Source organism: Amphiura filiformis, unplaced genomic scaffold (genome assembly GCF_039555335.1).
Source record: "Amphiura filiformis unplaced genomic scaffold, Afil_fr2py scaffold_32, whole genome shotgun sequence".
Taxonomy (NCBI): domain Eukaryota; kingdom Metazoa; phylum Echinodermata; class Ophiuroidea; order Amphilepidida; family Amphiuridae; genus Amphiura; species Amphiura filiformis.
Window position 1 is genome coordinate 1,291,575 of NW_027305496.1, and position 61,426 is coordinate 1,353,000.

Here is a 61,426-nt window from a genome sequence, read left to right on the forward strand (position 1 = left end):
CACACACTATGTACACATTATACATTTGGCCACATTTTATGTAGTAGATAAAGGGTGAGAAACAGACCATTACCATAGATAATCGGTGTCTTGTTGAGGTATGGTGAGCATGTTAGTCGCTCGGAAGGCGAGACCCCGAAGGGGTCGAGCCTTCCGAGCGACTAACATGCGAACCATACCTCAACAAGACACCGATTATCTATGGTAATGGTCTGTTTTGAACCGTTTATCTTACATATACGGTGAGCCAAAATAAACGAATTTGTTGTTATGGTTTATTCATTTTCCAAAAGACAAACTGGAAAAGCTGATATGATTATCTTGTGTAAGTTTAGGGTTTTCCAAAATAAAAACACACCGAGACAGTGTAATATTCTTCCCGTGTGTCCTGCGTTCAAGTCTATGAGTCTTATCTAGTGTCAATTGCAAGTGATTTAATCAAATCAATACAGCATTGATTTTAACAGGAGATTCTATTCAATTCACTTGTGGTCCTGTCCCACTCGATAGCCTTATTAATTCTTTATACATATTCGTAATATTAATGATGAATATGTAAATAGTTCAAAGGTCAAATTACCAAAGTGGGTGTGTTGTACCTAGACATGACGGTAACTCATTTAACACCATAGAATTTATATTTGTCTTTAATATACTTATAGAACAAATGTCCTGAACCAAATCAACGCATATTCCTGGGTACCCTCCTCGACCTATTTTGGTTGGGGTTAGGCCGCAGATTGTTGTAGTTTTTCTACATCTAGTCTTGTGGCCTGTAATGTACTGCATTTTAGGTGCAAAATATCCTTGGTTGAACTTAATTTGTAAGACCTCATGGCTCTTGTTTTGTTACCTACTTTGTCGGAATATGCGTTAGTTGGGAGAGGGGGGACAAAGGTAGATTGACATCCTCGTCCTAATTATACAGGCTTTAAGAGACATAATACAAACTAATTTGCATTATTCAATAAAGGTGTTCTTGGTGTCATTCAATACACACAAGTATTGTTTAACATCTTCATTTAAATCTAATATGCATAAACTTGCATAATAATTTATGCTGATCGTGTAAAATATATTAAACTTGATGCATTTTAAGTTTGTTGAAATGTCCAAAAAGTCAAATAATGTGGCCAGTGTTTCTAAATATGAACATGTACTTCTCCTGTTCAAAATTTATTGACCTGACCAAGATTATCTTGACCTGACCAAGATTATCTTGACCTGACCAAGATTATCTTGACCTGTCCAGATTATCTTGACCTGTCCAGATTATCTTGACCTGTCCACATTACTTGATATAATCGACAGTTGACCAGACTTTGAACAAAAGAAATACAATAGATAATGGAACAAAAGAAGAGGGCTAGACGTATATTATACGATAAATGCAAATTTATTAAACATGGTAACACATATTCTCTAGCAATCGGTTATACGATGGAACTGGTAGGCATATTATAAATTCGGGATATTAAATATCTTCCCGACCAGTCAGATCAGCGCATGGTCAAGGCGATTCCTTACTAGCCACAGACCGTCCGCTAGAATTAGTTGAACATGAACCATTCGTTATAATGGCTGTTGGTCGGACCTCATCTCTCCACATCGATTGAAAAATTGTGATCTATAATCCCCGACATTGCTCTTATGAACTCACATCCACCTGATGGCACCCCTTGCGATAACCAACCGTATTAGTGCAATTGTACTGACATTGTTCAAACAAACTTATAACGGTGTTTTGATTTTGCTATTTTAATTGACTCTTCTTTTCAGGAAAGTTTCAAATGGGCAAATCCTTACAATTGATGCTGGACATTTCAAGCGCTTTAACCGACTGCGAGTGCTGTATGTAATTCTGCAATTTTTTAAATCATCATTATAATTTTTACATAACCTTTGTTTATGATACGTTGACCTATTGTAATTTTTATATAGACTCAGCATATGAAAAATAAATATATGATATAAAAACACAGCAACGATTCGAATGTAGTACTTAAATTATATATATTCATAAAATAAAATATAAATAAATAAATCCAAGATATACATCCAAGATGGTTGAAATCATCCAAAGGTAAAGTGCTCAACCAAAAATGGGAGCGAAATAATTAATTAATTGGATTTGATACAGCTACATAATGCTTTACAAATCTGTTTCGTAAAGCAACAGGGCCTCACTCTTCAGAAGCACATAACCATATGAGGTAATCAAAAAAATATACACACTGCCTAGCTATCATGGTGTCACATGATACAACTTAAAATTAAAAGGATTGCATAAAGTTACATAACAATAACAATAACCAGTGTACTAGACCATCATATTTTGAATGGACATACTTAACATAATATTTTGAATTGCCATACTTGACATTGCAGACAACTTAATATGACGAGTCAATACATGGCCATAAAAAACACTTGACTGGCAATTTGGCACTTCAGATAATATGATGCCCATTCATGGGAATTATAGAGAGTCTGTAACATTAACAGTCACTTAATCAATAATGTCAATTAACAATATGTTAAAGAAACATTATTTATAATTGCATAATAAGTGTTTTTTCCTGTGTCTGCATGCACTCATGAGTTCATGAGGACAAGTCAGGTCTGCGAATGATAAAGTATTTTTCTTCAATACACAGGTTGCAAAGTTTACGTGATGTGGAGTAAGCCTTAGCTCTGCTTAGCACTTTCCATTTGATTGTATATGGTACATTTGCATCTTTTAGTGTCCAGATATACTCACTTAAAGTTGTGGCATGTCTGTTGCTATCATTCCTGAAACTTGACATATGTCCGTTAAAACGGGATTTAAATGTATTTTCAGTCAGTCCGACATAGGTCTCGTCCTGGTTGTTGTCTTGTCTTGTGATTGTAGCCTGGTAAATGACACAGGAAGTGAGGCATTTCTTTTCTAAAGGACAATTGTTGTCATCTCTACAGTTACAAGTTTGGGGGTTGACATCATTCTTTGGTTCACATTTTCTTAGTATAGAGCTGTTGTGAGAAGATATTACTTGCTTGATGTTTGGCATACAACTGTAACTAAGTTTAACAGTGCTTCTATTGATTAATTTGTGCAGTTGGTGACCAGGGGGAAGCATTTGTCCAAAAGGTGGAAAAATCTTTTCCCGATGTTTGTGTACACATTCTCACTATATGGGGGGTTAAACCAGGTGATGCGGCGGGCACGTTTACGAGAGTTGTTATCATTATTCCTTTTGTTTGACTTGAATTTGAGTTCATGGGCATATCCACTTTTGTTGAGTGCTTCTTGGTACACAGGCGTGGCATTCTTGAAGGTGGTTTCAGAGGAGGATATTTTAGAAAGTCGCTTGTTTATACTTTCTGGTATATTCCTGATGATGGTTGGGGGGTGGTTGCTCTCTCTGTTGACATAAAGTGGGTTATTATTTGGTTTCATGAATGGTGAGTATGATCCGGTGGACAGGTTCATTGTGATGTCGAGGAAATTGATAGATGTCTTATTAGCTTCAATTGTAATGCGTAGATTGTTATTTGCAAAAATTTTACATATCTTTTTCTTCATAAGTTCGATTTGCCGAGCCGTTTTGTTATGACAAATGGCAAGGCCATCGTCTCGGTATAAGCCGACATTGATGCCAAGATCATCCAGCTGTGATAATAGATAAAGTCCTACTAACTCACATGTCTCTGCGCCATCGAAGCTGCCCATGGTCACATCAAAGTTTGTATTACCGCGTTTGGTCCATGGAGTGCATTTGTTGTACAGCGACGATTTTTTAGCGTGGTGAATGATATGCTTTTCATCGTCCGTTATTTTGTCGTATGTAGACGCAAAGTCCAACGCTTTGTTCAGTAGGTCTTCAGATATCGATGGATAGAATTCACATACATCAAATGATATGAAGGCACATTCATGTTTGTTATCTGCATTATCAAGCCAGTGTATCACCTCGTCTGTATTTTTCCATTGGTTGAATTTTGTCGAGTTTATGATCTTCGTGTTGATACGCTCAAGTGTTTGCTTACTAATTTTTCCAATTTCTGACTTACATGGATTTATGAGTCTGCAGGTTGGTTTATTCATGAAGTTGGGTTTGTGGTCCTTTAATGTGATGAACGCTTGTGATTGTGATTTAGTGTCTATTCTGTCGCTGATATCCAGAATGTCACCTATTTCTTTGTAGTAAAATAAAATATAAACACTTCAAAAAAAGCAAGTCCCTTTACATTTGACCTCATTTTGACCAAAAGTATTTTGTGATTGAAACGGTTCTTATCACACTTCATCATGCGTAACTTTTACTGGAAATTTGAACCCAACAAGTGCTTTCATGTATGGCTGGGCTTATAATGAATGAGGAATCACCGATTCCAAAAGCTGCCGAAAAATGCAATCAACCATTATTCGTCGTCCGTATTCCATAGTGGCGTATAGTGGGGCGCCGCGAATAAACAACTTTTCGAGAAAATCGGGTTTGAAGAAATGCCAATTTAAAATCGAGTTGTGTAAATCAGACATTCATTATATTTTGTAAATGATGTGAAATTTCTGTAGTAAACTAAATAGATTGTATTGTTATATATTTTCAAAAGAAATAAATACATACTATTGCTGGCAAACTGAAAATAAAACTATACGTCACTATGGAAAACGAACAAAACGCAATACCCTAACCTAACGTTAACCGTACGCCACCTCGGTCGCCGTGTAATCCCTATGGCGTTACTTTTCGTCGTTCGTATTCCATAGTGGCGTATAGGTCCGATACGCGTACGCCACTATGACATACGATGTTTTTCATTTTGCCGATATTTCATAATTATAAAATGTGTATAAAAAGTGGCGTATGGTCGATACGCCACTATGGAATACAAAAATGTCACTTTGTAACTATACGCCACATTTAATTAATTAATTACTAATTAATTAGCTAATTATGACTGATGAGACTTAGAAAAAATGAAAGAGAACATCTTTAAAAACATATGTGCCAATTTTCAAAAAAATGACCAAAAATCACTATACGCCACTATGGAATACAGCCGACGTATTGAGCTTAATAGCGTGCGTCCTCCTCGGTCCCGGTCGTTATCTCTAAGGACCGCTATCTCTAAGGTTCGCTATCACTAATTACAAACAAGGTTCACTATACATAAGGTTCAATATCACTAATTCTAAGGTTCGCTATCACTAATTTTAAATAAGGTCCGCTATCTCTGATTTAAACAAGGTTTGCTATCTAGTAAACCAAAGTTCGCAGTATATGATCCAAGAAAATGCACTTACTGTGTACGTTTCAACAACCACTGTTGTCTTTGTCAACACTTGATGAAGAGTGACTGCAATCTACTGACAACCAACGCTAGCGCTAGAGTGATTTTCAGCGTGATTTTTGGGTTGCCAGTTGGTTTTCCTTTTTGGGATTTTTATATCCCTGTTGCAGGAACTCATCAAAAATGTGAGTAAGCTGGTACTGGCCCCGTCTCTGTTCATAGTTGTACGCCCCCTCTTTCTAATGTCTACAGCTTCTTTGATCCAGCGCTTATATCTATCTTGCTATGTGCCAATGACCTCAGCTTCCCCCACCCAATGACATGGTTCTTATCAACAACATGATCTGTTATGGCCGACCTGTGCGTAGTAGTTAAGGACTCTTTCCTCCCTGCTCTAGTGAGCACGGTGCTGCTGATGACTTTCTCCACTTCACTTTTGTGCTCTTCTAACCGCGTGCCGAATTTTCTACCTGTTTCTCCAATGTACGACAGGTTACAGTTCATGCAGGGGATTTTGAACATCTATAATACGTCCACCCCCTCTTGAAATAATTAAGAGCGAAGCGCATGAAAACTGCAAATACCACTGATAAATTTTGGTTATAATTGAAGTTAAATCTCGGTTTTAAATTGATCTTTCAATTGACTATTTACATACATACATATTGAACATTTATAAAGCGCTGCTACATTAAGAGCGTAGCGCTACACACAATATTGAAGGTGGCAAAAGGCCAAAATATAAACACAAGCAAAATATATACAGAGCAACAGAACAATTAGGAAGATTTATACAAATGTGTCTTTAAAGCCTTCTTAAAAACAGCAAGTGATGCAGATTCACGGATATTGATCGGTAGACGATTCCACATTCTGGGAGCATTATAGTAGAAGGCCCCGCGCTCAGCAGACTTCAGCAATTTAGATGTATTGTGCTCTGTCAGTCGTGTGGTGTCAGATGCTGAGCGCAGTCCAGCTCTACCAGGTTGATTGAGAGTGATACAAGAGGAGATGTAATTGGGAGCCATATGATTCAGGCATTTGTAAACAAATAAAAGTACTTTAAACACAATTCTTTTTTCCACAGGCAACCAATGCAGTTCTTCCAAACATGGAGTTGCATGATCTTGTTTACGGACTTGACATATCATCTTCGCAGCCCAGTTCTGGATGCGTTGAATACGCTGAATGTCAGTTTTGTTTGACCCTAGGAGCAGTCCATTGCCATAGTCTAGTTTAGACAAGATGAGGGCACGGATGACAAGATGGCAAGTATCACGATCAAGACACCTACGGATCCTAGAAAGGTTTCGAAGATGATATGTCAAGCTACAGCAAAGGTTTGTAATATGAGCAGAAAATGACATGGAAGAATCAAATATAATACCTAAATTGCGGATGTTATCAGATGGATTGATTAACATATCACCAACACACAATGACACAGGACCCACAATATGTTTCAGGTGGGACGGAGTGGCTACAAAGAACTCTGTCTTGCTGTCATTGAGTTTAAGCATATTCCTCATCCATTTTCTGAGAGCATCAACACAGCAAGACAGGTTATGCAGAGCAACCACAATGGAAGAAGGGTCCTTGGGGTTAAAATTTGTGTACAATTGTATGTCATCTGCATACATGTGAAAATTCAAATCGAAAGATCTAACTATACGACCAAGTGGCAGAACATACAAAGTAAAGCCAAGTGGTCCTAAAATAGACCCTTGTGGTAAACCAAACTCTAAAGACATAGGGTCTGAAAGCACGCCATTGATTAACACACTGCTTGATCTATTTGAAAGGTATGACCTGACCCACTGAAGAACATTACCCTTTATACCAAGATCAAATTCAAGCCTGTTAATGAGGATTTCATGGCTGACAGTGTCGAAGGCACTGCTTAAGTCTAGCAACACTAGAAAGACACATTGGCGTTGAGCAAGATTTTTCATGATGTCATCCTTAACTCTCATGAGTGCCGTCTCAGTGCTATGTGCCTTCCTGTACGCCGATTGAAATTCTTCACCCAGATGATAGTTCTCAATATAGTTGGTTATAGTGGTACAAGCTTGTTTTTCGATCAGTTTGGATACAAAGGAGAGGTTTGATACCGGTCGATAGTTTTTGAAATCATTTTGGTCAAGAGATGGTTTTTTGATGAGTGGGGTAACAATAGAATGTTTTAAACTACTTGGAAAAATACCTGTCGATAGAGAACCATTGATGATTTGGGTTATGATTGGTACAAAAGAGTCAATATTTTCATGAAGGAACCATGTAGGCACAGGATCCAGCGAACACGACTTCTTAGCAGCTTTATTTATCATCTGGCGAACGTCCGTCTCACTTAACAGATCAAACTCAGAAAGAGAAGGAGAGCTAGGAACAGACCCTTCAGAGTTAGGATCTGTCAGCCCATCTTCAAGCGAGAGATAAATAGCTTTGATCTTATCATTGAAGTAAGTTGCAAAGTCATTGCTGAGATCCTTTGCCGAATCATGGACTGGAAGCTGTTTTGTAGTTTTATTTAGTAAACCATCAACCTTCTTGAAAATAGCTTTGCAGTCCGCATTCTGAAATTCATGCTTATAGTACACCTGCTTGGAATGTTCAATCAGCAAGTTTGTGGCATTCCGCTGCTCAACATAAGCTTGACGATCTATTTCAAGCTGCGACTTTCGCCATCGACGCTCTAGTTTTCGACGCAAACGACGAGCCTGATGTATCTCATCATTGTACCATGGTTGTCTACGTCGACAGCTGCGTGAGGAAGTTTTGACTGGAGCATGCTTGTCCAATGTCAATGTGACAGCAGTCTCATAGTGAGAAACCAGATCATCGATGTGATGGTAATGAGTCGGTAATACGAACTCTTTCTCAAGATCTGCTTGGAAAATCTCTCTATTAACTGAATTTAAAAGTCGCGAAGAAACCTGGATTTTGGACGGTTTACATTTCTGTTGATTTACATTGAACAGAACAACATGATGGTCTGAACCTAGTCGCAAGTCCACAGTGCAATTGATAACAAGATCTTCTTCAGGACGAGACATTATCAGATCTAAAGTATTCCCGTCTTTATGTGTGGGACCAACAACGTGTTGGTGTAAACCAGCACTGTCCAGTGTTGTGAGAAAGTGCGATACTCCATATTTGGAAGGAGTGTTAACATGCAGATTAAAATCACCAAGTATGATGATTTTACTAGTCATGGTGTTTGTGCTGAAATTTTAACTTCCATCGCTTGGAGGGCCGCAGAATCGATTCCACCATAATGTGGCGTCAGGGGACCCCCCCCCCCCTTTCGTTATGTCACTGACTTGAACAGTGAAATCATCCCTAAGTTTATTTGACCATCTAAACACATGATGGAGCTGGTCGATATATCTAATAGGAAACCACGTGATGACCAAAGACAAGTTGGTATGATAATGCTTGACCACGTTTGCAAGACCCATGAGTATTTTTGGCCAAAACGAGGCAAACTGTAAAGAGCACTTAAAAATATGAAAGTATTTGTTGGTAGAGTTTAAACCTATACACACAACTAAAATTGTTCACTTACGTGAGCTTTCGACACGGCGACTCTGTGTCTTTTTCAAACTGATGGTGATTGAGTTACTGATCTGGGATGTCACATGACGAGTTGACGATGTCATGTGACAGAACAAGTTCATAGACCGGAGGTAGCTGGTGGCGGCCTTTGTCCTTGTTGAGTGAACTGGGCTGGCGTCTAATGTTGATGGCTTCCCTTACACCACGGTTAAACCAGTTGGAATCCTGATCAAGCACTTTAACATCCTTCCACGCAATGGTGTGTTTCGCGGCTTGAGGCGTTGCTCTTGCGTTTATGTTCCGTCAGCCTGGTGCTAAGCGTGCGTTCAGATTCACCAACACTTGAAATGTGATAAACAATTCCGGAGCGTTGCTCAGTTGCGGTCTTGTCCTTGGGAGCGACGAGTTTCTGACGGACGGAGTTTACCGGTGTGTAATGTGTGCGAATGCCCTTGGCTTCGAATAGGCGAGCATTTTATTTGAAAGTATTTATTTCTTTATTTCCTAACAGGTCTATCAGCAATAATAATGTGACAAATATTTCTAAAGAGGCATTTTATGGACTTGATAATCTACAGTGGTTGTAAGTTGTCATTTGAACATTTAGATAAGCAATCAATCTTTTTTTTTTGCACCAACCACTAAACCGAGAATAGCAAGCCAGGCGTATGACCGTTTCCCGGCCAACGGTTACATGCGTATTATGTAACTTATGAGAATTGTGTAATCAGATCAGGTGTGATGCGTGGGCATCCAGTCGCTTCGTGTTGTATTGTTTTGCATGGTCTAATAGTAACTCTTTTTCTCAAACGAAATAAAGAAATGACCGGGGATAACAAGCCACGCGTGTGACCGTATGGAAGATTGTGCAATCGGATCGACCTTGCAGTCACTTCCTGCTGTAAGATTTAGCAGGGCTAGAATATCCCAGGCCCAGGATCCGGAGTTAACCAGGAGTTAGGGAAATACATCGGTTCAGTTAAATTGTATCTGTCAACCAGTATTTATTTCTGGATTTCTAACTTTATTTGCAGGAACTCTCAAACCCTCAGGGCACGAAACTCGGTCCCATTGGTTTTCAGATTTTCATAAACGATGCTGCTCAAAATTCCACTTTTTGTTGTTGGAAATACGTGGATGACCTGACATTTGCAGAGAATGTAAATGGATCGCAACCCTCCAGCTTTTTACAATCTGATCTTGATCAGTTTACTGAGTGGTCCAATGGTAGTTTGCTCAAATTAAATCCCTCCAAATGTCAGGCCCTCCAAGTATGCTTCAGTAAAAATAAGCCCCAGGCTGGCGACTTGAGAATCGGCGCAGAACCACTGTCATACGTCACAGAAGCTAAGGTTCTTGGTATTTATCTTCAGGACAACCTCAAGTGGGACACCCAGGTTAATAACATGCTTTAAAAAGCCAACAAGAGGTTGTTTATGCTAAGGTCCCTCAAGAGGTTTGGCTTTGATAGTGAAGAACTGCGTGTCATTTACAGTGGTTATGTTAGACCGATTCTCGAGTACGCCAGTGCTGTGTGGCATTCTAGTATTTCAATTAAACAATCCAAAGACCTTGAGTCTATTCAAAAAAGAGCCTGTAGAACAATCCTGGGAGGAGATTACAGTTCATATCATGATGCGCTGCTCAACTGTAAACTTGACTCCCTGTCTGATAGGAGGGTGCAACACTGTCGTAGGTTTGCTGAAGGGCTGCCTAACAATGAACGAACACAGTCGTTAATCCCTCCTACCAGACTTCAGAGCTATGGTCGCAATTTGCGTAATTCCCATATTTTTTTCCAAATTCCGTGCCAGGACCGAGCGCTTTCGGCTGAGTCCTATACCATATTTTGTTGATCTTTTAAATCAGTAATCTCCTCTTAGGATTGTTCTTCAGTGCCATGAATGCTGTTTTTATGGTCTGGTGCAGCTGCTATAATATTTGCAATTCTTTAATGTCAATTTGTTTTTGATGCCTTTAAAAATTCTTTAAGTGTTCAATCTTTTTAATTTTTTAATATGTATAACTGCTTTGTAATTTTAGATGTACTTTGGCCACGATATGTGATATAATAATATACCGATAATAATAATTAAAAAAATATTATTAAATAATTGCTGTTTGTTATCATAGCATGTGTTTTTCATTCATATCATTACAGGTCTTTGAGGAACAACCAATTGATAGAAATACCCGTGGATACATTTACTGGTTTGAAACAGCTAGTTTTTCTGTACGTCTTTTCCTCACTCGTATACAAACTGTAACAAGAAAAAATGTACACTCGCTTTTTTGTTTTAAATTAAATTAAAAAAGACCTGTAATCTGATCGACGATTACGTGTCAAAACGGTGGTCTGTGCACATAAAGCTCCGATTTTGTCGCTCATTTAAATGTGTTCGCGTCAATCTGAGCATGGGATTGCCGTTTTTATTTTAAGCCGAGTGTAATCATTGTTTGAATTCATGAACCCTAAATAAACACAAAAAGAAATGCATTATAATAGGGAGACAATATTTGTTCTGGGACAATTCAATTTAATAAAAGTAATGTGATGATCGTCTTCATTTCAGTGATCTGTCATTCAACAACTTTAAGGCATTATCAGAAGGTACTCTGGGTAATTTGCCATTATTAGAAATGCTGTGAGTAAAGTATATATTCTTCTCATTGCGATCATACCGTAAAACCTCGTCTACAAGCATATAGAGTGCTTCTGATGAAAGCTAAATTAATTCCGGTGCCATTATGGAGTTTGAGCAAATAAATGACAGATCCAAGTATAAACGAACAAGTATTATTGTAAGACCAATATTTTGTATTGGCATATTTACGCTAGTTTCGTGTGAACTTAGCTTACATCAAAAACACTATACAGGGTGTCCCAGAAAAAAATTACCGGGCGAACAAATTTGAACGTAAGTCGAGAAATAGACATCAGAATCCAAAAATCTAAACATCAGCATGTAGCCCATCTGATTTTTCATCTCATACGCCAATTTCGCTGGAATCGGTTGACTGATCGCGAAGAAATGGGCGATTACATAACGCATGTGTCAATTCACTTCATTCCAAGTTTGAAAGAAAGATCATTCAACATAATGCACACTAGTTGTTAATTGTCAATGGGCTTCATATTTTCTTCTGTGAAATCCTCCTTCTTGGTCATGTTAGGGTTAAGAGCCATTTTTAGTTATTTTAATGACACTTTATTCTTTGCGTCCCCTTTTTATCCCTGGAAAATTTCAATCTGTTTCTTGCAAAACATTTAATTAGGTTTTGTTCAAATTTGAAAACCTGCACGATATTAAGAATGAAAGCTTGCATGTAAGATGATGCTCGATTCTTGTAAATATATATTTTTCGTTAATGTCGCATAAAGAATTATTGCATAAAAAATTCCAGCTGGCTTACAAATTTCTCACACACATAAATGTTTTTATTATATTTCCAAGAAATTGTAATGCAAAATTTAAATCTTTTAAAACTTTGACAGTAATGATGTTGGTTTCAAAAATCACAAGTAAAGTTGTAAGCACTTGATCATTGTTATTCTTGTCTCAAATGTTCTTTGGAAAGTTAAAATATAACACATTTGCACAACATGAAGATTGAAGTTTAAAAGCTTTCAATTGCAGAAATAAAGTTTTTCGGACAAACTGTTATTCATCTTCAGTGAAAGCATGGATGACATAACACCGTCCGATTATAAAATAGATTATATGGACTAAATTTAATGAGATACACACACTTTAGGCAGCGGTGAGCGAGTATGAAAAAAGCGTTTGTTGATCGTATGTGATGCACAACAAAATAAGCTATGCGATACATTTTAAATTTTTTGATTCTGATGTCTATTGCTCGACTTACGTTCAATTTTATTTGCTCGGTAATTTTTTCTGGGACACCCTGTATATGCTTGTAGACGAGGTTTTACGGTATAGCAAAGACATTCAACGGGTCGTTAGTTTGAATATGTTTTTCTAACGTATCATTAAATGTCAGTAATCCGATCGACAGCATCATCCTCCGATTTTCCTCATTGTTGATTAGTTTTTGATATCATATAATGGATAATATATTTTTTTCTCATTACCACCCTGAAATTTGACGTATTGATTATTTAGTTTGTTGCAGAGCACAGGTCCACATTCTATCGCAGAGGATACTTTCCTAGGACTCCATAACCTTCACTCAATGTAAGAAGTTTTATGTTATACAGATATGCATTAGTCAGTCAGTCTTGTTAGGAGTGTTAATGTATGTGTAATATTGTCTTAAGGGCTGGGGTATGAACGTTTGGACAGTATTTATTTTGTGACATTAGAGCACATCAGACATATCGAATTGCATTGTGAATATGAAGAATGTCATTTTGATATCAAATAATTTTGATTTTTTGAAATTCGCAATTTAATACACATTTTATGGCAAATCATTAAAAATTGATATTTTTGATATTTAACAGTACTTGAAGTAAACTTTATAAATCTGATGATTTATACTTAAAGTGTATGTAGGTGGGATGAAAAGCCGACGATCAATTGAAAATTTTGACCTTTCGTATTGAAGATATGCATTTTTTTTCCCAAAACACCACAAACAATTAGGTCTTTTTGGGGAAAAATCCATATCTTCAATATGAAAGGTCAAAATTTTCAATTGACTGTCGGCTTTTCCTCCCTGCTACATACACTTTAAGAATATGTCATTAGATTTATATAATTTACTTCAGGACTGTTATATATCAAAAATTTGAAAAATATCAAATTTTATAATTTGTCATAGAATTTGTATTATATTGTGATTTTCAAAAAATGAAAATTATTTGATATCAGAAAGACATGCTTCGTATTCAGAATGCAATTCGATAGGTCTGAGGTGCTCTCATGTCCCACAAAAAATACTGTCGAAACGCAATAAACGCTCATTTTAGATCCCTTAATGTATGTGTAATATTGTCTTAAACTAATAGTCATGTTCGCGTACGGAATGCTCTGCGTAAAAGGTAAGGCTTGTTGACGAACGGAAGTCATTTGGGTATCTATTATAATATTTAACTATTTTGTTTCTTTTTATATTTCAGGTTGCTTATGCAAGCCAACGGCAATGACAGTCGCGTGCTTTTCGATAATGCAGGATTTGATGGTTTAATTAACCTCAAAACACTGTAAGACTATACTAAGCTAGCTATGTAATTCACTGTAAATCAATAGCCTGTGTAACCAAACAAGTAACCAATTGACTCCAAGATTCACCTTCGTTTTGGCTGTAGTTGATATAGCACCCAAATCCTGTAGAGGTGTACACTTTTTGCTAGAAGCAGGGGACTTTCTACGTAAATATGAAGTACATGGGCCAAAATGTATTACCTTATTATGTATGACCTTGGGTGATCACTTGCTGTAACTAGGGATCAAATCCAAAATGCCTCTACATCTTAAACTAGAATGTACAAAAACACCAAATAGTTTTCAATTTTGAATAGGTCCCAAAATAACAAACATCTGGAACCAAAGAAAACAGGGGACAAAAGTTAATTCAGATACACACAGAAAGTGCTAAAACAATATCAATGTATGCATTAGGCATAAGGACTCAGGAACATTAAATTCAACAAACCCGTCCGTATTTTTGAGCGTATTATGAAATGAATCACAATACTCAACATGCCCATTTTTATTGTTTCCACTCTGTCCCCCTATTTGTGTCACCCTGCCTGGTTAAATGGTGGCATTTGCGTGCTCATGTATTTGCAATTATCTTGTATAACACATGTTTTATTTCCAGATACGTCGATGACCACAGATTATGTTGCCATAAGACTGTCGATAAGTGTGTCACCGTTGAAACTCAACCAGTGCTATTTATGTGCGGACGGTTGATGAAAAATATCACCCTACGGCTATTTCTGTGGCTATTTGGAATATCAACTATTGTAGGCAATTTCATCGTGTGTGTTCTGCGTTTAAAATCAAAACAGAAAAAAGAAACTAAAACCACTGCAAATCTTTTGATTTCCAATCTAGCCATAGCTGATTGTCTTATGGGTGTGTACATGATTGTTTTGGCTGGGGTAGACAAATACTATGGTGAAACATTTTTTCGTTATTCAGACAAATGGCGGTCAAGTTCTTTGTGCAGATTTGCAAATTTCTTAGCTATAATATCTAGTGAAACATCTCTACTTCTGCTCTCTGCTATAACATTTGATCGATATCATCGGTGTGTTTACCCTTTTAGTATCAATCACATAACACGCAAAAAGTGTGTACTGCTGATCTTTTGTATTTGGGTAGTTACCATTGCATTAGCTTTCGTTTCATCCTTGCTAGCTGGTACATCAGACAGCAAGTTTTATGGTCTGACCGATGTTTGCATTGGGTTACCATTTATAATGCAACCTTCTAATTTTAGCGAAGATATACAAAATATTTCTTTAAACCAAATATCTGTATTAGCATTTGAAATAGAAGTTTCGTCAGGTTCAGAACCGTCGTGGTATTTTTCGTTAGCCCTTTATACCATGGTTAATTTTATCACATGTGTGATAATCGCTATTGCATACATTGCTATTTTCATTGCTGCCTGGCAATCCGGAAAAGCCGCTAGTTCTCGAAACATCCAAAACAACATCAAAATGGCGCTGCGGATGTGTATAATCGTTGGTATAAATTGTATGTGTTGGATGCCCATCATTGTGATGTCTATCCTTTCTCCAATAGGGGTTCGGATTCCATTAAATGTGTACACATGGATGGTAGTTTTTATATTGCCTATAAATGCTTTCATAAATCCGATTTTGTACACAGTACTTGGTTACGTTTAGTACTTGACACAGACCATGGAAAACAAAACAGTTTTTGCACTTTCTTTGAGATAAATTTATCACGATATTGTTATTGTTTGCAACGTAGCAAAGTAAAAACTCGAAAGGCTCGTAAAACTATTTACAGCGCAAGAAGACCGTAAGTCCACTTGGCCTTCTATAGACTCTTATTGTCATATAATGTTTAATACAAGTTCCAGGGTGAAAACATCATGAAAGGTTGTGAAAGATTTGTTTTGACCCCTGAACATGTATAAAACGTTATCAAACTATACGCAACTTTAGTGTATACTTGTTGAGGGGCCATGTGGACTTACGGTCTTCTTGCGCTCAGGTCTTCACATAGCCTAATCATTTCGTTTTTGTTTTGTTTCAATGCTTTACGTTTTCATCGCGCAACTTATTTAATCTTTAATGGATGATGCAAAAAAATCATTATGAAGAAAATGAGGCATTATTATAGTTATTGACATTGACCTACCTTGACCTAAGGCGTCGGCACGGGTGGATCACTCTGCCTTGCCATCTGTGTCATGATGCTTTGCCAGGTTGTTCTCTGTTTTGCTATCCTTCCAGCTTCTACCAGGGATGTCAAGTTAATGGTTGAGGAATCTGTCTTTATGCAATCCATCCATCTCTTTGCTGGTCTTCCTTTTGGTCTCTGTGGGAGTATACTTGCTTCCAGGAGGATTTTGGGGTATCTTGTGTTTGGCATTCGACCGCAGTCGTTTCTGAGTTACTTTGTTTAAGATGGTGTGGTTCATTTCTAGCGATTGGCGGATGGTTGAGTTTCTAATTTTGTCTAAACGGGATACTCCCAGGATTTTTCTCAGACACATCATCTCGAAGACAAGCAGACGGTTCTCATCTTCCTTTTCCAAGGCCCAGGTTTCTGCACCATATAGCAGGATGGAAAGAACAAGTACTCTGTACAGTTCAACTTTGGTTGAGCGGCGAATATTCTTTGCACTCCAGATTGGTTGTAATCTTTGAACTGCACCTAGCGCTTTGCCTATTCTGTATTTGACATCCTCCTTGCATGTTCCTTTGCATGTTCCTCTACCAGATATTTTTCCCCCGAGGTAGATGAATTCGTTTACTTGATTTAGATTTTGTCCATTAATATTGATGTTGAGCTGGATTTCTTGTCGACTGATGACTTGAACTTCTGTTTTGGAGATGTTGATTTTGAGCCCTAGGTTGGAACTATTTTTGAATACTTTGTCCACAAAAGTTTGGAGGTCCCTGGGTGTTTCTGCTATAAGAACAATGTCGTCGGCGAAGCGGAGGTTTGAAATAAGCTGTCCTTGGATATGTGCTCCTATGGTGATGTTATCAGTTGCATAAAGCATAACCAGTTCGAGGAGGATATTGAAGAGTTGAGGCAAAATTACGCATCCTTGGCGTACACCCACTGTTATTTGGAACCATTCCGTAAGGTCACTATTTACTCTCACTGCATTGTTGGATTTGATGTAGAGGGCCTTAAGCTTTATTGACATTATTGTATGGAAATCTCACTCGTGTTATCATTATTATAATTATTCTATTACTCACTAAACTGAATAGACCCTATGCCCTACACCGCCCACAATGAGATAAATATGTATTTATTTTTGGATGATGTCAATAAACATACTAAAACATGAACAATAGCAATGTTCGTCTTTGTCTGTCTGAATGTTTATGAAGTAACTTAAAGCTTTAAAATTCAAACTTCCACGTCTGAAAAAAAAACCTACATTTTTTTAAAAGTTTTTATCAGGCGGCGAGTGGCATGATAGAGCCGGCAACTTGTGAAACCGCCCGGCCGTATGGCATTTTCCATATACTCGGTTAGGTTTGTGGGGTTCATTATCGAACCCCAACGGTTTTAGCTTGTATTTATATTATTTATTAACTTAGGCCTATTTGTTTTTGATATTTCAAGTGTTTTAAAATTTCAAAATAATCCCATTCAATTACACGGTTGACGATGGACATTTACTGAATTTAGAGAATGCATTGCGACCACCACCTGGTTTTTTATCATAAATATAGTTATGTCAATCAAGTTGAAATCACTTTAAAGTGACTATATCTGGAAAATAATTCCAGAAATAGCAATGCAATGTTGGCTGATCTAACTAATCAAGTGCTCATGATATCACAAAAAGCAAATGTGACATCCTCAAACTTGCAATGCTATGACAAAATCTACTAAAAATCACTAATTGAAGACCTGAGCGCTAGAAGTCCGTAAGTCCACTTGGCCCCTCAACATGTATACATTAAAGTTGCGTATAGTTTCGTATAGTTTGGTTATGTTTTATACATGTTCAGGGGCTAAAACAAATCTTACACAACATTTCATGATGTTTTCACCCTTGAACATGTATTACGAAACTACACGTAACGTTAGTGTATACATGTTGAGGGGCCAAGTGGAGTTACGTTCTTCTTGCGCTCAGGTCTTCTATTATCACAATACTTGCTTACATGTTAAGGAGGCTGTAGACCAAACAATTTAGTTGCTATTTCACCAAATAAATTTACACTGAAATTATTGCAGGTTAATCATTTTGAATACCAAACTGTGTCCCCGTTTTGGTTAATACATTTAGTTGACAGAACACAAACTGCAAGTACCCGGCGCCGGCAAATTATCAAAATTACTCAGGGAGCACCAAGAACCAAATGGAAATCTTGATTGATAAAATATCCCTTTGGCAATTTGCAAATAACGAAATCATAGCAATGGCCAAATTGGATTGGATCACTAGTTAAACATGGTTTAATCTCATTTTAAAAATGACAACTGTGTGATTTTAAGACTAGGGGTCTGTTACCGTCAAGCAAAATTTTAATATGTGGACAAACTCAAAAAAATAGAAATCCTTGATTCTTTTAGCATGGAAAGGGTTTAGGGGGGACATTTTAAAAATGACATTTAAAAAGTTGCATTTGGCCTGTTGGCATGGTAACGGACAAAACAAATATTAGTCGAAAATGACCAAAATTTACAATTTTCATTTTTGAAAAAGGGCAAAGTTTGGTCGAATGCCACAAATATATAAGATGTGATATAATTTGTTTTATTTTTTTCTTCATATAGGGGCATGCTTTGGTAGTCCTTGCAAATGAAGAAAGAGCTTGTCACTCTTTTAAAAGATCCTTTAATTTTAAGTAGAAAAAACACATTTTTGGGCTAAAATTGTAAATGTCATTTTACCCCAACATTGAAGGGGTGTAACTGTAAAGAAGAAGTTGATATTTTGTAATTGTATGGTGGCATAGCTAGAGTGAACCCTTGCTGACAGATATATAGTTTCAAAAAATTGGGGTCTCAACTTCTAAAAGAAGTTCTGGCTTTTTAAAAGTGTTTTTGAAAAAATGTATTTTTAAGGGGAATTAATGGCAAAAAAGACAAGTTTCGCTTAAAAGGATTGTGTTTAAATAATCGTAATGAAATAATTATTGAATATATTTCTATTGATGAAAAGATTAAGTGACTTCTTAAACAAGCTATATTATACATACAGGCCTTTTAAGCAGATTAGACATATCGCAGCGCTATTCAAATACACTACTCTCTAAATGTAAAAGAGTGAAAAACCACTCTGAATTTCAGAGTGAATTTAAGTTAGCTCTAAACGAGTGGGTTTTAGCTCTAAAAGAGTGAAAACAGTACACATAATTTCACTCGCGATTTCGAGTGAGCCTCACTCGCTCAAAAGTGGCGCAAAATCTCACTCTTTCTTGGAGTGAACTGTCAGCCAATCAGAAGCGCCGAAAACCGGCCGATGTTTGTTGAACTTGTGTAACAAAATGGCGAACAGTGTGTGAATGAATGGCGAAAAGAAAGCGGATTTAATGAAGAAATAGACAGCATACTCAATAGTGATTACATTTATGTGTAGGTCATAACTCGTAGCAAGTATACACTTGGTCTGGAGACAACGGCGGCAGTAAGCTTAAGTCATATGTGAGCAGTTTGTTACCAGCCCAGTGCCGGTTTACATGTACGCATATGTAGGCCTAAGCTTATGTAGGTTACGCCGCATCACGCTTCTCCAGACTGTGACCGTAAACATGGTATTTGCCAAGTGTTATGTCCTACACCTAAGTGTACTCACCATTGAACAGTTTGACTATTAGCTTCACTAAATCCATACTTTTTCATCATTCATCCCACACTGAAGTTCGACACATTGTGTATGTGCTTAAGCTTTAGACCAGTTCAATATTCCTAGACCGGGCCCTACCCTAACCTGGGGCCTAGCCTCACAACAATTTAAAGCACATAGTAGCTGTTATGAACTGCTGTGATATTCTTGTATATAAAATAGGCCTAAATGAATAAATAAATAAATAAATGCTCTTTTCTGATTCACTCTTTTCCGGAGTGAATTTTGTCACTCTTTCTTGAGAGTGAGCTTCACTCTAAAAGAGTTGTCACTCAGATGGCTCTTTGAAAGAGTGAGATTTCACTCTTTTTGAGTGATTTTTCACTCTTTCACATTTAGAGAGTATAGAGGGCAGCGCTTGGAAGACAAGTTGCTTTTAGCATCAGACAGCTAGCTACCCAGTACAAACAACAGAGTTCACCAACTTTACGAGAACACCAATCAGGGGCTGTGCAATAATGATAAGCCCTGTAGGAAGGGTAAATATGGGGGGTGTTCAAGAATTTTTGGCAACCCCCAAAAGGGGGGGAGCAATTTTGGCAGGTCAAATGAACCTATACAATGGTTCCTAGCCGTCGCAGAGGAGCTCATAGGGTAGTGTCAATATACCGGTAAACGACATATCTGATTTGCCCAGGTTTTTGTAAGTTTGCCACTGCTTTTAGCATCAGACAGCTAGATACCCGGTACAAACAACAGAGTTCACCAACTCTACGAGAACACCAATCAGGGGCTGTGCAATAATGATTTGCCCAGGTTTTTGTTTGCCACTGCAAGCTAGGTGGTGGCAATGGACATTGGAGCACATTTACGGGGCAGACTATACTACAGACACGTTCTGATAAGGGCTTAGAAAAACAGTGCAGAAATGTTCAAATATGCCAAATTCTTTGCTCACTACGCTTCTTCTTCTTCTTCCTTATAAGTGCCTCCCTCATATGAGTATTGTCGCACTGCGTACAGACAAGCTGTACTTATTTTTTACTCTGGAACCTAGAGTAGATGAGTGTATTTTGAAGTACAGTCAACACGACCGGGATGATCCCCTGCTCTTTTCGAATAGCCTGTGACGTTCTTTAACGTGCACACTACATTAATGTGAGAAAATATGCATGTACACGGGACCGACAGCTTAAAGTGCCCTCCGAAGCACTAAGCAAGTAGAGTGAAGTGTCTTGCTCAAGGACACAAAGAGTCGGACCTGGGATTCGAACCCTTGACCCTTGGGTTAACAGTCCTATGCCTTAACCGCTAGGCCACGCTCTCCTCTATGCTTGCATTATACATGTACATCTAGACCATTATTATAAGGTTTGCAAATTGAGAACATAATATGTCATGTGCGGGGGGGGCAAAGATTTGTTGGCAGGCCGGAAGGGGCAAGCAATTCTTTTTGGCACGCCGTTTGGAAGTTTTAAGCTTAGCCCTCAGCATCAGGAAGCATGTAAAGTTTCATCTCCAGCAGATGGATCTTCAGGGAATTCAACATCAGAAAATGTTAACCAAGAAACATTTGAAAATCATCAACATCATGAACTATGTGCTGCTTTTAACATCAGGCAGCTACTAGTACTAACCCAGTACAATCAACAGTGTTCACCAATTCTACGAGAACACCAATCAGCAATAGGAAGTACATGTATGTGAAGCTTTATCTTCAGTAGATGAATCTACTAGCTACGGTGGATTCAAGAGGTATTGCAAACGCTATTCAGTTTCCCAAGGAAACATGTACATCGACATACATAAAGCATTGAAGCATTGACGCTAGTAGCTCACATTCAGTCAGGAAAATATGACAAAATTACAAACATCAAAATTATAAAGCCTTCTAGCCAAGATAAGAGGAAATACAAACGGACAGCAATGCATTCTTTCTGAATCAGAGATATGATTAGGTCATGAATTGGCCCTAAAGGTTATATACCACTAATAGGCCTGGGCGATACATGGAAATACGACGAGTAACTATTTGTTTGCATGGCATCTGAAAAGACTGCTTTAAAATCGCTGGAATTGACCAAGTAATATAGCCAAAAAAGTACTTTTTAGGGTTTGATGCTTCAAAATGGTATATTTTCTCTCATTATATGACATTTTTGTTGTAATAGTACCAAAATTCATACGCACGGCTACGGTTTTTAGTAAATATTCGCCCTACCATATTGTAACTTTCAGCTTCGAGTGCGCACTGCCATTTTGAAGTGTTTACGGTTCAGTGCGTTAAAACAAAAAAAGTCTCAGGTCAACCTATGTTGAGTTTTTGATCATTTGGCATCTAAATCATATAGTTTCACCTGATATTAGTGGCATTTAACTGTGAGAGTTCTGAATATGAGAAACGTCCACCCGAAATTAGCCATTTTGCCATTGAACCCTGTGTAATACATAATTAGTGGTATTTAACCTATATAGTCAGCAAGAAACAAACAAACCCAATTTCCAAGAAGCAGAAAGAATTTATTATTGATGGGTATGAGCATGGAGAGGTCACTGGGAATCCGGGCTGGGAATAGAGAGACCCTTCTGCTGTTGCTAAGCAAATGCGTTTTTTGGCGGATGTAAAATAGCAACAAGAGGGCATTTAGCATGTTTAGCAGGCCTACATCTGAGACGAGTATCTGACCCCACAACACACAAGTAGTTTTTTCCGAGAGATCAATGATGAACTTGCAGATCCTGCAGATACAATGGTGTATCAAGAGTGCCTAAAGCAAACGGTGCAGAAACCAGAACGTTATCATCCCATTACTCCTATTACTTAAATTTGGGGACAAATAGATTATTTAGAGTACAAGATGACAAACTTAGCAGTGTCAGCATCAAAACTCTCGCAGACATCTGTCAGCCACTTTTCATGATCTCATTAGAAAATCCCACACATGAGCGACTCCGTTTATAATTCTAACAACAATCTACACAAAGTAAAGACTTGAGCATCACTTTATGATGGGTTGGCAATGGCTTCACCATGTCCACATTTAACTTTAAAATAAAATGTGACATTGCATTTTAAAAACAATAATTCAAGTGCATTGTCCAGTCCCCCATGTTTTTATAACCATTTTTCTATTGTTTTGTACAATGTTTGATCTTTCTTATACATTTGAGATTTGTTTTCAGTATCATGCAGTCTTAGAACTAGATTTATAGATAACATTGTATAAAACAAAGAAAAATGTTACTTGGTATGTCAGTTGCTGTTGTTGCTATAAACCCCAGATATTATAAATCCACGAAATTATCACATTCTCATTATGTTTAAACCATATTTAGATTATTGGTGAGGTATTTCAGATAAAGTCAATCAATGAGTCCAGTAGTGAATATAGGCCTAAATAAGAAGTAGAAATGATTATTATACATGGAAAACCCCTAGCCTACTCCAGAGTAGTGACCAACTGAAATATAATGTGTTTTATTTGGTTTCAATAGTTATAATCGATTTATCCATTGTTTAGGAAGAGTAGAGATTGTAAAAGACAGATAACCACCACCAAGAAATTAATGCCCATGGTAACCATTTTGCGCCCAACTTTGCATATTTTGCATGCATTAAACCTTATGGCTAGGGGAGGGGTCACTGGCAGTTTACTAAGTAAAAATTACTTAAATAAATGATAACCAATGGTTATGATGGGTCAATGAACTATTCTGGGTATGTTATTTGCAAATCACAAGCCAATAAATTTTTTATACTGTGAAAGTGCTATGTAATTAGCTCATTTTTATCGAAAATAGCGAACTTTCTTCAAAGTAAAACTTCGTTATGGGGTAAAGACCCCAATTTTTTTTATTGGTTGGTTGATCATCCCCATTCATAGTCATTCTCATCCAACCCCTGACTTTAATCAGCAAACTTGAGAGTTATTGAATTTCAAAGTTATACCACTTTTACTAATGAAAAAATTGCAAAAAAGAGGATTTTGCATTGCATATTACACAATATTCTAGGTGGGTGAGAAAACTGGCAATACTATTTTTGTAACATCTAATACATAGGTATTTATCAGCAGCAATTTAAATTGTTCCATACTTCTAGCAATTTCATTAGTGCTAGCTAGAAAAATGTGTCTTTTTCGAACTGTAAAATTGAAAAAATTAACTTTCCCTGTGGCAATCTTCAAAGAACCGTTACCATGGCAACAAGGGATTTTCGAATTTTGATCAAGTTACAAAATCATTAGACCCAAATACCTTTCCTATCACAAGATTTAGGCAAATTCCATGAACCTTTATTTTTGGCTTTGTCCGCACATTGCTGAATTGATCCAGACCCCCAGTCTTAAATGGTCTCATAAATCAGTTTTCCTATCTGATCACTCATAAAATATGTCTCAATGTCTACAACTCTGCGCTTGAAAATAAACATTCCAAAATGGTATAGTTTTCTCCAATTAACTGCCAAATTGAACAATCAAAATTAAAAAAAACACATTACCCAAATGAAGGTGATGCTCACGGTGATGCAAATTACACGGTGGGTTTACTATGTATTTACAGTGGAAATTTCTTTGGCTAAACTGGCACTGGTAGCAAATGTTTGTCTGGCGCTATAATGTATCTGTTTGAAGTCACTGCTCATTGGGTTCATAAATTCCAATGTCGAAGGATGTTGGTTTATTAATCCCTGTAATATTAGTCTCTTAAAAAAACTGTATAGGGTATAGATAAGTTGACTTCAATGTTTATCAACAAAGGCAAGGGGTTGGTATAACGATATGATTGTGCGAGCAGCATACAAACACTACACTGAAACCACGGGCCCAGAATAAAATATGATGCGCGCGAATACTATCAGGTAAAAAAATCAACAAACCAAAAAAGCAACGGAAATTGTAATGATGTGTGCGAATACTGCCAGGCAAATAAGTAAACTCAGAGGATGATTTAAGGAAGCCCCATCATGCACTGTAAAAGTGTTATCACTAGAGTTTCAACTGCCACTTTACTTTTCAAATCCCATTGAACTCTGTGCAAAAGATGTTGTTTTAGAATTGCCCGTGTGTCATTATTACTTGGTCGATTTCAGATCTAAAGTTATGTATGCATGAAGGATAAGTCACACCTACTGTAGATAACATAAAATGTGAAATCGACCAACCTTTTGAAGGTGTTTTGACTGTAAATATATCTGTCCAAATTCAAATTTAACCATGCACGTGTGTATGCAGTGGGCGGGCAGTGGTGTCATGTTCACTCACACAGCTGTGCTAACCGCAAGACTTGCTGGGAAGTGCTTAAATCATCCTCTGAAGTAAACTCATCATAATCTCTTCTCAGACCAATTCACGATCTGCTGAGCGGCCATTTTGTGCCTAAGTGTGTACAGTGTGTCGTGGGACTGCTACTACTATACCGAAGTATACGTTTTTATCTACATACAGAAATCTAAGCAGTGGCATTATTGCATTGCTAAAAATTAATACATGCATTAGCCTTTTCCAAGTTTGGCGTACACAAAACGAGGGCAGTCTTCAATCTGTGTAAAACCCGGCAAATTCAAAAGACTTTTCTGACTTCGTGCAGCGCCATCCTATTGTTTCCGTCATATCTCGTTTTGACGATTTTTCCCGCGACTTTTTCCGGTCCCATAGAAACCAATGGTTAAGAAAAGATTTGGGCGACTTTTCAACATTGGCTCCCGCGACTTCTGATAGTTTCTTTCCCCATAGAAACCAATGGTAAAGAGAAAAATTGGGCGACTTTTTGATTTTGACCCGCGATTCGGCCTGAAATCTTTTGGCAACCCTGGCCAATAATCGCTGATTTGACTTCCAGGGTGAGGGCTGGAGTAAAAAAGGATCACCAACTCGCAACAAAAAGTACGTCTTGGAATACTAGCTTGTACGCCACCACTATCCATACGTGCATTAAAAACGATGTTTTTTTCTGTGATATGTGCCTCATGGAATACTAGCTCGTACACCACCACCAGTTGTAGTATAATTCCATCTAAAAGCGGAATTTCTATAGATCTGCTGCGCATTCAAATTGCATTGTATTGCATCATGATTTTATTTGTGTCCATGCTAATTATGTTTACACAACATGAACTCACGTGTTTTCATGCAAATTCGTCGATAATATGTGATCAAAAGCGATCGGAATGTTACAAAAGTACAGATCGCATTCAGTTTACTTCATATGAGATGATCTTTGGAAAAATATGGCATAATTTGTCATGGTGCTTGCGGAATGCCATGCAGTAAAATACTAAAACGTTGCGGCAATGCATGATTGACAACAAATCAAATCAAAACAACTAAAAATCGGCGTTTCTTATCCACTCACTATGTCCTCACAAAAGCTTTGTGTTGATTACGTAATGTGTTATGGCAAATTGCAATAATTACAATGAAATAATGAGTAGGGCGTGTTCTGGGCGGGTTTCTTCTTCGTCTTAACAGCATTGTTCTCCAAAAAACCCGGGTTCTCTACCTATGGCGATCTAGCTGAAATACAGCAAGATAGTAAATGTAAACCTGTATTTTAGCTAGAGTATCTCGAGCTAGCCACCACTATCCATACATGCATTAAAAACGATGTTTTTCTGTGAAACGTGCCTCTTGGAATACTAGTTCGTACGTCACCACTATTATATATTGAAAACGTTGTTTTTCTGTGATATTTGCCCCTTGGGATACTAGCTCGTATGCCACTAGTATTCATAATTAAATATTGTATATATGCATTAAAAACGATGTTTCTGTGCGATACTTGCCTGTTAGAATACTAGTACGCCACCACTATCCATGCATGTATTAACAACATTGCTTTTCTGTAATACTTTCCTCTTGGAATATTAGCTCGAACGCCACCACATGCATGCATTAAAAACGTTGTTTCTCTATGATACTTGCCTCTTAGAATACTAGCTCGCACGCCACCACTATCCACACATGCATTAAAAACGTTATTCCACACAGTGTCAGTGAATGTCGTCAGATAATTATGGCGGTGTGAGTTCACCATCCTATCGTCGAAATAATCAGCATGCCCCTCGACTCAGTGCTCCGTCAGTGTAAGAAAAATACAATATAATCTATTTTACAATAGGTTCATTAATATGTTCAAAGTTGAGTAATGATACGAAACCAGACAAATTGGCCGTAATATTCAGATAAACTACCAGAATAATAGATGAATATAATTTTTGAATAGATCGCAATGCACTACAAGCAGGTTGCACTCATGACCTGTGAATGTCTTCAATCAACGCACTGCATGATTAATGTTGTTCTATTGTGTCTGATTAGAGCGCTGATATATTGAAAAATGTTGCTAATCAATATTCATTCGAGTGTACATTCAACGTCAAGTTTTCGAAATTGGGGGACCTGTATTTGGCAAGTGTTAAATACATCTGACTGGGTCTTTTAATTACGCAACGCATCATGGTTTTGGCATCATTGAATGGCTGCCTAGCAAAATATAGATGATCATTTTCACGCATTCCTACACTTCAGTGGCAGACATTGCTGGGCCCATTGCACTGCTCAAAGTAAAACATGACATCGCACGTGCCCTTGATGATAATCAAGCTGTTGCCCTTTTGATTATGTTAGCTTTAACATTACTTTGATATCAAAGGCACAACTATGTTTGAGTTCGTATACACCAATCCGAGAAGCGTTTACTGTATTTGGCCCTCTATTGACGGCAACACAGATGTACCAGAGCGGGAGATTTAATTCGTAATTCAATACTCATGATTGTGTATTGAATATCACTGTTGTGTACAATTCCCGGGTACAATTCTGTATAGCACACAATAAATAATGGATAGAACCCCCGACCTCGGGACACCGCAGTTTTACATCGGGGACACCGCAGTAATGGCGAAGTCGGATAGGTGTATATCGTAAATTTCGGGTTAATATGTAAGTGGTCGATGTTGGATGTGTTTGGACTGTGTTATGGTGTCCCACAAGGATCAATTACTTGTCCTAGGGCATTTACAGCTTATTCCCAATATGTCGCTACCATCATTCGGCATTACGGTATAATGTATCACATAATACGTTGATGATGCGCAATTGTACCTTGTTTTCGATCCCAAAATTCCTGGTGATGCAGCATGTGCCCTGTTTAAACTGTCATCTTGTGTCAAAGATATTCATTCATATTCATTTTAGAGCGCACTTAAGACCTAAACGAAGCGTTAAGCGTGGATGCTTACAATTGCGATATACCGGGTAAAAATATATGAAGCCATAATAATGAAGAATATAATTTAAAGGGAAGGGAGAACAAATGGGAAACTCTATGGCAACGCGAGGGATGTATATTGGCAGGCCTCGTTAATTGCGGATTGATATTGAGATGTGAATTATGCTCTGTTTTTTTTTCTTTTGCTGAAGGCGTGCATAATAATACGCCTTCAAACTTACCATGCTTAATTTATTATAGCAAACAGGGCAATTGTGACAAACAAGTGGCCTACTTTTCAGGTGTAGTAACAAAAGCCTAATGGTGGTATTTTGCGGATGATATAAGCTCACGTTTGACACACCCAACCACAGACTACCAGCGGGTTCTTGGTGACAACATAAGGCCGTATATCCTGTAAAGATTTGTGACTTTGCACTAAGTTTGAATTATCAGCTACATCAAGCTTGCACACGATCTTACTAATCACCACCATACCAGCTGTTGCGGTAGGCTGAGAGAGATAGCGGAAAAGTAAGCGTTGATGTCGATGACATACGAGATTCTGGACAGTTTAAAACAACCGTATGTAACAAAATACATCGAAAGGACTAGGCAACCTCACAACTTAGGGACGCACCATTAGATTCTCAGGGTGGGGGTAGGAAGTTTTTCAAAAAAAAAAACTTCACCCACTACATGAGCAAAAAAAAAAAACTTTCCCCACCAACACTAAAAAAAAAAAAAAACCTTCCCCACCTAACTGTGTATAATGCATGAAATTTAAAAAAAAAAAAATTGCCGCCTTCCCGGCGAAAAAAAAAAAACTTCGGCCTTCGGCGGCGAAAAAAAATTTCTTCCCCGACCCTAACTTTCTACCCCCTGAGTATCAAATGGTGCGTCCCTTATTACCAATCATACAGTAGGCTAGTTGTTGCGGTAGATTGAGAGAGATAGCGGACAAGTAAGAGTTGATGTTGATGACATATGAGATTCTTATCTGGAATAAAGACAACCGTATTATAGCGAAGTACATCGAACGGCTAAGGAACCCCCAAATCACCCTCTTCATCCTCTCGCCTGAATCCTGAAGGGAGTATTCAGAGGATTCGTCAAGACAAGATAAGACAAGACTTGAAGACACAGCCGGAGAGTTTACCGATTTATCCACAATGGACATCAAGACCGGTATGTAAACTCCTTTTTGAGATGAAAGTTACAGTGAATACTAATATATTGCGCGCAAAAAGTATCCGAACACGTAAAACAAAAGCAATATCTGAAATATTTTAAGCCTACATTACCAAATATATAATCATGTAATCAAAAAGTAATAATTTGTTTCAGTAAATGTCAGGAAAAGACTTATTTTTTTTTTTAAATCTTTTATTTTATTTGCTTCGTTGATTTCATCACATTATATATTTACATAACTCATTTGTTCTCACTTAACTAATTTCTGACTTTACTGATTTCTACAATTTTTACTACATAAGCTTTCTGATTCTTAATTCAGAGTGTAATAGACTGATCAAATCGGGATATTTCCCGTAACGATATTTACTAATTGACAGTTTACTAAACACTTATTATTTTATTGATAGTAGTATTATATTTTCCTGCACGGTTGTAACCAAAGATAACATCTGCTTGTGTGGTTTTAATTTTAACATTGTAGTGTTGCAAAATTATTTTGTCCACTTCGCTCCATATCTTTTTATTTTTTTTGCAACCAAAAAAAAAAAGTGTTCAATATAATCTACTTCGTTACAAATTTCACATACATTACTTTGTTCTTTTCCTATTTTGTTAAGAAAGACTTTTGTTGCATAAATATTACTGGTTATTTTCCAATTCAATGTCATTAGCCTAGGTTCTTTTGTTGCCAGAATATTTTTCCAAATGTTGCTCCAATTGAATTTCATATTTTTAAATTTATTTTCCCAAAAGGTTTGACATATTGGTTTAGTCGAAATCTTTGATAACATAGCTTTCCTATATAAATGTGTGGTGCAATTCATTATTGCAACAAAAGTTTTTCCATCATAAAAGTATATGTCCTTGTTAGTAACATTCTGATATTTATTTTTGCATGTCTTTAAAATTGCTTGTTTTAGAGCTAAATATTGTATACAAACACTGGCTGGCTGTGGAAACCTACTTTTGATTTCGTCTAGTGAATGAAAGACACCGTTTTGATCATACAAGTCTGAAATACATATTATACCTCTTTTAGCCCACTCCTTGTAATAGAATGTCTTACCCTGCTAATTATACAAATATTATTCCAAATAACTTCATCTCCCCAGTTTTGCACTTGGTTTTGTCTTGAGTACTTTTTTGTTGACAACCACACCTTGATTAGATTTCGGTAAAACATGGGCATCTCATTTATTATATATCTTACCACTGCATTGATATTTTCAAAATTACAGTTGCACTTAAAAATATGTACGCCTAACTGGGTTTTATTAATAATATATAAAGGAAAATTTTTCCACGTGCTGATTTCTGGCGATGCCAACTTTTTATCCATAACAACTTCAATGAGTCCAGAAATATTTTAAAATTGAACATTTTTCGGCCACCGTTGTCGTACTCGTTTACTAGTGTTGTTCTTTTAACCTTTTCCGAACCTCCCCATACAAACTTAAAAAACATACTATTTACTTTATTTACAAAACATTGTGGTAAGTCTATTATTGAACCTATATATGAAAATTTTGATGCCATCAAATTTTTTACAATGAGTATTTTACCAACCATTGATAGGTTTCTCATTGTCCATTTTCTTATGGACTTTTCTATTGAGACCATTTTCGGTTCCCAATTTGCAGACAACTCTTCAATATTAATTGATGGGTTAACTACTACACCTAATAATTTGACACTGTTGTTTGGTTCGAATTTCCAATTTCCAACTTTTGCTTGCGCCAATCCAAACTGCGTCACTTTTTGTTTTATTAAGATGTAGACCTGAAATTTCTGTAAAACGGTCAAGGATTTCTATAACTCTATGTATTGACTTTTCATCCCTCACAAAGATTGTAGTGTCGTCGGCAAATTGAGTTATTTTAACTTCACCTTCCCCATAGTCTTTAAGGGGTAATTCAATACCCCGTACATCATTTGTTTGTCTTATCTTACTAGACATAATTTCTGACGCTATAAGAAATAATAAAGGAGATAAATTACAACCTTGTCTTAAACCTTCTTCTTGAAAGAAGAAATTTGACAAATGACCATTGTGTAATATACAACTTACAGTGTTCTTAAACATAGTGGTAATCCATTTTTTCAATTGCATACCAAAATTTAATTTCTCAAGTGCAAATAAAATCAAATCTATGTTTATCGTATCGAATGCTTTTCGAAAATCAATGCAAATCATAGCCCCTTCTACATTTTCCTTTTCTGTATATCTCAAAACATCTTCAACAAGGCGTATGTTTAAAGCTGCACCACGTTTTCTTAAAAAGCCATTTTGGTCTGTGTTAATTACGTTGGGTAAAACCTGATTTATTCTTGAGGCGAGCACTTTTGCTGCAATCTTATAATCTATATTCAGTAATGTTATCGGTCTCCAATTATCCAATTTGTTTCTATTAAGTCCCTTCCCTTTGTGAATTAATATAATAATACCTCTTTTATGCGATGCTGCGAGTTCGCCAGCTTCATGTGCTTCATTAAACGAATTTACAATCAATTGTCCTACCACTCTCCAATGACATTTAAAAAATTCTGAAGTTAATCCATCAATCCCGGGGCTCTTACAATTGGCCATTGTTTTAAGAGCCGTTTCACATTCATCATTAGTAAGTAAACTCTCACATGACTCTTTATCTTCCTCAGATAACTGTTCAGAGTTCATATTTTCAACGAAATTATCAAACATAAGTTTTGTCGTTTGACTCCTTTTTTTGTACAATTCTTTGTAATAATCAACTTGCACTTTAATAATGTCTTCTTGATTACTTACATCATTTCCACCTGTATCAGTCAGATAAGTGATAGTTTTATTACTTACATTTCTTTTTCAAGATTCATAAAATATTTTGTACATCTTTCCCTTCTTCTGTCCATTTTGCTTTGCTTCTTATGATAAGTCCCTTCATGTGATGGTGATACAGTAATTCATATTCTAGTTTTACCTTGTCATATTCATGTACAAAACAATCATTATTTGGATCATCAGTTATCTTTTCAAATAACAGTTTCATTTTCTTCTCCAAATTTCTCATTTTAACTTCTTTATCTTTTTTACTACCTTTTGCAAAGTTAATAGAAAAAGTTCTTATTCTATTTTTGCAAAGATCCCACAATTGTCTGGCATTCAATATATTTTGACATTCCTGTGTAGTACCATTAACAAGTTTTTCTATACCCACATTATATTCTTGGTCTTGCAGTAGGCTATTATTTAGCTTCCAGTAACCAAGCCCTCTTTCTTGTTTTTGTAAAAGTAATTCCATTTCTACCGCCATATGGTCCGACCCAAAGCCCGGTATAATATCAATTTTTTCTGCATAGCTTTCAAAAGTACACGGTATCAACCAATAATCTGAAGTTGATTTAACCTTTGATGATTTTCTGCTCCATGTAAACCTTTTTTTATTTCCGTTTTTCTTCTCCATATATCGATGAGATTTAAAGTTTCAAAAATCTCTTTAATTTTGTTTACACACTCGGATTTATAATATGAGTTGCTTCCAGTACCTAACATATCAAGATCTGGGTCAAATACAGTATTAAAATCCCCGCCTAATACATTGTGCTCGTTTAAGGGTAGACGAGGTATTGTGGGTCGAAGCAAACCTAAAAATCGATTTTTATTATCTAGATCAATACGTTATTGAAAATTAACACCTTGATGTTTTGCAAAAGTTAGTTCTACAAATCGTATACTTCGCAAACTTGCTTAATTTATTGTTGTTAATGAGTTTATGTACGTTTTGCAAAAGTGTTGTTGTTTCAGCCCTCTTTACAACGTAACTCAAGAACCGCAGCACCTATAAAAGTATATCTGTGATATTTTAATTCTTCTACACGCTTGCTATGAATTGAGCAATGCAGTTTTTGCCAAAGCTCACTACCATTCATAAGATGCTGTGAACTACCAAATCACAACAGTTTAAAATAATGAATAACCTTAAGCCCACTCCATGCTTCAAAATACTTTGCTTAAGAAACTCAAAGAACCTCTTTCTGTCTTGCAGCTCATTTGGAGCATATATATTCCATATATTAAGACTTATTGCTTGATAATGTATTTTTTTATTTCAAATCCCAGTGTTAAACTTCGGCGTGAAATTCAAATTTAGTGACTTTCGATTTTTTCGATTTTGATAGGCTTCAACTCTGCCTTTTTTTGGATCAACCTTTTAGCTTTTCAACATGTTCAATGTAATATAGTTCGCTAATGAAGGATTTTTCCCAACTTTCTAAAGCACATCACCGTGAGCGATATATCATTGTTTTGTCAGAATTTCCGTTTTGATTTCACCCTTTTTTACTGCCGGCTGAAAATTTTTCAAAATCAACACGTGAAATCTGAGGCTAGTACTAGCATTGTGGATCGATAACCCTGGGTGCCGTAGGAAGATTGTGAAAAACCGGCCTGGCTACAGTGTTGCTAGAACTTCAATATAGCAAAGAAATTCCCAGGCCTCTGAGCGCTCCTATGACACTTGTCATGTTAAGGACGATGAGGATCTTTAATCACGTGAGTGATTAATTATTTGATTTCATCATCACCGTGATCATCGGACCAATGTATTGAAATTTGCTTCTCCTCAAAACAACTTTGCCCAACATTTGGTTTAAAAAAAATCAACAATCGTACACGCAATTGGGCAATATTTTAAACAAAACTTTCATTTACAAAACATAAATATTACGCTGTTTGTTTTATCAAGCAAACTGTTTGGAATTAAATTTTTCTCAGGTGTTGAGACCAGGCTTGGAGCAGTAACCAATGGTTACTAACGTGCACTACGACAGCGAATAGACCCTATCCAATAACCGGAACGGTAACAATTGAAATGCAGGACAGATTGGTGGACAGTTTATTTATTTTATTTTTTTTGTAAATTCGATAGGGTCTATGCCCTAAGTTGAGAATGGACTGTCCCACTCGATTTGTGAAAAGGTCGCGAACCCTTTTTGTGGACCCAAGTAACTGCCTAAAATGAGGCAAAATTGAAAAGAAATGGGGTTTTAAATTTAACGTTGGAATTTGAAAAGTGTAAATAACGTTGGGTCTAAGGCTGTGCTAACACTTACTTTGACCACATATTTTTCTTCTTTCAAATATCTTAAAAATACAAGAATCTAAGCTAATTGAACAGACATGAATGAATGAAATGAAAGGTACTTTGTAAAAGCAAAATAATGATTCTTTTCTTCTACAGGGTGTCCCAGAAAAAATTACCGGGCAAATAACTTTGGACGTAAGTCGAAAAATAGACATCAAAATCCACAAATCTAAACATCAGCGTGTAGCCCATCTTATTCTGCATCTTATACGCCAATTTTACTGGAATCGGTTGACTGATCGCGAAGAAATGAGCGATTACATAACGCATGTGTCAATTCACTTCATTCCAAGTTTGAAAGAACGATCATTCAACACAATGCGCACGAGTAGTTTAAAAACTGTCAATGGGCTTCATATTTGAAATCCTTTTCGTTCTTTTTAAACAACCTGTTTCTTGCAAAACATTTAATTAGGTTTTGTTCAAATTTGAAAACCTGCACGATATTGAAAATGAAAGCTTGCATGTGAGATGATGCTCTGTATTTGTAAATATCTTTTTTCTTTTTTGTTGATATAAATGTTGCATGAAGAATACTACATAAAGAATTCCAGCTGGCTTAAAAATTTCTCACACACATTAATGTTTTCGGAATATTTCCAAGAAATTGTATTGCAAAGTTTAAATCTTTTAAAACTTCAACATTAATGTTGCGTGGTATCAAAAATCACACGTACAGCTGTAAGCACTTGATCATTGTCATTCTTGGCTCAAATGTTCTTTGTAAAGTATATTTGCACAGCCTAAAGAATTAAAGTTGGAGAGCTTCCAATTGTAGAAATCAAAGTTTTCTCGGACAAACTGTAATTCATCTTCAGTGAAAGCATGAATGACATAACACCGTCGGATTTTAATAGATAATGTGGACTAAATTTAATGAGATACACAATCTTTGGGAAGCGATGAGCAAATATGAAAAAAGCGCCTGTTGATCAAACTTGGAATGAACTGCATTGATGCACGCATTATGCAATCGTGCATTTCTTCGAAACCAGTCAACCGAATCAAATAAAAGTTTCGTATGTCATGCACAACAAAATAGGCTATGTGCTACATTTTGAATTTTTTTATTTTGATGTCTATTTCTCGACTTACGTTCAATTTTATTCACTCGGTAATTTTTTCTGGGACACCCTGTATACTATTAATCATAACAGCCTTACCCTTGCTTAACGAAATTCAACAATATTCAATAGCCAATGCAATATCCTAACTACAATAAATACAATTGCTGATTTTGAAAATGGATTTTCTTTCCGGGGGGAGGGCAGTTCTGTGAAAAGTGGAGTTTCTTTCCCAATTTTTTGACTTTTATATACGTTGGCAAATTGTGGGGGGGCTACTGGCTACAGGCCTGCTCCACCACCCACATGATCACAAATTGACACGGAGCTTCATACCATTCATTTCAATACAAATCAATTTAATTCAATCCAAAATGGCCCTGTCATACACCTCCGCCACTCAAACACATATCTTTTGTATTTAATCATATTCCCCTCTATCCTAGAAAAAAATCATTCTAATACTAAATCTAAGCACCATGGAATTCACCACATCACGACCAAGCTCACATTGGGCGCCCCATTCCTTTTTAATGGATTTTTTAAATTGAGAAATGTGGGGAGATGATGACGAAATGCCCTTTTAATATATGTGTTTTATAGTTGTTGTTGTTTTTTTCTTCTTCAGGTGTGGAGTTTCTGTTGCTTCTTCTTGCCGTTCTTCACTTTCAACGGGGCGGTTGTCAACGAATTGGATGTAATTCCTGCTGCCGTGGGCCCACTGGGAAAGTAGGGGCCAAAGGGGACCCAGGAGACATCGGACCACGTGGTGAGAGAGGTGAAAAGGGGTCGATTGGCCCACAAGGATTGGCAGGGGTCAAAGGTGACACGGGACCTATTCATATTCATAATATATCAGCATTTTCGGCTGTTCTAGGTGCATCCCTTACTCATAATGCAGGTCAAGCTTTGCCTTTTGTTAGCATTCACACCAATGTTGGAGATGATTTTGATGGACCATCGGGTATATTCACGTGTACCATCCCTGGCATTTACCGATTCACGTACAGTATATACGCTTATGATGAGACTCTAGTGGTTTTTCTGATGAAAAATCAGGACAATATTAATGAGGTGTATGTTTACATACATGGCACTGACTACTTCATAGCGAGGAGTAATTCGGCAGTATTGCAACTGGCTAGTGGTGATAAGAGTAATACCCCAAATGGACAGTTTCATAATTCTGATCGTACTACCTTTTCTGGTGTGATTATTCATGAGATGTAAACAGCACGTATACCGTTAAGCGTATGCCTCTATAAAATAAGTGTTAACGAAAAAGACCAAAAGGCGGACACCCTCCACCAAATTTTACAATAGATTGGTCCTCTCACGTTTCACAATACGATGCGCCGCCAGCGGTTGCTTTTGGCAGTCAAATGTTTGTCTCCAGAGTCGACATCGCCGTTCTTGCTGCTATTGAACACGCGAGTGTGATAATTAATATGTTTTAAAAAACAGCTCCACGAAGGATTCCCTGTGATCAATAGATAGAAAATGGATCTACTATAGTTGTAAATTGTTGTTTTAGTGTGCATTCGCACATAATATCATTATAATGACATTTAAACCCACAATGATGCAATATGTTCCTGTATTGTATTCGTAAACTATGCATAAAAAGTTTCTTTATGGTTAGGAAATTTACCCACTATTAAAATCTAGCGACCAATTGTGTATGTTTGCTAAATGATCGCATGCGGGTGATTGTCCTGCGCATTTTTGACACCTCAACCACTACCGTACGACACTCCTGAGAAAAGATATGAGTGTTTAAGTAACACGAGGTCGAAAAATGAAAATTGCAAAGAAGCCTATTCAATGAGTTTTAGATATGGAAAGATCATGAAAACATTTTAAAAACACTACAACAAAATAAAATGAAAATGCTGTCAAAATGTTATTGCAAAATATTTGTTGGCAAACATTTTTGCAAAATATTGTTTCAATATAACATTATATAATATCAATTTGTTTGCATCAAGTTTTCAAAAATGCTTTTGTGATGTTACTAAAACGTTTTACACCCTTTATATAACGGACACATTTTAAGTTGTCCGTATAACGTTTTGTCTTTACTGTGGTACTACCAGGCTTGTAACCAGTGGAATCGCCAAAAATAGTCGCCAGCGAATCGAGGTTTGTTATGTTTTTTCAGTTAAAAAAAGAGTCCAAATTTTGAAAAAGTGCCAGATTTTAAATATCTGCCCCAAATCCACTTTGTCAAAATCACTAACCCCCCCCCGCCTCTCCCTCAAATCAAAGCTGGTTTCTGGCCTGGGTAGGGCCTACTACTTTGTAATTTACCTGTTAATATCAATATATTGCATGTTTATTAAAATTATTTGAATAATGTTACATTTATATAATAAATGTAGTCTTAGGTTATAAAAAATAAATATACGTAATTCCCCAGGATCAAAAACGTAGAAAATATGATGTGGTTCATTCTGTAATAAATACATAATTATCATGATTAACTTTAATCATGATTTAATGTTATGATATTGTAAATTAATAATATAGTTCTATCAATATGTATGTATAATGATAATCATTCTCGTCAGTCATTAAATGGTAAGGTGGTACTACACACCCTGATAAATTTTCTGACTGCATTTTTATCACAAAATAACTACAAAATGGTAAGAAAAGTTATGTATATTATAGGATCAGGGAATCCAGTTACTTCACTGACATTTCAGTGATTCAAGACAAGTGGTTCATTACATGTTAAGAAATGATTTTCTTATCATAAATAACGTACTGCTTTATCTTGAGTCAATGAAATTCAAGTGTAGTAACTGAATTCCGTGCCCCTATAATATACATAATTTTTGTTTTCAGTGTTATATTATTTTTTGAGAAAAATGCAAAAATAGTCGCAAATTTATCAAGTGGTGTAGTACCACCTTAAGTCTGCTTGAATTGTACTTTTATTTTTGTGGATGTTGAATTTAAATAAATTTAGAGCAACATATAACTTTTGATTATCGTTGATATTATTGTATCTGTTCGGATTATATGCATGTATTAGGTGATGGCATTTTCTTCGGAATGGGTGGCTCCAAAATATACTGGGGGTCATAATATTTTGTAAAGAAAAATTGGGGTGGGTCATAAAATGTTTGATTACCAAAATGCAGGGAGTCACAAGATGAGGTATGTCTAAATTGACCCAGTTAAATGAGTCAATAAAACATTGACTCAATGTGAGTCAATTTGACCCAGCCAAGTGAGTCAGCAAACAATCTATGATGACTGACAAAGATGAGTCATCACATGAGCAGTTTAAGCTGACCCATTTCAATGGTATTTGACAGCATGGTGCACATACGTACTCTTTACATACTCTTTACATACATTTTAATTATCCTTAAAAGTATGGTCTTAAAGATAAACGGGCAGAAAATTCTAATGTATTTTTTATATAAAATCAGTGGTGTTAAATAGACTATGCCATAGTCGAATTTTATTAAAAATATGTTATTATTAGTCATGATGAACCCATTTCGTTGAACTCAAAATTATACTGATGTTTATTAAAATTAAAGTATTCAATAGTAAAATGGTCATAAAGAGTTAAAAATATCAGATGATTAGTGACAATAAAAGTAATTGAATGCAACATTATCTTGCATAATTATAATGGCTCACTTTAATACTTAACAATTCTGATTGTGGAATCTACCAGTTTATTGATAGCGAACCCCGAAAATTCGACTATGGACTTTGAATTGTAAGCAGAACTTTACCCCCTGGACTTTGCTCTCTAAAAACACACTGTCAAGCATACTTGTTTATCAGTCCATTAACCACAAGTACTAAGCATGGACGCGCTAGATGTTTGATGAGAGATTAACTTTCGCGTCAACACAAAAGCGCCGCAAATACCACAGACATTTGTGTACGGTGTAGTTAATGGTAATGGTGCGGGCCCAGAAGATTTAAACCATAGCGAGATATGGGCGACAAATCACAAGGCAGATCCATTTAAAGATACATTACATCATGGAGAGCTAACAAAGAGAGGGAGTAGGGTGACTGAAAAGATCAGATGTGAAAATCTATCAATTGTGCACACATTAATTAAATCAGAGTTTTAAGCTTAAATACAATATCCAGAGTATGCACAATGGGCAAGTGGACTACAGGGTAGTCTATGGTGTTAAATAGCGTTTTCCCTGCGTTCTATCAACTGTACTTGTGTTTCCTATTATTTCAACTCAGTATAATATTTACGATTTAGAAAAGGTCCTCCAAAGACTAGTACTCATCACAATAATTATTTGTTACCCAATGTCATTTATATTTATGTTTAATTATGGTTAGTTGCGCTGAGTCTTAATATACCAAACTGAGTCAGCGTGACTAACAAAGATGAGTCCAGCCTTGACTCACATGTCTAAAGCAGGTTGGTATAAACTGACCCAGTTTCTATAGTTTTAGGATATGTAATTAGTTGCGTTGACGTTGTCAATGTGATAAGGTTAGTTTTGTGTTCATTATATTATGGTATATGTGACCGTACAGCACGAATGAGCCGTAAATTCCCTAAATTGTATTCTGAGTTACAGCGTAAAATGTGTACGAATGTCGTATTCAATGTCGTTGAAGGAGCAAAGTTTAACAAACTATAATCCCGCTTCTGGGTATCGTTTGAAGTAAAATGATATACCATTTTAAAGCTGATGATGTATATTTGTTAAACATGAAATAAAACAAAATTGACCGGGGGAGGAATTTACGGCTCATTCGCCGTGAACGGTCACATATGACATATCAGCTAGTTTATTTATATTTTCATTTATTAATTAATTAATTAATTAATTAATTTATTTATTTATACTTTGTTGTGTGAAGTTGCTAAAATAAATTATTAGTCAAAGTGACTCAATCAGTCCTGTCAATGAGTGATTGACAGACTACATTAGATGAGTCACAATCATTTGATATTGCTGTTGAAACCACTTTGATTAGTCCATGTGACTCATTTTGAATTAAGTATAGTCAATATCCATCTAATTTACCTTGATGTGTCATTTGATACAGGTCAACTAACCTATATGAGTCACATTTGGTGAGCCAATTTTGATGTCGGAGCCATTTGATACAGATTGACTAAATCTAGATGAGTTGCCTCTGGTTGATCATCGTTGCGGGACTCATATTGATGCTCGCTACGACTCAATTAGTCTAGAAAACATCCTATTGACTATGCTGAATGAGTCATTTGATACAAATTGACTAATCTAGATTAATCACATCTTATTGTCATTTTTGCTGGACTCATATCGATGAGTCCATGTGACTCACTTAGTTTAGTAAATATCCCTTTGACTATGCTGAATGAGTCATGTGATACAGATTGACTAATCTACATGAGTCACATCTGGTCATGGACTCATATTGACGAGTCCACATGACTCACTTATTCTAGTCAATATCCCTTTAACTATGCTAAATGAGTCATGTGATACAGATTGACTCATCTACACGAGTCACATCTGGTCATTTGTGCTCGACTCATATTGATGAGTCCACATAACTCACTTATTCTACTCAGTATCCCTTTGACTATGCTGAGTGAGTCATGTGATACAGATTGACTCGTCTACATGAGTCACATCTGGTCATTTTTACTGGACTCATATTGTTGAGTCCACATGACTCACTTAGTCTAGTCAATATCCTGTTGACTATGCCGAATGAGTCATGTTATACAGATTGACTAATCTACATGAGTCACATCTGGTCATTGTTGCTGGACTCATATTGACGAGTCCACATGACTCACTTATTCGAGTCAATATCCCTTTGACTATGCTGAATGAGTCATGTGATACAGATTGACTCATCTACATGAGTCACATCTGGTCATTGTTGCTGGACTCATATTGACGAGTCCACATGACTTACTTATTCTAGTCAATAACCCTTTGACTATGCTGAATGAGTCATGTGATACAGATTGACAAATCTACATGAGTCACATCTGCTTGTCATTGTTGCTGGACTCATATTGATGAGTCCACATGACTCACTTTGACTCACTTAGCCTAGTCAATATCTCTTTGACTATGCTGAATGAGTCATGTGATACAGATTGACTAATCTAGATGAGTCACATCTGATTGTCATTGTTGTTGGACACATATTGATAAGTCTAAGTGACTCACTTTGACTCACTTAGCCTAGTCAATATCCCTATGACTAACCAAGTTGAGTCATTTGATACAGATTGACTAACATAGATGAGTCACATCTGGTTGTCATTGTTGCTGGACTCATTTTGATGAGTCCAAGTGACCCATTTGAGATAGTCAATGTCGCCATAACCGGTTGGATGAGTCATTTGACTCTGATTTGGTTTTCAGTGAATTCTTTATTGTAAGTTCTCGGCAAATAAGGACTATAAGTCTGATAACATGCGGGTATAGCCGTGTTTGTGTACAAATATAATGCCCGGGTTGCATATGTAAGGTTCTGAGCAGGGGTTTGTGTATGTGGGGGTGTGTGCGTAGAGTGGGGTGTAGGGATGCATATGAATTAGCTGTAGTGCATGGATTTTGTCACATATCTGATAAATTATAAAGGCACTTGCGATCGTCTTTTCTACTCAGAAAAGCAAATTTGGTGGGGTCCTCGGTTTTAGGGTCATCATTTTAGGGGTCCTAGGTTTTCAAAGCATTCAAAATGTGTCCTCGTTGTTTGGTCCTCGGCTTTGGGTCCTTGTTCTAGGGTCAACGTGTCTTGATTTCAAAATATGAATAATTCTTGAGTATTGTGTTTCTCGTTTGTTTGTTTGTTTGTTGTTTACTTCTTTTGATGGTAACGTTTCTTTGTCAAAAGTGGTGACTTTCTCTGGCCTTCTAGTCATTTCCTCCATGATTCTTGTGTTTATTTATTTTTGCTGTTGTTGTTGTTGTTGTTGTTGTGAATTATGGAAAAAATAAATTATCTGAAAAGGGGACCTCGGTTAGGGGGTCCTCGTTTTAGGAGTCCTCGTTTTAGGGGTCCTCCTTTTTGGGATCTTCAGTTGTGGGGTCCTCGTTTTTCCAACACCCGGTGTTTTTGAAGCAGGAAGCAGGGTACCACCATGAACGCATTCTAAAGCACAGACTATGCATAACATAACGTGTCAAACATATCCTTGACAACGTATTTGTAACCAAAAATAGCGAATTACCATGTCAACTAGTTCTTTTTCATGCTTTGATCATTACAATATAATATATTAACTTCACTACCATGGAGCAATGCGTAAAGCCTTAAGTAATTAGAAAATTTCACTTTAGCATAGTGATCTGTTTTGTGAGCTCATTAAAAAGTACTAGCGTCAGGATTCAGCACATTATATAGCGGTTGTCATTACATATGCCATGGTCCAATTCTCGATACATGTATGAAAATAATGGTTGCTATCCCAGCAAACACAAAAACGTTTTTAAAAAGTTTTAACAGGTTATATTTTGGATATTTGGTCATGGTAAAAACATTTTAATAACATCAAATGTTGGGTTATATAAAGGTCATGAAAACGTTTTAAAACAAAATATGTTTAAAATGTTTTCAACATGTTATTGTAAAATATTTTTTGAAAACATTTTTGCCAAATATTTTGTCAACAATAAAATAACATTATGTTAGAATATTTGCAGTACGTTATCAAAAAACGTTTTTTAATGTTACGAAAACGTTGAATACCCTTTATACAACCATTTGAACGTTTTCTGGTAACCTTTTCTAACATTTTGCAAACTTATGATGTTGAAAATGTTTTGTGTTTGCTGGGTAAGGTATTGCGAATGATAACTGAAAAACAATAACTCAACTACCATGGAGCTTTATATTAGTAAAGCCTTAAGGGATCTAGAATGAGCGTTTATGGCGTTTCGACAGTATTTTTGTGGGACATGAGAGCACCTCAGACGTATCGAATTGCATTCTGAATACGAAGCATGTCTTTCTGATATCAAATAATTTTCATTTTTGAAATTCACAATATAATACAGATTTTATGACAAATTATTCAAATTTAATATTTTTCAAATTTTTGATATATAACAGTCCTCAAAATAAATTTTATATATTTAATGATATATTCTTAAAGTGTATGTAGCTGGGAGGAAAAGCCGACGATCAATTGAAAATTTTGACCTTTTATATTGAATGACCTTTTATATTGAAGATATGGATTTTTTCCCCAAAAAGACCTATTTTGTTGGTGTTTTGGGAAACAAAATCCATATCTTCAATACGAAAGGTCAAAATTTTCAATTGATCGTCGGCTTTTCATCCCACCTACATACACTTTAAGTATAAATCATCAGATTTATAAAGTTTACTTCAAGTACTGTTAAATATCAAAAATATCAATTTTAATGATTTGCCATAAAATGTGAATTACATTGAGAATTTCAAAAATCAAAATTATTTGATATCAGAAGGACATTCTTCGTATTCAGAATGCAATTCGATATGTCTGATGTGCTCTAATGTCCCACAATAAATACTGTCCAAACGTTCATACCCCAGCCCTTAAGTAATTAGGCTATAACTTGGGTCGGTAGGTCGTTTTTTTGTTTGTGTTTTTGTGGTTGTTGTTGTTGTTGTTATTGTTTTTGTTTTATGAGAGAATATACGACATTTAGCCTTACATTTTGTGCTTGTTATAAACCTTTATGTACATTGAAGTTTAAATCTTGATAAAAGATTCAGTGCATGATTGTTGCCAGGGTGACGGGCTGGAAACCTGTACATACAGCCTGTCTAAAAAAAAATGTGCAAGTGAAAACTTGAAAAACTTCTATATATTCACTGTACAAACCAGTGCTTATTAAGTGTTCATGTGTTTATTAAGTGTTACTCTGCTTTTTTGCAGTGCAAAGCTATCATGGACAATTCATTAGTTTAATTCACTTTATTAAGGTTAAATACAATTGATTTTCAAGGCTTGATTCCAGAGGGGCGTAAGTTAATAATGGAAACAGCCATGCAGAAAAGAATGAACTTACTCACGCATACAATAGTGTATCAATCTGAACTAGGGGCCACGGACAAACCGCGGCTCGTGAGTGATCCTATATGTTGCAGGGATAGGGAAGGGGCGACCATGATAGGACCATATGGGCTGATATTGGGGGGGGGGGGGGGTGATTGTGGGCAGCCGTTTTCGGCAATTTTCCTTTGGATTTTCTAAATTTTCAATTTTTAAAATTATCCTGGATGATATCTGTCGTGAAATAAACCAATGCTTCTATAGGCTATAGGCCTAGTATGCCTATTTATACCCTGATTAAGCAATATAGGCCTACAACAATAACTACAACAACAGTAACAAAACCAACAACCAATATTTTGTTCATCTGATTTGTAAAAATATATTCATAGGCCGCGCCTATTAGCTCCTATTACTAGGCCTAGTATTAGACTAGTATAGCCTACAAATTTCTGAATTATATAATGAAAAAAAAAACGGGCAAAAACAATCAATCGTTGCAATCAGAAAGAAAAAAACGAACAAGAAAAAAGAAAAAAGTGAGAGAAAAAAAAAAAATAAAATAGATGGAATGGACCACATCGGGACTCGAACACGTACCAAAATTTTCCAGCTCAAAACTATAGTATTATATAGTCGAACGTGACTCTGGCGCGCTAACCGATTGAGCTACTGAGTTACCTGTGAAATCGATTGATCTCAAACTGACTATTATGGAATAGTGCATACCAGGCTCTTATGATAAACAATCTCATCACCGCTGTAAAACCTCGATTTTTGCAAAAGTAGCTTAAATTTGGAGTGAAATTCAAATGGTAAAGGAATCGACGTACTTTTGAGAAATAATGTAGGCAGTTAGAAATCAAAATTAACGTTCAACAATCCAGATATCGATAATGTAACATAACAGTGTTTTGTGGTACAAGATTCTCGAAAATTGTTCCCAAAAACGGGCTAATAAAATTTAATCGGTACTGTATTTGGTTCTTCCCCATGGCAACATTATTTCTTTGGTCGATTTGTAGTACAATACAAAAAAGGAGAAAACAATCACTCGGCGTGGTTTTATACGGAGCGAATATTTGAAAAAAACTGCATGGAACGTGTTTTTGATCTTGTGAACATGGTGCGTAAAAATGATTTAAACGAAAGATTTTCAAACGGATTCTAAAAATTTGTATACACACACAAAAATAATGTTAAGATACATCCATGCACCAACATTTAACTCACTGCGATATTTGATTGCTGAGAAAACGCGGTTTTAGAGAACAACTTTATACGTCTTTTATACGTTTTTTATACGTTTCTTCGTGTATAAACCTTAATCAATAGACCCTGGAATACTGTTGATATGGGTATTCAGCTAAACAGTGAATAATAATCATGTAAAAAATACCAAAAATAATTTCAAACGAAAAGGCAAAGATTAAAGCCATATTATAACAATTTCATACAAAATAGATTAGCATTTCTTTGCCATTAAATGTTAGTTTTTACTGTCAGATATATCCCCTTTTATTTTTGAGCCGAACAACTACGGCAGAGCAAAGAAAATTGGAATTTACTACCAGCGCATTATGTCACCAATATTTAATACGTACCACTCCTTCGGTCATGTTATGGTACGGCCCTCTGTTGTGTATATCACCGTCGCGCACGCCGTGTACGTACTGTGTGTTATGAACATCGTGTATGCGTTCGACTAATAATTCCATCGTAATAATAAAACGCTGATTCCGGCGTTTTGTTCAAAATCTCGGATTTTGACAAAACTACAACACCTAGAGTCTTGATTTTTCAGGGTATATTGGTTTAATAAAGTACAATATAATCGTGCAAAAAATCAATTTTAAAAAATCAGTGAGGGCGTCCTCCTCAGCAAATGTTATAATATGGCTTTAACATGATTAATGATTAGGCCTATATCCATTACAGCTTCAACATATAGGAATACGCCCGTACTCGAAAACAGTCTACCCTGCCACTTCGTGCTATTTCGTGTGTATTTTATGCAAGTTCATTAATTTAGTTTTTTAACTGAAGTTCAATATTCATGGACCACTGAGCCAAATCAACCATGCTACTAATTTTCTAATGGGGTTAAGTAAGTTAAAGGTCCGTAACCCGATCGACAGCATCATCCCCCCGATTTTTTTTCATTGTTGATGAGGTTTTGGTATCACATAATAGATACTATTTTTCTCATTACTGTCCTGAAATTTGACGCTCAAAGTCGATGTATTTCCGGAGAAATCATGAATCACAGCGGTTTTTACAGGTATACCAGTTTGTAAACAATGGTAAATACTTTGGAATTCTGGGAGGGAATTATGAACGAAATATCAGTCACGCAAGACGGTGCGCCGTATATAGTTATGAAAACGGCAACGGTAAGCGTGTTGTGCTAAATAGCTCAATTGACTAGCGCGTTTGTTTTTTACCCGAGAGGTACCCGGTTCAAAACCCGGTCTCGGAAGGGTTTTTTTCCTCTCCATTTTACCCAAACTTTTTTTATATTCATTTGAAATGTACATATTGCAAGGGGAAATATATTTTGTTTCCTTTTTTTTCTGAAACGGTACGAAAAAAAACATTTTCCGTTCAATACGGGCCGGGCATTGTACAGCATGTCAGCATTCGTCATTGCCTGCCCAGAATGCAATTCACGTATACCAAGGTATTGGATTGCAAATTTGGCTATTTATTCACATTTACGCTGAAAATGCTCTCGTTTTTTCACAAAGCAGCATAAAGGAGGCGATATTTGATATTATTATGTAATTTTAAAGACAATCCATATCCAAAACCAATAGGGTTACCCCCCTTTAAGGGGATAAATGCAAGATGGCGGCTATAGTCTGGATACCTTCCTCGAGTCAGTAATTTAGATATTGTTTTTCGGTGTATCTCTAAATGTAATGATGAGAAGTATATAAAGTATAGGGCCTACATTTTCAGAAAAGAATTGATGCCAGGAATGCAACTAGCATAACAGATTTCTGCAAATATTAACAGTTATTGAGAAAGTCTTAAAATTTGATTTTACTTTCCTGTCTTTACTGACTCGAGGAAGGTATATTCAACGGTGAACAAATGAATCAAAACAAATGAATCAAAACAAATGATTTCAAATGGTTTTGGCATTTAATTGCTATAATAATAATTGCAATTGCAAATAGCTCTGTTGCTGGAAATACATTCAAATATTTCAAAACTGGTATCTGCATCATTTGATACCAAGTAATATTATGTACATAGTTTTTTTACTTAATACATAGCTATTACACACATTTGACTATTCCAGTTAAAAAACATACACCCCTGTGGAAAACACTACCTTAATATTTTCCAGACAGGGAGTGAAAAATTAATATTATTAATTAATATCTTAAAGGAAGATGCCCTGATATAATTGGAAAATCAAATTCTTTAAAACTTATGTATACCATGAAATGTTGTCCCTTTGAAGCATTCATGCAAAAAGAACAATCATGTAAATGTTCCTTGTCTACAGTGCTTTATTAATGATAAACATCATGATCACGTAATAAACTGATATCAATTGAAAGATCCTATTTTTCTCATTCAAGTACTGACATTAGGAGTTCCAAATCGTTATTTTTCGAAGATATCATCAAAAAAAAAAAACGTGGTATACCACAGATGAGACTAATTCGACAGTTTTTTAACGATTTCTTCGGAACTGTACCGATTTGGAACACCTGATTTCAATATGTTAATGAGAAAAATATGAACTGTCACCTGATACCTAAATCTGCATTTTGATAGGGTAAAGTTGGGGATGAGGCTGTCAATCAGGTTACCCACCTTTAATGGGCGACTCCATTTGACATCTACACCATGCACCACCTGTTTGGGACATAACGTGTGGGAGATTGCACGGGCATGACAGGGGGTGTATGGATTTTAACTGGAATACTCCATTATCACCCAATAATATGATAGATTTCTAATAAAATAATATCAAAAAAGGAAAAAGGAGTAGGCCTAGTTCTTCCCTTAAAACATGTCATATGGTGCAGTTACAACCCAGCAAATAGTGTTTTTAAAACTTCTTTTAAAAAGTTTTAATAACATTAAACGTCAGATTATTAAAATATTGGAAATGCGTATGATATGCATTGGTATCACCCGTGATATGGGACAATAGATGTAGCCCTACCTCGGGGCCTTATTTCTTTTTACACGCTTTACTCATAGACACGCTATACCCCGAGAACTGCTTAACTCACTAACCGCTACTGTCCCCGAGAAAAAGCTTTTTTTTCTCGGGGACAGCGGTTAGTAGGTTGTGAGCTGTCACTGGATTTTTAGCAGTTTTCAGGATATAGCATGATGTCTCGGAGTATATAGTGTATAAAAACAAAAAAGAGACAATGTGGTAGAACCACGATAGCCTACGGCTGTGTTTGAAGCAACACCTATAAGCTGGTGGAATGACACTCAGAAATCATAAGCCGTTTTTGAAATATGGCAGGCACAAAAGTAGAGGGCGTATTTTGAAGTGAGTAATCTTTTGTATGCTTCTCAGCCGGACACAAGATTACTCACTTCAAAGTACGCCCTCTCTATTTGTGCGCGCCATATTTCAAAAAGGCTTATGGCAGCATTGTTTTCTATTTTCCCCTTTTGTAAAAAGGAAAAACAAAATCTATAGGAAAAACAAAATCACTAGGAAACATGTTTCTACAAAACACATGATCTGTGACTGGTTGAGAAATCTGTGAAAAATATGTGTTGGATTACAGATTTTCACCATAAAACATATCGTGTTCACGTGCAAGGTACCTTAACCCCTAGAGTAGTTTCATTTTGCATTATTTCACACTTTCTAAGAGTAGAACACTGTATAATAGGCCTAAACATTTGGCCATTTTATTTTAAATCCATACACATCTATAGAAGACTTAACCATCTTTCACACAGGGAGTAATTATTTGAAACTAAATTGAGTTACACTGAAAAAAAATCACAGGGACACCTGTTAGAAGTCAAGTGTAAATGACACTGACAAAGGTGTTCTTTTGGCTTTAAACCTAGGTGTATCGGCAATGATACTAATTATGCTGTAAATTCATTTACGGTAACACCTAGGTGTCTGTCCGACACCTTCCAGTGATCATTTAGTGATTTTACACCAAAACCGGTGTAAAATTAAATGAAATGACTCCTAGGGTGTCAAAAGGTGGCGGGAAATGCATGCGCAGAGTTTTCGAGGTGTCAAAGCATTCTGACACCAGTTCGAGCATTTGGCAACATGTGCCTTGCACTATGGACCACAATGGCCTCATCCCAATGGCATAGTTCAATAACCTCAATTAAACAATCAAGAGTGCTAAATATGACCTCAAGTTGCAGAGTATGAGTTTATGTACTCAAACTTTTAAAGGTCGTTCAATGAGTGTACAAATGTTTTGGGGTTAAAGAACTGTGCCCTGATAGATGAGCATGTTGTGGATCCTAGTGTTGGCACACATAGAAGTTTCTCTCCAATCTCGTCACCATGCTGTCAATGCTATCGAGCCCGTAAGTATACCAAACTGCTACATTTTCAGACATATGACAATAATCATGATAACATAAGCGCAATGTAAGCTTTGATTAATTAATATTGCACCAACTAAATGAAGAAGTAAAAGAGATTTTTGGCTGTTGGATAGGTAAGCTTATTCACTAGTTGCATGATCGATCTGGTAAGCTTACAATGAATAGTGTGTAAAACAAAATAATGATATCATGCAATGGATGTCTCGGATTAATTTTCATAATTATTATCAAAAAAGGCTACAATCTAGCAAATAAATACACCCCAATTATGGTGTAAATTGATCTCAATGACACCACACCATAGAGAGAGTTAATTTTACACCCCATTTTGGGTATAATGACCTTTTTGGTAAATGGGTCCTCAGGTAGCCACCTTAGGTGTCAAAATGACCATGACACCCATGTTCTTATACCCACAATAGAGTAAATTTGACACCTTTGGGTGTCCACCAGGAACCCATTGTTTGACACTAGTTTTGGTGTGAAAATGACACCAAATTGTGGGTTTTTTTTCAGTGTACCTGAATGGGTGTCTCCATTCGACACCCCCGGTGTGAGAGATTATAGGTCATGTCTCCACAGGGTGTGTATGGATTCCAAGGGAGTGTTTGGAATAGCCTTCAATGTAACTGTTTCAAAATTATTCCTACCCATCAATTGTGATGTTTTTTGAAAAGCCTGCTTCTTCCGTGCAACATCGGACCCACTTGAAATAATCATGGATCTGTTTGATCGGCTATATACAACACACAATACATTATAATCTGAAAATGCATTATCAGAATCGTAGTACTATTATAATAATAAAAAATATAATATATCATTCTATCTTATCATTTTCATAATATTTAAATTACACACGTGTTCAATTTGGATGACAATAATGTTCTTTCATAACAAATCGACGTAATCACCGCATACATGTATACGGGCGAATCCCGGATAACTCTAAACGGTCCATTTTATGCACGGGCATTTCATATGCTAGGGCCCTAGCCTATTATAAGTACGTTTTATAGTAATCTGGTACCTGTATAAAGTAATCACGACGACTGATAGAAAGATTCCATATATGTATTTTTACTCTCGCTATTCAGTGACGTGAGTAGTCTCCACAGCAGCCAGTTTGGTTCCGCTCCCTCCACACAAACAGTCTGCCAATGGTCACGAACTGGTCCTTTTTGATTCGCTACGGTTTTCTGCCGACGTCATCCAGCTTGACGTCAAACAAAGCTTTCAATTGGTCGTTCGGCTAGACGGCTACTTTATTATTCATGAGCAAGTTTGACCCGCCATCTCGTCAGCTAGACTGAGGTCAATCAAGTTCCCGTATGTACAGCTCTACGGCTACTTACGTGTAGCCAATCAGAAACGGCGTTATAAGTGGCCATTGGCAGACTGTTTGTGTGAAGGGAGCGTAACCAAACTGGCTGCGGAGGAGACTATGACGTGAGTGCGTATTCCAACTGGGCGCAGATTGGAATCGCGAGCGTTCGATCAAATCACTTGTATAATGGCCTGTAATACGCACGCGTTAAAGATGACGCATATACTCACGCGTGATCTCAACGCGTTGACGTCACTGACTAGTCAAAAGTAAACATACCATAGGCCTACTGCAACTGTCAGACTGAGAAGACAACAATAGGTTTGTTAGCCAACCTCAGTGGAAAAGGAGGGGGGGTCACTCACTCTCAGGGATATGTGATCACCTTTTGACTTGATTTGACTATCAACAATGACCACTTTTTTGAATAATTCAGTAAAAAATATGATCAAATCGAGGGGTGACTGACACAAAGGCGTGACTCCAATTACATTTATATACCAACATTTTCAGAAACATGAGCACTTTCCAATAAACATATAGAAGTATCTCCATTTAGCAGCTCATTGAAATCAATGGCCAGTGAAGCGCAGCATAGACTTAACTACAAGTCAATGAGGACGGTTATCTTTAAACTCATTTTTTCAGAAAGGCTGAAATGGAGTTACGTCTTTGTGTCATTGAGTCCTCGACTACGAAATTCAAAGAATTGAGATCAAAGTATATTAAGATTATTATAATTGGCTAGTTTACGTATTCCAAAAGAATATTTCTCCCATTTTCTCTTTCATTAAGTTAATTCATTGATATAATAATTAATTGTAATGCCCGTGTGAAATAGAATAGCGTTGCCGCACTGCAAACTGCTGCATTGCGATATCGCAATAAAGTTAAATACATTTCAACTCGGAAGTGGGACGAGTTGCGACAAAGAGTAATTGAAGACCTGAGCGCACGAAGACCTTAAGTCCACTTGGCCCCTCAACATGTATACACTAAAGTTACGTATAGTTTCTAAGGGTTTTATAATGTTTTATACATGTTCCAGGGTGAAAACATCATGAAAGGTTGTGAAAGATTTGTTTTGGCCCCTGACCATGTATAAAACATTACCAAACTATACGAAACTATATGCAACTTTAGTGTATACATGTTGAGGGGCCAAGTGGACTTACGGTCTTCTTGCGCTCAGGTCTTCAATTGAATTGCAACGATGGAAATATTGATGGTGACCAACATAACCCCGGGACATAACCAAGGGGATTTAATTCAGCCATACTTGTGAAAGGTGGTCAAGATAATAGAACATTTTTCACCCTGGAGCGTTCGCGAAGATGTTTGGCTTGCATATAAACCTCTTAAAAAAGTACCGTAACTAATGGGAATTATTCAAAGACGGGCTAATGTATTACAATCTTAAAAAACAAGTATCAAAATAGAACCTTGAAAAGTTCTTAAACTGTTATGTGGAACCCCATAGGGTCTACTTTTCTGTATAATGAACCAAAAAGGTTCTAGAAAGGCTAGGAAATCTTTCAATTTTCAAGAACGAACTCTTTATCTCAAGGTTTCTACCCCGGGTTTTCTACATACATGACAGCCGATAACATTTATTCTGGTCAGTGTAAACCATTTTTACCCTGACGTGGCAGTGACGTCATTGCGCATTTCTGTAAAATGCGTTGGAAACATAATTTATTTCTGCGCATTTTGACACCAGAAAACAATAAGACACCGGTCAATTTAATGTAGTGAGGTCCAGATTTGAAAGTTTCACTTACAATACAAAAACACTCGGATATCATTACACAGATTTCCTTCCATTTTAACTGAATACAAATTATTAGATTTTACTGCAACTTTCAAATCTTGGATTGCATTGAACGCGTTGACGTTAACGCCCCATCAGGGTGAAAAATGTTCTATTATCTTGACCAACTTTTACAAGTATGGCTGAATTAAATCCTCTTGGTTATGTTGGTCACCATCAAAATTCCCATTGTAATTCGATGAGCACTATAATTGAAGACCGAATTAAAAAGACTAGTTTGCGTATGACGTCTTGTCAACCTGACCAAAAATGCCGTACTGCGCAGGTAAGCAAAAAAATCACGCCGGGCTTTGCACTGATGTCAGACACAAACTGGTCTTTTTAATTCGGTCTTCAATATTCCCTTTAATACCATGCTTACAATGCCCCCTGATTGGTCATTTGTATGTATGATTTGTGTAACCAATCAGAGTAAAGCAATTTTAAGCTCAATTCCCTTCAGCCCTACCATGCCTACTGACTGTTTCTTACCATATTTCTGATTGGCTCTATGTATGATATAGCTCTTTTTGGTAACCAATCAAAAATGGTTTTAAGATGCTGCATATTCAGCCGGTAGTGCCGATTGGGTTAACAATTAATATAAAATCTAACAACATATACAAATCACCATTATCTATTAAATCTACGAAAGCGCGTGTGAGAAAATTCAGCCAAAATTGTCACATAAGGCGACGAAAACAAACCTTGTTCTACGGGCGGACGGACCTTTCAAATATTGTCGGTCGGTCGTGCTTTTTCCCCAAAAAAAACAACCAAATCTGTAATATTGTTCCTGATATTTTCGAAATTTGGGTCGGCATTCATTTGTACAGGAACAATTTGTTTCCCACATTTTGGAAAATCTGGGTCGGTCAGGCCTGTAGAACATGGTTTTCTTTTTTCATCGCCTAACGGCAACTTGTGCAGTTTTATAATAAAATACAAATATAGTTTTCGAGAGTATAAACTGCTCGCATTTCAGAGTTGAAATAAGATGAATCAGGTCATTACAATAACACACATGATACTTGCAGATTGTTAGTAATAAAGTAGAATTGTGTAAAATTCTGTTTCGGCTAAACCAAGTTACTAGTCCAGTAATCCGAGTTCAATGAGTTAAAGGGAACCTTACAAATGCATTTTAACGTGGACATTAAACAAATCTCTAGAGTAACCTTTGGTCCATATGTCCAATTAGCATGATCCAATAACCAGGTACTATGATAAGCGAAACAAAACGTCATTTGAGAAGTTTCTTGAAACAAGATTAAACGGTATTATCCCGTAAGAGCAAACTATTAAACTGGGTTATTGAGTATATAGGATGTAATCTCGCCCTAGTGAAGTCTTTTTTCATAGACCTAGGCTTTCGCATTATGCGTGAGTGTCATCTTCTGCTTGAGGTACCGAAAGCTCAGACCTCTGAAAAGGACTTCTCTTAAGAAGGATTAAATTCTAGTCACATTTCGACCGACCTGGAGTACCAAGTAATTTCAAAATCAAAGTGAGTTATTGTTGCAACATTAATACGTTGTATTAAACTATATCTAATGTAGATTTGGCCCGGAGATTTGGCAAAGATATCGAAGCAAAACTTTAAAATAGAAACATCTATATAAAATATAGCAAGTAAGAAGATATACGCTTGAAATAAAATGCTCCCCAAGAGCTCCACGTGTAGCATCCATCTTACTTAGGTCGCCAACCTTTGATGAATTTCAAAATTTTGTTAACATCAAGTTCTGACGAGAAACCTAAATCACTTTTCAAGATTTCCCGCGTTAAAGTTACCAGCATGTCACCGTCTATACAGTGTTCTTTGAATCGTCCTTCGTATTTCCCAAGATTCATCAGTTTCAGTATCTGTATCACTTCATTCATAGTTAAACTTTTCAAATCAGTCGGCACGTCGCTCATAGAGTGGATGACGCGACCTGCATTGTTATTATTGATCACTTTAAAGTTATTCCTGGGACTGTTATTGGCGTTGAATCTGGGTTTCGATGTGTTCGCTTTCGGTAATGGATTTGGCGGAGCTCGCGGACCTGCGTTAAAATTGCCTAATTTTAAATTCCGTCTCTCCATTGCTTTTTGAAGTTCAGTTTGTTCCGAACCTGATCCGGAACTACCGGTACTCATTTTCTCCACAGTATCATTCGCTAGTACATCCCCCATAGATTTACGACGTTCCTGAACCGCTTTAAGCTCTCGCATCATGTTGTTCATTGGCGACTCCTCTTTAGGCGGCGGTGGTGGTCTTTCTGCACGCTGCGACGCAGGTTTCAGCTGTGCATTTGCTATTGAAGCCGCTAAGCTTCCAGGTGCGGGGGCGGAGCCACCATCCAATGGTGGCGGTGGTGGTGGCGGCGGTGGAGCACCTGGAGGAGGGGGAACTCCAGGAGGGGGAGGAGCTGCGGGTGGTGCTGGAGGTACCCCGGGTGGAGGAGGTGCAGGTGGCGGTGGTGCACCTGACGAAGAAGGTGGGGAGGGAGCAAACCGATTTGGCATAGAAGACTGAGCTTGTCGTGTAGGAATAGTGCTAATTGGAGGAGGTGATGGGGGCCGTTCATTTATGTGATGATTAGGGGGTTCCGCTCTCTCTGGGAATGAACCCCAGTGCGTCATCGGTGGCCTCGTGGCTGCGGCTGACTTGGATGGTAAAGGTGGCGCTTCGTTGTAATCAGGAGCGGGGATGTCAACTGGTGGTGCCAAGCCAGAAAAAACGTTATCGTTCTCAGAATGTATGGACGCGGTCCCAGCCGAACTCGGTGAACGATGGGCTATCTTTGACGGACCAGACGGTGCAGAAATATGTCTACTGTGTCGTGCTGCGGACGGGGATGAACCGAATGAAGGTGTGCTAGCACTCGTATGCATCGCTGACCCACCGCCACCACCATTATTGTCAAACGATGGATTAGATGATCCTATAGATCGCGGTGAGTCGAGTGACTTTTGTTGTTGTAACTGTTGCTGTCGTTGATGCCATTGTGATTGAAGTTGTAGCGGTGCTACAGGAGTACTGTGTTTCCGAACTGGCTCAGGCGTGTGCGAAATTGGAGTGTGATGGTGTACAGCTGAAGGTATATCTCCTACACTCTGTCTTCTTAACATCAGTCTATGATTCATCGAAGCTGCGTCTTCTCCGAGAGGCACAGTATCTTCCTCCTCAGTGGTCCCTGCTGCCTCCTCGGCGGCGTGTTTTTTCGCCTCATTTCGTAAGATAGACCTAGGCACAGTTGCACCCGCGTTCGACATGATCCGCCTATCATCAGCCGCATCCATTTCATCCAAAAGTGAATGCCGTCGTTCATGTGGGGTTCCTCCTTGGAACGTTGAGTTGTTACTATTGGAAGATGGTGCTTGTGGCGCCTTTCTGGATGGTGCTAATCCATTAGACGCGGCACTGGCGCCTAGTGTTTTTGAAGCACCTGCTGAAGCGCCAGCGGCGCCCTTTCCCTTATGTTTTAGTCTTGTGTTGCCTGCATTTATTACTAATGTCCCCGTGGGAACAATAGACTCGTAGTCTTCTTGTGTCCTGGCTTTGTCTAGGCGCTTGTCGGAAAAATATGTAATATCTGGAAGAGAAATAAAATATGATCATTATCAAACCCTATCACATTGTACAGTATGATTGAATTTTCTGAAGTATCAGATTTCAGAGACGATCCTGTGTCATATACTGGGGTACCCAAAAAGGTGGTTTGGTTACATTTTGATGTGCAGCTTGGATTTCAAAACACCGTCTCTTGAGTATTCCTTCACTTAGAAGATTCAATTAGGTCTTAAATTGAGGCTAATTTATTCTATATTACTCATGTTTTTATCCTGTTTTAAAATATTTTTAAATTATTTTCTTATGACGTTTGGCATGAAATGTGCCAAGGGTGGCTGAGGATTAGGGGGAGGGATTCATATCGTAAATTTGATTTTAAACCCCCATTAAAAATGTGAATCTAGTAAAACAATGTCTAAATGAACTCCCAGACAACTAAGCCAAGTAAATGAATACAGAAGTTCATTTAAAAGACCAATACTTGCTCAGAATGATTGTAAAACTTTGTGATTGTTTTTGCCCACACTCTCTCATTTTTTGACCGAATTCCATTAAATAAAAAGGTGTCAAAATGCTCAGGAGGACGAACCACTTCAAATGAGATGTGTAGGTAAAATGTTTGAACCATTTCATTTCTTTACTATATGTAACACAAAGGTACCCCAGGTTGTGACACGGGACCAGAAACAAAGTTCTACATGTGTTCATTTCACTAATTCGGGTAATTTGTTGCAATCAATAAATCAATCAATCAATCACTGATATTTATAGAGCGACAAAAACCAAAGCAAAATTGCACTAAGGTGCAATGTATATTATACGATAAAGGTTTTGCGCATTCTTTTCTTTAAATCAGTATGTTGATGCAAAATGATTGGCATATCCACCAGATATCCCAGCAAACATTAAACGTTTTATTGCCCGTTTAAAAACATTTTAATATCGTTCCTAACAGTTTGTAAGATGTTTTAGCTTAAAAATCAATTTTGGCCAGTTCTGTTGAGCTAGAATGTCCCAATTCTGTGAGGGCCTGCACACATTACGATGTCAAATCAAAAATAATGTGGAGCACGTTGACACTTATTTTGGTACAACTGGATGAAGGATTCCATAGTGGGGTTGTACCTCCGTAAGGCTGCGATCACATAGAAGTGTAGCCTATACGGTATTCGCTATACGATACACGCTCATTCGATCAGGCCTTAGTAAAGCCGTTAAATGCATAACATCAAAGTCACATGATACACTTACTTTGATTTCCGGGATAAAGTTCAAAGGTCACATGCTTGCCTACAAGCTTGCCTAATAATGACTGATATTTTGTCCATTTTTCTGGAGTACTTGTTCGAAACCCTTCTGCTATGTAGACGTCAATGGGTGCATAGAGAGGTATGTTGACTACCATGGTGTCTAAGTGATCTGTAGATGGGAGATAAAAATGTTTTATTGTGATGCTGAAATTAATGCTCTGCATGCTAGCCATAGGCTCCAACACAAGAAGTCCCAAGTTTTGAGATATTTTCTCAAAATATCAAGAGCTATCTCAAGAACCACTGAACCAATACTAGGCTTGTTTGTACTCATTTTAATGCATTTTTCATGCTGATTCCAAATATGGTCATGAAAAATTACATTTCTGAAATTTTTGAATTTTTAAGAATGTTTTGAAACATGTCGTCTGCGGTAGACACCCGCGTGAAGAGTGTTAAACAAAATTATTTAAATCAAGACATCTGGACTAACTATTTTTGATGACTGCAGTATCACGTCTCCCCGAGATGCATCATCAGGCCAAATGATCTGGCGGTGGACTATTGACCAGGTTGGTACGACGTCGCGGGAGAGTCGCCGAGGAAGTTTCTGATGGCTGCGTCGTAGGTGATTCAGGAAAGGTTGTGGTTTAGTCCCCTTCCTCGGTTGAATTCCTCTGTGACCCTCCCATGACTTCACTCCAGCCTTATCGCGCCCGGGCCAATAATTCAGCGTCAGATCATTTGGCATGATGTTACGTCTCGAATGAGATGTGATACCATGGCCATCAAAATAATAAGTCCACATGACTTGGTTTAGATAATTTATTTAAGAGTGTCACTATGGACCACAATAGCCTCATTCCAATTGCATAGTTCAATAACCTCAATAAAACAATCGGAGTGCAAAATTTGACCTCTGTTGCAGAGTATGAGCTTTTGTACTCAAATTTTTAAAGGTCATTCAATGAATGTGCAAATGTACTGGGGTTATAGAACTGAGCCCAGATATATGAGCATGTTGTGGATCCTAGTGTGTGGATGATTGAGAATATCCACAGATATATTATGATGGCCGTCATCATAGCGATGTGAAAACTTGTTGATGTTGATAAACCCCGAGACTAACAAACACCACATGTACTAATAAGGGCATGAGGAGGGGACATTATCTTGACCGTATTTAGTTTGGTACGAATACCTTTTCTGAAAGGTCATTTTTCAAGCAACAGAAAGTTGCCTCGTTTTGTGTACTTCCGTGTCAATGTACTTCCGTCTCAAATACATTGTATTTGTTTGTAAACATTCGTATATTTGGAAAAGTTTGTAAGACGAGCAGGCCGTGTAAGTCTATGGTGATTTCAAGCAATGTTTTCTATTTTAGAAGCTAGCGATTGTATGAAAGAAAAGATTATGAATCCAAACTTCGTTGATCAAGAAGTGCACAGAATAAATTAACTTTCTATCGCTGGAAAAATAATCCTCATGTACTTTAGACAAAAATGAAATCCAACCATCCGAAAAATACATTCCTATTTCCGGTATTAGTTTAACTTCTGGTGTTTAACTTTTCAGCAACATTCTTGTGTTCTTTCACTCTTTTTCCAAATCACCATCCCCCCCCCCTTCGTCACTGGCCTGCCTGGCAGTTTGTCATAGAGCCAATGGCTATATTCATGTATGATACAGATAGGGAATCAAGTTATAATTGAAGACCGAATGAAAAAGACTAGTTTGCTATGATGTCCTGTCAACCAGACCAAAAATGCTGTACTGCGCAGGTCAGCATCCAATCACGTCGCGCGTTTGCCCTGACGTCAGACGCAAACTAGTCTGTTTAATTCGGTCTTTAATCAGATTACCTTGTTCAGACCAGCTTTCCAGAAAGTGACCTTCGTTTGAGGAAATTGGTTGTCATATGTTGACAGTTTGGAAGGTAGCATGATATTATCGGGGGAGGGGGGTCTAGCGAGTTAGGGTCACGACAATTTTTTTCACTCATCCAACATAATTTTTCACCATCTTGGGGAGTTGTTTTTGTTCTTATGCATGTAAGTTAGATTTTTCGCACTAAAATGATATTGATACTGCACATCACCTAACAATAGTGGAAGACATCCCAAAAACAATTTCATGGGCGAGGCATTTTTTTCTCTGCTGAGGCAGCATTTGTTGCTCTGCTTTGTACATCAAGTTTTTTCCCCTTGGGTTGTGAATCTTTTTTTTTTTCAAAAACTCCCTACCCCCCTGATAATATCTAATGGTGCGTCCCTTAATTACGAATGTCATGCCAGAAACAATTTTGGCCATGGTATGGATGCATGACTTATTACCACTGTTTTCAACTAACATGTTGATAATAAACTAGGACTAATTTCTGTAAGGCGTCGGTATCGTAACGCCGATACTTTTGAGATATCTAGTATCATCTGCGAGCCCAACTTTGATATAAAATTGGATTGATTGAGCCCATATTTTAAAACTCATAGCAAAACCAACAAATATTGGGCGAAAAGCATCACATTTTATCATTATTAATGTGATGGATCCCGGGATGGATCCAAAATTTTCACACACTTGGATTTCATCAAAACATAATAATTACGGGCTGTACTTACTGTGGAATATCGAGTTGCCTTGTAGGTACGTAACTTCGTACATATTTTTTAGAGTCACTGAGCTGAATTTTTCTGCAACGGTGTTATTCTTTAGCTGAAGTTGAAAAGTTAAATCGTCCCCTGCGTAGAACTTGACAGGTTGCGGTAGTTGGCTTTTGTCTACCACGTCTCGTAAATACATTGGCCTGGCTTCTGTATGGTAGATGAGAACAAAAGAATGATGATCTGGGTTGCGATAGTTTATCTTGATTAAGGTTCATTAAGGTAATGCACCCACATTAGGAAATACTGCATAACTTAAAAACCTCCATGGTAGTGATGTTAAGCTTGTTGATCGTAAACTACTCCTCATTCCAGAAAAATGCAGCACAATATTTTTTTTTTGGGGGGGGGGGATTAAAAAGTATTATCATGTTTTGCAAAATGAACATAGCTAAATCCTAATCCTTTAGTTAGCTCTATCTGGCAATAAAATGTTTTTTCGTATGCTGGGAAAGTCAAGCCTTAGGATTTGTACTAAGACTACAATCAACGAAATTAATGTTGGCACACTCTGGCATACTAAATAAAGTCGCCACCCCTCTCCCCCAGTTCAATGTTGATAAAAGCATTGATTGAGGGGGAATGGGGGAGGGAAGGGGAAAGGAGAAGGTTTGTACTTCTCATCAAACATAGCTATACTAATTTCACTTAATTATCAGAGCGACAATGAAGAGTTGCAACGTATTGTCAAGATGTGCCAACTATTAATTTCGTTGATTGTAGGTTATGCATTTTCTCCGAAATGGCAAAACTATTTAAATGTAACTAAGGATTAGGATTTAGCTATACAATGTAAAGACTACATTAGGCAAAACAATAATATTTTTTCATTAGCACACATTGACATTTTGAGATCAAATTGATAATCACACATCTTGTTTTGCATGTG

The 61,426-nt window shown here is 37.0% G+C and overlaps 1 protein-coding gene across 1 annotated transcript; it reads right to left on the bottom strand.

Annotated features, from left to right (window-relative positions):
• Window positions 1-47,488: 47,488 nt before the first annotated feature.
• On the bottom strand, window positions 47,489-60,732 carry LOC140143907 (uncharacterized). Its single transcript, XM_072165735.1, has 3 exons — window positions 60,496-60,732; window positions 57,879-58,046; window positions 47,489-56,649 (listed from the first exon to the last, which is right to left on the bottom strand). The coding sequence occupies exons 1-3, from the start codon at window positions 60,674-60,676 to the stop codon at window positions 54,761-54,763; spliced, it is 2,238 nt and encodes a 745-aa protein (XP_072021836.1). The 5' UTR covers window positions 60,677-60,732; the 3' UTR covers window positions 47,489-54,760.
• Window positions 60,733-61,426: the final 694 nt, after the last annotated feature.

Excerpts from the sequence above, each read along its gene's own strand:
- LOC140143907 (XM_072165735.1), bottom strand. The coding sequence starts at position 60,676 with ATGTATTTACGAGACGTGGTAGACAAAAGCCAACTACCGCAACCTGTC. Across the intron at positions 58,047-60,495 it reads AGGCAACTCGATATTCCACA|ATCACTTAGACACCATGGTA; the intron begins GTAAGTACAGCC and ends TCCCATCTACAG. Across the intron at positions 56,650-57,878 it reads ACTTTATCCCGGAAATCAAA|ATATTACATATTTTTCCGAC; the intron begins GTAAGTGTATCA and ends TTTCTCTTCCAG.